Below are 72,089 nucleotides of genomic sequence, written 5' to 3'. Positions count from 1 at the left end.
CCTCAGACCCAACCAACCACGGATTGAAATTGGTTGAATCCAAGATGTCAAACTAATGGAATTGAGGGCAGATCTTATCCTACAATTTCTTTATTCATTTATCTACTGACGGACACTTAGGTTGTTTCCATATCTTGGCTATTGTACATAATGCTGCAATGTACATAGGGGTGCATATATCTTTTCAAGTTAATGTTTTCATTTCCTTCAGATAAATACCCAGAAGTGGAATTGCTGGATCATTTGGATCATATGGTAGTTCTATTTTTCATTTTTTGAGGAAACTCCATACGGTTTTCCATAGTGGCTACACAAATTTACGTTCCCACAAACAGTGAAGGAGGGTTCTTTTTCCTCCACATCCTCACCTACATTCTTATTTCTAGTCTTTTTGATAATAGCCATTGTAACAGGTGTGTGCTGATATCTCATAGTGGTTTCTATGTGCATTTCCCTGATGATTAGTGATGTTGAGCATCTTTTCATGCACCTGTGGCCATCTGCATGTATTCCTCAGAAAACTGTCATTCAGATCTTCTGTCCATTTTTTAACAATCAGGTTTATTTCTTGCTAAAAAAAAAAAAAAGAGAGAGAGAGAGAGAGACTCTCCTTTCCCCATTGTATATTCCTGACTGCTTTGTAATAAATTAATCGACTATATATGTGGGTTTATTTCTGGGTTATTTGTTCAGTTCCATTGATCTATGTGTCTGTTTTATGCCAATACCATACTGACTTAATTACTATAGCTTTGTAATATAATTTGAAATCAGGGCACATAATGCCTCCAGCTTTTTCTTCTTCCTCAAGATTGGTTTGGCTATTTGGGGTCTTTTATGATTCCGTACAAATATTAGAATTGCTTGTTCTATTTCTGTAAAAAATGCCATTGGTATTTTGACAGGGATTTCACTGAATCTGTAGATTGCTTGGATAGTATAGACATTTTTAAAATGTTAATTCTTCTTATCCATGAACACAAAAACGTCTTTCCATTTCTTTACGTTTTCTTCAGTTTCTTTCATTAATGTCTTGTAGTTTTCAATGTACATGTCTTTCATCTCCTTGGTTAAATTTATTCCTATTTTCTTCTTTTTGATGAAATTCTAAATGGGACTGTTTACTTAATTTCCCTTTGTGATAGTTCATTATTCATGTGTAATAATGCAAGAGATTTTTGCATATCGATTATGTATCCTGCAACTTTGCTGAATTCATACTAGTTCTAACAGTTTTTTAATGTATCTTTAAGGTTTTCATGTCATCTGCAGATAGTGACAGTTTTACTTCCTCCTTTCTAATTTGGATTCTTTTATTTCTTTTTTGTGCCTAATTGCTCTGGCTAAGACTTACAATACTATGGTGAATAAAAGTGGCAAGAGTGGACATCCTTCTCTTGTTCCTGATCTTAGTGGAAAAATCTTTCACTTTTTCACTGTTGAATATAAGGTTAGCTGTGGGTTTCTCAACTATGGTCTTTATTACATAGAAGTACATTCCTCTTATATACGCTTTGTTGAGAGATTTTATCATAAATGGATGTTGGCTTTTGTCAAATGTTTTTCTGCATCTACTGAGATGATCATATTATTTTTATCCTTCGTTTTGTTAATTGTTGTATCACACTGACTGATTTTCAGATGTTGAACCATCCTTGCATCCCTGGGATAAATCCCACTTGATTATGGTGTTTATCACAGTGTATAATACTGTTAAGGTATTGTTGAATTCCATTTATTAATATTTTGTTGAGGATTTTTGCATCTATGTTCATCAGGTATATTGGCCTGCAACTTTCTTTTCTTGTGTCTTCCTTGTCTATATTCGTATCAGGGTAATGCTGGCCTTGTAAAATGAGTTTGGAAGAGATCTCTCCTTTTCTATTTTTTGGAAAAATTTGAGAAGGACTGGTATTAATTCTTCTTGGAATGTTGATAGAATTCACCAGTAAAGCCATCTGGCCCTGGATTTTTGTTTGTTGGGAGGTGTTTGATAACTGATTCAATCTCCTTAGTAGTAACTGCTCTGTTCATATTTTCTATTTCATCATGATTCAGTCTTGGTAGGTTGTATGATTCTAGAAATTTATCCTAGAAACATAAGTAGATTGTCCAATTTGTTAATATAATTGTTCATATTAGTCTATTTTGATCCTTTGTGTTTCTGTGGTATCAGTTGTAATACCTCTTCTTTGATTTTTGATTGTATTAATTTCAGTTTTCTCTCTTATTTTCTCGGTGAGTCTAGATAAAGACTTGTCAATTTTATTTATCTTTCAAAGAACCAGCTTTAGTTTCATTGATCTTTTCTATTGTCTTTTTAGTCACATGTCATTTATTTCTGCTTTAATACTTGTTATTTCCTTCCTTCTCCTGACTTCGGGTTTTGTTTGTTCTTCTTTTCCTAGTTTTTTGAGGTGTAAAGTTAAGTTGTTTTTTAGAGAATCCTAAGAAGAGAAAAATACAAATGTACATGTATATTATTTTCAAGACTAATATAACTTTAATAAAAATACTGCCACAAAGAAAATGTTCCATAGCCAGACAGATCAGAAATTATGGAGGCTACGTTCTCCAACCACAATGCAATAAAACAATATATTTTTAAAAATATAAACAATCAAAAACTCAAACACTTTGCAAGTTTCAAATGCCTTCCTAAAATGCTATTTAGGAAAGAAAAACTAAAGGTAAATTTACAAACTGTTTAAAATAGTGAAAATATAACTATGCCTTATCAAACATTATAGAAAGTGTCCAAAGGCAAATATGTGGCCTGAAGTACTTTACGTTCTAACTAAAACAAAAAAAAATTAATAAACTTGAATGTAACTTCAATTCAAGAAATTAAAACAAAATGATGTAAGAGATTAAACAAATGTATAAATTAATGCATGAGCAAATAGAAAAACAGTATATCTGTCATATAAACTACAGTACTGAACTCCTAAAGAACAAGAACGAACAACAATCTGAAAGTGCTAACAAATCTAATCAAGAATAAAAGAATGTACAAATAAATAAAATCAGAAGGAAGAATATATAATATTTAAAGAACTTATAACAGATCCAAGGATAATTTTAAAACATGATTTTAAAAGTATTAGCATAAATGAATTAGCTTAGTAAAGCTGAAAATCCTAATGATGAGAATTCAAAGGTAATGAAGGAAAATGGTTGTGAGCTGGACCTAAAAATACCACTATCTATTAAACAATTGAAATTGAAAACGTGTTCAGCAACTACCTTCAAGGCAGCTGCAGAGTCAAGAGTTTTATCAATGGTTACTTTTCAACATTAGAAATAAATTACTCCTGCGATGTATACTCTTCTTGTCCATACTAAAAAAAAAAGTAGGAAAAATGTTCTAACTCATTTTACAAAGCCAGGATGACCTTTATAGCAAAACCTAAAATGCTTAGTATAGACGGAAAAGTTTGATAAAAGATTAGCATACTTAATTCAGATTATATTTAAAAACTCTGAATATTTGAGGATTGTCCTAGGAATTCATGAATATAATTCCGAATGAATAGATCACATCAATAGGTTGCAAAATAAACATCGCAATAGATCTGGAAAATAATTTGATAAAATTTAATGAACTCCTTTGGGTTTTGAAACTTGCTTAATAAGGTCAGAATAAAGTGATAATTCATGGACATAATAAAGAATAATTATCTTTAACATACAGCCAACACCATATTTTATAACAACACACAGGTGGAATCATAAACAAGTCAAGAATATCTATTATTACCACCAGCTTTCCAACTGTTCTAGAAATGATAGCCAAAACAAACAAAAAGCATTAACATAAGGCGTACTTGTCAACTTTAAAAAACTGGGGAACAGATACATTTATTTACAGGTAATATGATTACCTAAGTAATCTAAGGGAATCAGCTGAAAAAAGTATTGGATCTAATAACATACTTCAGTAAAGTGATTAAATGCAAAATAAATATACAAAATCAATCACATTTCTTGTGTTAATAATATACAATCAAAATATAAAGAAAAATATCTTGTTCACAATAATAACCAAATATCATAATACACAATTACAAAAAATAATCTTAAAAAAAGAATTGTATAGGGCCTGTATAGTGAAAATTACGAGAGGGTATAAAAAGAATAAAAAGACTTTCATAATAGAAGAGCACACCTTGTGACTGAATGGGGAGAAAATAGGTTTAATGTAATCCATCAAAATTCCAATAAACATTCTTGGAGTACCAGTTAGAAAGAGTATCTTTTCAAGATAGTTCCAGAGTTTATCAGAAGTAAGAGGGAGAAACTAAAAAAAAAGTTTAATGGAGAAAGTTTGTCCCACTAGATTGTAGTGGGATGTGAAAATAAGTATAACAATGGAATTAAATATCAATAGACAGACAACCAGCCAACTCTAGTAGATTAAAAAAATAAAATAATGACAAGAATAAAAAAATCCTGTGTGAGATAAGGGTGACATCATAAGTTCGTGAAGAGGATTCACTGAGTGCGACAATTATTTAACAAACTGAAATAAAGTTAGGTTCTCACTTTGAATCATAAAACAAAATAAACTGTAGACTGATTAAATATTTTAATGTTAAAAACTGAAGACACACACAAATCTAGAAGAAAATGTGGGCACTTACCAGATCTCAGGATGGGAAAGTGTTTTCTAACTAGTAAAAGCACTGAAAAAAATCATATAAAAAGTAGTATACATTTGATTATGGAGAATAAAATTAGAAATTTCCCTACAATAAGAAAGATCGTCAAAAACTGAAATGAAACCTCCATCATCATGAAAAAAATAAACATAATTTTAAAAGCACACAACTGGGAAAAATACTTGACACAAATGTGTATCCAGAAGTTTAATATAGTTAATATAGAAAGAGCTCATGTTAACCTTAAAAACTTAAAAAAATTGGCAAAGACTGTAAAGTATCTACTCCAGGAAGGAAAACAAAGAAGGAAGAGAGGGAGAGGGGAAGAAAAAGGGGGAAGGAAAAAAGGAAAAATTAAACATGAGTGAAAAGATTACTCAATTTCAGCTACTTTTATTTTAAAGGCTATTTTTTAGTTATCAAATAAGTGAAGGTTAATTGTAAAGTCCAGTATTGTTGAATGTGAGAATAGACATTGGAACAACTTTTCTGGAAAGTAATTTTGATGATCTAAATCAAGAAATAATGTCCTTAGATTTAATAGCTCTACTTTTAGCCATTTGTGTTACAAAAATAATTAGGGGGCTTCCCTGGTGGTGCAGTGGTTGAGAGTCCGCCTGCCGATGCAGGGGACGCGGGTTCGTGCCCTGGTCCGGGAAGATCCCACATGCCGCGGAGCGGCTGGACCCCATGAGCCATGGCCGCTGAGCCTGCGCGTCCGGAGCCTGTGCTCCGCAACGGGAGAGGCCACAGCAGTGAGAAGCCCGCGTACGGCAAAAAAGGAAAATAAATAACTAATTAATTAGGGAACTTTTGAGGACCTTCATTGCTGAATTAACTTGTCTTTAGTTGAATTTAGCGTTAATCACGTGAGATGTCATAAAGTGTCCAACATCAGTTGTGAAGTGTGTCACAATTTGTTACTACTAGTATTGGAAGTACCAAAATGTAAACAGTAACTGATGAATTAGAGTCCAGTCATTATCTCTGCAATGTTACTCTTGCTGGTATCACAATACACTCTATGAGTGGGAATTAAAGACAGAGCAATGCCAAATGCCTGGGAAATTGGTATAAACCAGAGCCTTTCTTAGTTATGGGCACATCAGAACTCACCTGTTTGTGTCACGGAGGAGAAAAAAGCAGAACCACTTACAGAATTGTGTTAGGTGTGGCCATTTAAAATACACAATGGAGGGCTTCCCCGGTGGCGCAGTGGTTAAGAATCCTCCTGCCAATGCAGGGGGCACAGGTTCGAGCCCTGTCCGGGAAGATCCCACATGCCGCAGAGAAACTAAGCCCGTGCGCCACAACTACTGAGCCTGCACTCTAGAGCCCGCATGCCGCAACTACAGAAGTCTGCGAGCCACAACTACTGAGCCCACGTACCACAGCTACTGAAGCCCACACGCCTAGAGCCCGTGCGCCACAACAAGAGAAGCCACCGCAACGAGAAGCCTACGCACCGCAACGAAGAGTAGCCCCCGCTTGCTGCAACTAGAGAAAGCCCGCATGCAGCAACAAAGGCCCAACGCAGCCAAAAGTTAATTAATTAATTAAATTTATTTTAAAAAAATAACTTAATTTAAAAAATAAAGTACACGGTAGAGACACCATAACCTTGTCTGGAAGAAGTTTGGTGAGGTGTGTAACTGGTCAGTCTATGTTGGAAGCAGAGGCAGCCTTGGGCACAGTGACCTCCGTTTCACAGAAGAACCAGAAGGAAGTTGTCCTGTGTTAGAAGTGGTGCCTTCTGGGATATCTTTTCTTTTTACACTTCCCTGAATCCTCCAAATTTGAAATAGCGAGCAGGTATTATTTTTATGAGCAGGAAGAAATTATTGTTAACAAACAATATTGTAAAATAAAGAAGTACGTTTACAAAGTAATCCTGTAATCCTCTTTCCCTCCGGATCCCTACACCAATTAAAATGTATAACACATATTTACAGAACAGGATTTATGCCTTTCTAATTAACCTCCTAGAATCAATTCTATCCCGTACTAGAAAGAGAGCCTCTGACAGCATGAAGTAACTTGATCTTCAACATGTCTTCATCTAACCTGCCAAAGGCAATTTTGTGGCTCTTGAAGCATAAACATTTAATTAAAAACTAAACCAAAATATAATCATGACATATCACTTCACCCTGTGTGAAAATATACCCTGTTCTTTGAGGACAGGTGTAAGTAGTAAAGAACAGATTGGGTATACTTTAGCTAACACTCTTCATTCTCATTTACAGGGAACCAAGTTAATGCCCTCTCTAGGGAGAAAAATAAGAAGCACACAGTGACCTTCACTGGACGTCATGCTCTAACCAGCTAAAAGCATATTTTTAAATGCCCTAAAAAAAAATGTTTCAGGGTTGTGGGGTTAACACAGTACAAAGTGTGGCCACATTTCCTGTTATTGTTGTTGTTTTCTTAACCCAAGAATCTTCCTAGGAAAACACAAATCTCGCGTTGGGATGGCGGGGAGGAAGGCTTCTGCCCTGCATCCACGGATCTGGTCCCAGAACTGCCTTCCTAATAACTCATGGTTCTGAAGGGCACATAAAACATCGTCAGAAGTGCATTTTGTGTTTTCATTTATTTCTTGGGAGAAGAGCAATCATTATTAACGTATGTTCTTGACATATCATTGGATTCCCATTCCCAACTGTTTTGAATTACTACCTAAAATATTCTTTTGAGGAATGTTTAAAAAAAAAGAAAAAAAAAAAGCCTTTCTCAGCTAACTTGCTGGAACACATTTGTTTTCCCTGAGCTAGATCATTTCAATTCTGCCTTCTCAAACCCTGTAACAAGCTACCTTAGGATCCTTAATTTTTAAATATTATATTATAACACAAAAATGTACTGGAAATATTTCTACTTTTGACTTTTGGGGAAGGAAAATATCACTTCTATTTTCCATTGCTTGAAAGAAAACATATAAACAAGGATTGTTTTCTTTTTTAACCTTTTCAAGTTGATGATGCCATTTTGTTCCTATGTAAATAAAAAGGTGTCCAAAGCAGGATTTCTCAGCCTGTGCACTGGTGACATTTTGGGCTGATCTTTTATGGGGGGCGAGGGGGGTGTCCCGTGGGTACACTGTAGCCAGTAGAGCAGCATCCCGGACCTTTAACCAGTAGATGGCAGCAACACCTCCCCGAGTTGTAACCACTATAAACGTCTGCAGACATTGCCAAAGTCCCTTGGGGGGCAAAGTCTTCCCTGGTTGAGAATTCTGCTCTAAATTATATCCCCCGCAGAGAGCTGTATTACCTGTCTTCTTTATATACCACAAAATCTTCAAAAAGTGAAAATTCCTGTCTTTCAAATGTTGGGACTACTTGCTACTCTGTATTTTGTTATCCTTAAATATTCTACCTGAAGTGAATAAGTAAGTAAGATTTTCCATATCCTTCAAAGCAAAGCAGCTGAGCAAAAAACTGAAATTTAGATTTTAGAGGTAACTGTCGCACTGAAAATTCATTTCACTTCTCTTTATATGATTTCCTTGTTTTGACTTGGTCACAAAAGTCATCTAAATAATGAATATTCAAACGCTTGTTTCAAAAGTCCAAATAAAGAGATTGTTCAATAAGAAGATGATAATTTAAGAGAATTCATATAATCCATACTTTTTTATTCATAAACTTTATAACTAATGTAGCAGTGAAGTGAGTTTCTGTATCAGTGACATACCTTTGAAAGAGATTTTTAGGATTTTAATTGAAACGTGTTTATTGGAAAGTTTTCAGAAAATACAGAAAAGTATGTATATCACTATAAGCCTACATAACAGGATCACGTAAGTGTTGATCATTCTAGATTGTATTTTATGCATATAAATATATCCTATACTGTATCCTTAACAGCTTGCCATTTATATCCCCCTCTGTTAATTAAACACGATGTTTACTTGATGATAAGGGCAAAATTTGCAATGATAAATATACTCGGCTTTCAAAGCACACAACGTTGGATTACCTACTTTCAGCAATAATCTCGACATGCTACAATTTTCCTTTCTGTTTCTCGACCCCATAGGCTTTAGCAGTAGTAAGTCAGAAGTGGGCCCTCAAATACAATTCGAGCTTGTCTCTTTCTTTTTCATTCTATTCTATGTGTCATCGAGATACAGATGTCCAAAGCCCTGCCAATTTTTCTGAAAATTCTGGGGGAAGGAAAAGAGGGTCTTACATTTTCATGGTCACCTCTTATTTTCCTTTGCTCTACCGGGATCCATTGAAACAAAACAAACAAGTTACAACAACAGTAACAAAGCTGTTTATGTGTTTAGAAGATGTCACAGAACATTTGCCCTTTAACCTTAGAAATCCTGTCCCTGGAGGACAGAAGGGACCTGGGTCCCCCACTCTTGAAATCTTCAGGAACTCTTTCATCTTTTGTGGTCCCCAGTTCACACCATCTCCCTGGTTCTCTGCACCCTTTCTTTTCTCCCAGGAGCAAGGAAAATTCCCCTGTTTTCTACACAGGGCTCTTTACCCACAGCCCTGGCTTCCTGTGACCCTCCAGGTCTTGTGAGTGTTTGTGATTAATTAGGAGGCCTGGGCACTAGGGCCATGGACCCAACCGTATCTGTCTCTCCTCTCCATTCTCCATAAAGTGGGAGATGCCAAGAAGAACATTACTCTGACTCTGATGGTATTGGACCCTTAAGGATTCGCTCTTTCATGGTCCCTCACATTAAAATTCTTTTGAATTAGAAATAAAAGAACATTGGTGACCCACATAATGGGCTGCATAGCATGTTCAAACAAATTGGCCTCTTCCACTCTCAAAACAATACAGGGAGAGAGATACAAAATCTATTATTATTATCATCCTCTGTATAGGTCCAGAGGAATTAGTGGCCTCGTTGAGACCCATGGAAATAGCAGAGCTCAAAAAAATGTCTTTGAACCCAAGTACTACACCAAGCTGTCTTCTCCTCATCTGGAGGGAAAGTTATGAGGATTTAATGACATTACATATGTGAAGCTTCTTTCCAAATGGAAAAAAAAAATGAAAATTCAACCTCTACTTTCAGGCAATTTTGTATTTCTTTTCAGACAACTTTGGAAAGATGCCACCGACAAGACAATGCTTTGGTTAGAGTTCAGGTAGTTTCCACAAATATTCTCTCCAAATGGCACAGCACATTATAAAATAAAAGTTTACATATTAGAATTAAAAAGCATTACACTCTGACAGTAATTTTTACTCCCATCTTGATTCTTCAATGTTTTCTGAACTTGCTTTTTAGATTTATCCGGCTCTTTACCAACTGGCAGATGATCCAAATATTTGGTGATCCAAACATTCAGCTTAGTCCCTCACACACACACACACACACACACACATATTTTCTTCCTCTATGGTTTCTGGTAATGGTTTTTTTTCTTGCCTTTGAATATGATTTACAATGCAGACTGCCAGTCCAGCAGATTGATTTCCTCTTATCCAAGATGAACTGATTCTAAGAGACCCCCCTGGAGCATCTCACAATGGCTCTGATATCCTCCTTCACTGGCACAGAAAATTAGCAATGAATTATATCTGAAAACTCTGGAACCCCCCCAAACTCAGAAACGTCAATTCCTCAATTATTCTATGTTCCAGATTTCGAATTCCTTCTGTAACTTTCCACGGAATCTTCTGCATAATTTTCATTCATTTCTCAAGCTACGGAGCTCACAATTGAACACATTTTCTATTGAGTCTTCCTGTGTGCTGAGTCAAATGGTTTCAAACGATGCAATTACTTCATCAAAAAACAAACAGGCATTTAACAAACTCCCTCCCGTACCCAGTCTGTGGGCTCTAGAGGCACAGTTGTTCTCAAATACAAAAAAAGATAATCTGCTACATTATGAATCGTTTGTGAAGAAAACGTAGTATGTTTTCATGATGTATCCATTATATTTGCTTTCTTAAAACTACCATATATTAATACATTCCTGATTAATGCTTGTATTTAAGCACCCTGGGGTCCTAAACCCGGTATTTATCCTACCCTAAGTACTTTACAACTGTGGTTTCCCAACATATATTGATTCCCTCCATTTATTTTTTAATAAATTTCATGCTAAGCTTTTTCTGCAACGTTGAAAATTTTTATCAAAAGAAATGGTACAAATGAACTTATTTAGGAAACAGAAATAGAGTCACAGATGTAGAAAACAAACTTATGGGTACCAAAAGGGAAAGGGAGGGATAAATTAGGAGTTTGGGATAAACATATACATACTACTATGTATAAAATAATCAACCAGGGCCTGCTGTTCAGCACAGGGAACTCTACTCAATACTCTGTAATGACCTATATAGGAAAAGAGTCTAAAAAAGAGGGGATATATGTGTATGTATAACTGATTCATTTTGTTGTACACCTGTAACTAACACAATAGTGTAAATCAACTCTACTCGAATAAAAATTATTTTTTTTAAAAAGAAACACTATTCACACTTTAAAAAAAAGATCAAATCAGACAATATTCCTCCTCACACCCAACGGCAACACCGCCCAAAAGAAAAAGTCTTTCAAGCATGTCTGCTTTTGGTAAATGGAACAATAACCTTATTTGAAAAAAATATGAAATTTAAAGAATGAAATAATATATGTATTATTTGTCTTTTATGTCTTTCTATGTGCTTGACCTTTGGTTGTGTAAAATGAGATTTTAGTTCCTTTACTCTAGTCCTTTCCTCAATACCTCCTGGATAATTCCATTCTTATTTTAAGTTTTGTTTCTTATAATTTAGAAATATCTACTGACACTGCTGTTTCTCGTCCAGTAAAGTTTAGTCAGTTTCTTGATACCCATCTGGGGAAAATAAGGCTGTTAAAGCATCTCCCCATCTCCCCATCTCCCCATCTCCCCACTTTTCTTCCCTTCTCTCATCTTCCACCTCCTGTCAGCGAGCTGTACGTTTATTTTGTCACGGTTGTAAAGTACACTTAATTATGTGAGTTAATAAAAGTGTTTTTATATTTAAGTCAGGTTGAGTTGAGTTTTCTTCACTGAGCGCCTCCTACGTGTCGACCTGCTGGCCAGGAAAGAGGGTGCTACCATCAACTTTGTGTAAATCAGTCGATTTCAAAAGGATGTGTGTCCTTTAACCTGCGAGTTAGAGTTAATTAAAATATAGCTCATGAAACAAAACAAAGTGATAAGATGAAGTTCTGCAATGGTTGAATATTATTGGAAAACAAGGGGATGTCTTGTTTATTTTCTAAAAGAAACTACAAAAATTGAAGGAAATAGGTGTATACTAATCCTAGTGGAAAAGTTTATTGCATTTGAAACGTATTCTAAGGGTTATTGTCTTAAGCATAAAGGCTACTTATGGGTAACACAGGAAGTGACCATGATTTGAGCATAATTTATAATATGCGTTTCAGTTTATATTTAAGTCAAATATTCTGTTTTTTAAGTAAACCCCTGATTTTGCAGAAAACATCCATAAATGTGTGCATCCTATAACTTTTAAAGCTAAGTGTAATAAATTTTTCCCGTCTTGTCCCGCTATATTTTTCTGCCTCTCTGAAAAAGGTTTTGAGATGTGATACCTGGTGAATCAGATTCTGCTTCCTCTGTGAAGGGACCACAGAACCTCTTTCTTGTCCTCATCACACATTCTGCTTAAGTGAGGTCAGCTCATGAGACCCAGGGTTTAGGTGTGGCTCAAAACATGTTATAATGCATTTATACTTCACCTCATTTCAGAAAGTAGTTTAGATAGCTTAAATAAAACACATACATATAAATATAAGCTATTAATGTATAGGGTGAAAAATAATAAACCAAGGCAAGGTAAACATTATGTTTATAAAAGAAAAACCACAATGAAGTAGGCCATAATACTTTCCTAAATTGAGCTGTAAATTTAGTTCAGAGCATCCTGATGGCTCAAATAAGGAGAAGTTAAAAAGATTTAATTCAGAGGAAAAAAAATCTCTCCTAATACTAAACTCTAAAAAAAATTTCCTTAGGGACTGCGGCCCAAGATAAAACGGGGAGGGAAGTCTAGTGTGCCCATCACCAGTGTTTTCTGGAATTTTCTCTCTGTTCCTCCATATGTTTATAAAAGATTCTTGCCGTAAATGTATCCCACAACAAGGAAACTCACCAGGGTCAGGTTCAAGAAATAAGAAAAATGGAAGTTTTGTAAAAAGGGAGTTAAAGGCATCTGATGCTGTGGTTCACAAAATGATGGTGGTCCCCCCATCCATGTCCAAAATAGAAAGAAAAATGAGCAAATTATTTTTCTGTTCTCTCTCTATAGATGTTATTTCACCATTCCTAATAACAACATTTTCAAACCAGTTAATGGGATTCAGTGCATTGAAGAGAAGTCACGTGGGAATCTGATTTGTCCAAGACACACAGAAATTCAGAGGCAAATCAATGATCAGGGTCCAGAAGATGGGAATCTGGTTATTTGTTATACTCATTGATGGAACGATATTAAGATGACAGTATCTTAAATGTGAAAATCCAGAGAAAATAATATTGTCATTGGTCATATTACCACTGATCATGCGATGCAACTTAAAGACCTAATGTCTGTGTATTAAAAAAATTATCTTTACAAATGTTACATGACCCCCCAAAGTCACAGCTTCTCTAGTAAACATTTAAATATGTTTTAAAACAGATAGCTGTCTAAATCAGTGACAGCTCTCCTGTTCTATATTGGACAACTGACTGAGGAAAATCTTCTAAACATTAGTGAATGAAATAATACCATGGTAGAGTCATGAATATTATGTAGAGAATTGATAAAATACTCATCCCCTGTAATAGATTGCTATTACCAAATACTGGTTTTGAGTTACACTTACTATGTCAAGCCTATTGGATTCATATTCATCAATTCTTCCATGATTTTCAATCAGAAAATTAAATCAGAAAATTAATCAGAAAATTAAATCTAATTAGTTGAAAATAACAACTGCTGGTTCAATTAAATTTAGCAAATTTCACATTGTAGTGTTACCATATGTACATTTGTTTGAAGTAATAATTAAACTTCTGTACTAGACTGCATATTTTGGAACAAAGTAAACAAATTACATTATGACACATGGAAATATCTCTAAAAATACGCATTTGATTTCCTCTTTGAAAATTTAGCAAAAATGCCTTAAGTGAATCCCTAATAAATGCCTGAAAAGTTATTTGATTATATGGGTATAAATTTGACCCAGCCATTAACAACTTCCATGTATTGAATAAAATTATGCACACTGGCAGTCATAGGATACATTAAAATTTTCTCCTAACACCTTCTCCATGAAAACAGAGAGAAGAAAGAAAGAAAGAAAGAAAGAAAGGAAGGAAGGAAGGAAGGAAGGAAGGAAGGAAGGAAGGAAAGGAGGGAGGAAAAACCCTGGAAGTACTACTTTGCTCTACAATCAAGAGGCAGGAATTTCATTCACATCCAGTTTGAAGGAAAACTGATGGGTTTAAAAGAATAGATATATGTATAACTAACAGAATCACTTTGTTGTACACCTGAAACTAGCACAACATTGTTAATCAACTACACCCTAATATAAAATAAAAAGTTAAAAAACAACCTGTTGGGATCAAAAAGTATTTCGGATTGAAAAAATGTGTCAGAAGAAATATTAATAGACTGTTATTGGGCAAGTACCTTGACACTTGCTTGTAGAAAAGTAGAGAAGGAGACTAGCACATTTAAGGCTGCCATGCACTTGGTACAACATCCTACAGAAAACACACTGTTGACAAAATGCTACCTTGGTTGGATCTTGCAGCCTCGCCATGAGGCAGGCAGAGTCCAGAATATTGACCTTTCATAACAGAGTTAGTCATTAAGAGATCTGCTCAGGGTCAATCCAGAAGCTGAATCATCTGACAAATCTTAGCCTTGGGTCCATGCTATCCCTCGAAGCTAATAAGGTGTGGTAAGATGCAATCATAAAAGCAACATGGTAACATAAGTCATTCTTTACCGGTTTGATCCCTGTCTCTCTCTCTCTCTCTCTCTCTCTCTCTCTCTCTCTCTCGTCAACTATCACTTTCTTCTTTTGGTTCATCACACAGATCATCATTAAAAAAAGAAATCTGGTCACCAAAATAATTTATGCAGAAGGAACAGGTCACATCTGTACCAAAATGTTTAGATGCAAAGTTTATTGCCAGAAGAAATAAACTGAACATGACAGCTATTTGAAGTACAAATAAATGCGATTAGATTTTAACATTTGCAAATATGTGTTACCAGCACTGTTTTCATCATGTGTAGTACACTTTCAGTAAAGAGCTCAATAAAGTTTACAAACATTATATGACCAACAACAAATGGGCAATCTTATTCATAGCAAATAAACAACAGTACAGTGCCTATTATTTGCAAGGTTTTATGATTACCGGCTCCAGTCTTTTGTAACCCGTGGTTCACTCAGGTCTCTCCTCTTTCTCTGTGTTAATATTATATATATACACACATATAATATTCTACTCAGCCATATCATTTAACCTCCATTGAAGATAGTGTGTGACTTTCGTACAGAAATAAAGCTCACAGTAAAGACGACTTGCATACAAAACTCCTATATTATTTTTCATTGCAATTTTCTTTTAGAAAGGAAAAAGAGCTGGCAGTGCCATGAGCGCCTGCGTTTTGGAGCAGGATGGAAACTGACGCCCCGCTGCAGATCCCTGGCGTCCTGGCGATTTTATATTTTCATTTTTTAATTTTTTTAACATCTTTTTGGGGTATAATTGCTTTACAATGGTGTGTTAGTTTCTGCTTTATAACAAAGTTGAATCAGTTATACATATACATATGTTCCCATATCTCTTCCCTCTTGCATCTCCCTCCCTCCCACCCTCCCTATCCCACCCCTCCAGGCGGTTAAGGACACAAACAAGAGCTCAGGACTGCGATGCAGCACCTCGAGCGCTGCCCGGAGGGCCCCTTAGAGCAAAGCCCTAAAGGGAAGGAAAGGCCTGAACTTGGACAGTCACCGGCTGCAGCGTGCTTGTGCAGCTTTCTCTCCTGCGTAAACTTTCGCCAGAAAATGAGTGTAAGTTCGGGGTGGGGAGTCAGATGACCTACAAGGAGGGGCGTCTAGCGTCCCCACTTTCGTCTACACCTTATATTACAGTACAGTCCTGTAGTCCCCCAACAGATCCGCGCTCGGCTGCTCCGCCTGGCCAGACCCACTCGCTCCGGACGCGGTCCGATCCCGCAGCTGCGCTCGGAGCGCTAGGCTCCCGGGGATCAGGGCGGGTGTGTTGCCGGAGTCGCCTTCTATTGGCTCCCCTCCAGGGACGGGCCGCGCTTCCCGGCACCCGATTGGACAAAACCGCCCACTGCAGGCCGCGCTCATTGGAGGGAGCGGGCTGGGGGCGGGGTAGGGGAGGGGTAGGGGCGGGGCGGGCCCGGGTCCTGACGGAGCGCGCCGGCGGCGGAGCCGAGCGGATCGGGCGCCCGACCCGGGCTGCTGCCGGCGCGGGCGGCGCGGGCGGCGCGGGCGGCGGAGGGCCGAGCGCCGCGGGGCCTGAGCGGGGCCGTGCCGGCGGGGGGGCGGCCGTTCCCGGGCAGTGCCGGCTCCCCCGGGGCGGCCGCTCCGGGACGGCGTCTGTCAGCGCTCCTCGTCCTCCTCGGCGCGGCAGCGCACCCGGCGCCGCGGCCCGTCAGCTGTCAGGGGGCGGCGGGCTGCGCGGGACACAAAGAGCGCGCGGGCGGCCGTTGCGGGACGACTGCGCCTCGCAGCCGCGCCCGCCCGCCAACCGGTCCCGACCCGACGGCCCCGCGGCCCCGCGCCCGCCCGGGAGCTCATCGTCCGCGGCCGCGGGGCCGGGAAAAGTTTGCGGCGCGTCCGCGGGGCCCCGACCAGCGGGGACTCTGGGGCGCGTCGTCGGCGGGAGCGCGGTGAGTTGGCTTCGGGCCGCCGGGGCCGGGAGGGGGCGAGGAGGGAGTGAGGGACGGGGGCCGCGCCCGGGGGATCGCGGGGCGGGGGTCCGGGGCCCGGGCGGAGTGGAAGGTGGCGCCCCCGCCCGGGAAGGACAGGCCCGACCCGGGACGAGCGACTTCGCACCCGCATCCCCTGCAGGGGCTGCAGCTGCGCGACCATCGCGCCCTCCCGATTACGAACCGGGCTCGGTTCGCGAGTCTGCCTGGGCCTCAGCGCGCGGGGCCAGATCACGAAGCGCCGGGCGGGGACCTTGAGGTGCGCCCGGAGCCACCCTTCAGCCCCCCGAGAAGGAACTTGTCAGCCGCATGTTTTCAGACGTCCATATGTGAAGGTCGCTCTCAGTGAAAAATCCATTACCCATCACTTCTATTTAAAGCGTCTTACGATTGGCCAGCTTGGCGGCACCACTAGAAGTTGTAGGGCCAGGCTGGGTACAGAGCCAGGCTCAAGATGAAGTGGCAGGTGCCCCAGCAGCCCCTTCATGCCCTCCGGACTCAGTTTAGGGGGAAACCAGGGCTTCGGTTATACATGGGAGAGAGTAAACAGGACAGCTGCTTTTTGTTGTTTTCGTGTATTGCTTCTTCTTTCTGCTGAAAACTTCCTTGTGGGGTCCCAGGGGGAGCGAATTCTAGTTTCTGACATAGAAGGAAAAGAAACTGTCACTTACAACCAAAGTAAATCTTAAACTAATGTAAATCTTCCTTACAGGAACAGTAACACACAATGCAAGTACATCTTGATCTAATTTTAATGAAGGATTGAAAATAGCTGCTGTGTTCAGTATCACTGACGCCAAAACGGCTCACTTACATAATCGTCTTTGTTGGGATGTGTTAGTGGCATGTATAATTTTGATAAATGATTAATGTTAAAGGTTTGGTCTGGCAATGGTATTGAAATAACGTCTTGACCGGTTGTGTTGCAATACAGTGCAGTGTGAACTTTCGGTTATCTTGATAACCTGCATTTTTTCCATACAAAGTGAAATCAAACATTTTCCCTAACCAGAATTCTTTCCACTATGAAATGTAAACTTATCAGTACTGAATACAGGAGAAATTATTTTGTTCTCTCAGTGATAAATCCCCCCAGTTTTCTTACCATTCAAGCGGTGCCTTCTAGAGGCCAGGTGCTCTGCTGGGCATTTTTCTGCTCATGGAGTTTATAATAACAAAAGTTGATTTTTTTAAAAATGTGAATGCATAAATGCCGATACTCAGCAAATATTTGCTGAATAAAATACCAGGCACTCAGATAAAAACAATTAAAAATTCTTCTTGCCCATCCTTAAAGAAAAGTACTACCGTGCTTTAGGGGAAAGAAAGAAGGTATCAGAGAAAGATCTGGCAGAAGGACTGAGCTTAATTCCAGTATGTAGCCCGAAAGTGTAGAGCTTAAAACAAGGATACAGATTTGGAAAGAGACAAAGAACATCGATAGGGTTTCTAGGAGAAAGATAGCAATATTGTTGTAACATAATACATTTTATGACGTAGCTGTCTTTGAAGAACACAAACCTGTGAAAAAGTATGTTTCTTAAATAATCAGTAGCTGTTTGCCTTGTGACTGAATGTCTAAATGCCCTAATCGTGTCCTTAATATTTCACTTGAGTGCTGTTTGCTTTTTAAACTCATTTTTTAAATAGCATGAAGTAAACCTTTCAGGGCAGTTCAGTTGCATGAAGAAAAGTGTACCTTTTGAAATCACCTAAATCTGCAGTGAGAAAGTCATCTCCAGTCTTACACCAAATAGAAAGTAAGCACTGGCAATAGCATCTTGCTGAGAGGGTCTTCACTCCAGACAGGTGCCGTGTGTGTGTGTGTGTTGAGGTCCTTTGGGGACTGAATTGTGTGTGAGATACTCTGTTTTTCCTAAAGGGCCTGTGTGATAGTTTATTTGGTGACATTAGGAAAATAAGTCCCCAACATTTGTGAGTGTGGAAACTTCTGGAAAGCCTAGTGGCCTTATTTAAAAGTGACCACTCCACCCAGAACCTCGCACTGCTATGTGAACAAGCTGTCTTTGTAGAACGTGTGTCCTCCTGAGAGCAGGTCTGTTGGTTGGGCAGCTCTGTAGGGGGTCAGGGCTGTATATCAGAGATTGAGATCCTTAGACCCCCGTATCAGGACCTTCTGTAGTTCTTGCAAAACTTCAGACTCCCAGGCACCTTTCAACCCTTGAAGAGCCAGAATGTCTGTGAGCAGAACCTGGAATCTGTATTCTCAACTGGAACCTCCCAGAGAGAGTTTATCACACTAAATTTGAGGATTAGTGTTAGTTTTCTTGTCAGTGTTTAGTGGCAACTGTTGCTTTTCCCCAGGAACATTGAACCAGCCTCCCGGCTTGCTCCCTGCTCATCACTTCCCCTCCGGCCCTAGGCATGTTGGCTTCATCTCTCAGTGGGGCCCCGGGGCCACAGAGCCCCCAGGAACTGCTCCTGCGAGCAAATGCACTGCAAGCGGACGTAAGGGTGCCTTGGGACACAAGGCCCTAGACACCCCTCCCGCTATGGGACCTCCCGCTCCTCCAGCCTGTGTGAGACCTGCGGGGGTCCCAGTCCCAGCTGCCTCTTCTTCAACTGTCCAGATAAGGTTTCAAGCAGATAATTGGGAAAGGACCCCAAGGGACAGGAGGCCTGGGAGAGATCAGAGCAAGAATGCCGAGTGGAAAGCGGTCCCCTGGACACAATGCCGCACTCACTGGGGAGACTTTAGTCCGGAGGCTGACACCCGGCAGGCACGGGTGTGCCTGAGCCCGGGCCCTTTGCCCTCTGTTGTCAAAACTTTTGTCTACAAGCCTGTATCATGGCTCCTGTAACTTCTGTATCCCTAAAATCCCTGGCACGGAAGCCAGGATTTTCACGTTTGTTGAAGGAAAAGGGGAAGAGTTTAGGAGGAAGGTTCAAAGCGTAGGCGGAGTCCGGTACTCCCGATTCAAATCCTGGCTTTGCCGTTTGCGACCTAGGTGACCCCGTGAGCTTCGGTTTCCTTACTTGAAAAATGAGGATAATGGTACTTGCCTCCTGGGAGTTGTTTGGGGAATTAGGTAAGATTATAAATTATGTAAGGCGCAAATTAGTGACAGTAATAACTGTCACTCAGTATCTACGCCACATGCGCACCTTTTAATTTATTATGGTAACTTTTCAGAACTCCTTTTTTTAGCCCTGGGGCGTCGCTGTAGACGAGAGAGGAAGTTGGCACAGAGAAGTGGACACGGAAGGTCACCTGCTGAGTAGTCAGAGTGGGACCCAGGGTGGGACCAGGGAGGGTGATGTGCAGGCCCTGACGCCCGCTCACAGCCTGGCTGCTCCGGTGCTGTCTCTTCTCCTGCCCCCTTTTTGTACCACTTTACTGGGCACTTTATATGCTGCTTTGACTCAGTGAGGGAAAACATGGATCACGCGGCGGTCTGCCTCAAAATTGTAACCCTGGCCTCGGATTTTAGTATCAGGGATCCTCAGCCTACAGGGACGTCAGGGTGGAGGCTGTCCCCCAACCTTGGGATCCAGCTTTTGGAATTATTGAAGGAAAAGATTTCTATCTCTGATCCCATAGGAGAAGATCCAGAACACAGCTCCAAGTTTGCCTTTGCAGAGAAGCGTATGCTGTCAAGCCACGGGGCCGTGATTAGAGAGGCTCTTGTCCCCTGACTTTTCAAAACATCTTTACTTTCTAGAGCTTTTCGACTTTTCAAAGTGCTTTTTCTCACATCAGCTCACTAGTTCCTAACAACAGCCCTGTAAAATATTATGAATATTACTAGACCCCTAAGAGGCACTTCAGATCTTTCTCTCTCCCCACCTCCATTCCCTCTTGCAAACCTGTTGCTAGGTTAGCCTTTGCTATCTTCGTGTCAGTTTTCTAACGTCGAAATCCTTTCATCACTTTGTCTGTCCCTCCTCCGCCTGTTCCCAAAACAAGGGTCTCCATCCTACTGTACATAGTGGCCTCGCTCACCAGGGTGCCTTAGCTCACCCTGCTTCCCTCCTTAGTGATGCCTCCTCTCCAACCCTCTGCATCCTACCCATCTTCAGTTCCCAGCTCCCCTGGGAGCCTTCCCAGATCATTAACATCTTAAACATTCCATCTTCCTCTGAATTCCGATGGTAGCCACAGCTATTTGGTCAGTTATAACCTGGTCTCAAAGTCCTAATGGAGAACAAGTCTATGATAGATCTGATACAGACAAGAAACACTGGACTAAAAGTAAGACTGGACTTGCAGTCTGGTAGGGTACCTGGGAGCTTTATGGCTGCACGTTTCCTGAGCTGCGAATGTGGAGAGGTTTGGGCCAGATGATGTTGACGATCCCTGCTCATTCTGAGGTTCTGTGACAACTTGGCCTTCCTTACGGGCGTGGGATGGGGACTCTTACTGAGTTCCTGGATGAAAGTGTCAGGAATGGGCGCTGGATGCCTTCAGGCCTTGTTGTGTCCCACAGATGCTGAAGTGGGCAATTTTTGAATGACAGGTAGCTTTTGGGGTAAGCTTTTTAACCACAAGCACTCAGGGAAGGTTAGTGGGCGAAGAATTCGCAGGATGGTATATTAGGGACGATAAAGGGTGAGCTCGTGAATGACTTCCTCTGATGGAATAGATAGGATAAGCTGTTGGATATGCCTTAGTCTTAACATTTATGATTTACTTTGCGTTTCATCTTCATCGGATAGTGCTGTATAACAAACAGAGTTCGGTTTTCTTTTTAATCGTTTCGTAACTTGAAAAACATTAACATAGTCAAACTCTAGGATAAATGCTGGATGACTTTCTGTAGTAATCTGGCTGGTGACGTGTAAGTCTGCATTTATGTGCATATACTCACATGCACATTACCCTTAAATTAAGAAGGGTACCCCTAAGTTGTGAGGTACTGTTATATACTGACCAGACTTAATCTTAGAGTATCTTTTTAAAGTGTGTTGACATTTAATTGACCTTTGAAAGTTCATTCTGTTAATCATACTCAAAGTGCTAAAGCTATGGTTGACTGCTCTGGTGTTTTTACATTCAGTCGTGCTTAGCATATAAATTCTTCAGCATAATTGCCACTTATTTAGCAAGAGTTTCCTTTCTTCCCTGAAAATGTGAGTTGTGTTTTATTTTTGTATTTTTTTTAAATTTTGCTTCAGGCTTGAGAGTGTCAGAGGTTTGAATTGAAATGTTTTCCTGTCATTGGTTGTATGGGGTGTGACTTCTTAAGATAGGAGTAATGGAAATTTCTTGCTTAGTCGAGGCATACTTTTCCTTCTGGCAGAAGTTAGAGCTCTTCGAGGTATAATGCTAAAATTTAGAGATGCTTAACACTGCTACACTACATATTTTTAACATAATAAACTTTGAAAATCTTTCAAGTCCATTTCTGTAGATTAAAACTATCAGTGCTAATACTTTTTATTAAACAAGGATTCAAAGGATTTATTTTTATAGCAAACTCTAATTATATTCCTTGAATTGCTCTGAGTAGTATTTTGTTTTATTATAGATGATGTATTTGTTTAAAAAAAGTCAAATATATTTCTTTGCTAAAGCTTAATGTTTTATTACTATCACCAAGAGAACGTCAGCTGAAATGTTTAAACATTTCTGAGTATTAAATTTATGAAATCAATCTATGGATATTTTTAATATTGTTAGCTGTCTTACAGGTTTCTAAATTAATATTTCTAATGATCATGGAAAGGTAGCTACACTTTTTGCTAAGTGTTGATAGAAAAATTAAATCATGGAATTGCCAATTTGGGGTAACTTACCTTTGAGACTGCAGACATTTTTTTCAAATATTTCTCTCTTAAAAGCAATTTTTAAATAGGGAAGATCAAATTAAAACCAGAGCTTTTATGTTCATGAGGTAATTATATACTTTTCAAATATGGAGCTCCATATTTGGAATGCATTTTGTTCCCTGTTTATAATAAGCTTTGGAGTCATTATAACATTTATTCAGTCACACATTACGAGCATGGGAGATACTCCTGTTCCATGAAGCTGACCTTATTTCTCATCAGTGTCTCCCCTTCCTTCCATGTTGCCCTATCTTTTTTTTTTCTGCCCTTTTCTGTCCTTAGTTTTACAACCTGCAGCTGTCCTTTTCATATCATTATAGCCCCACCTCCAAAAGAAAAAAGTCCTTTTCCCGGAAGCATTTAACTTCAAACTCTGTCATTTTCAAGAATATACAATGAAGCCTCTTAAACAATATTATCTAAATAATACATAAAGAGTGCAAATGACTGCAGTGCTGAGTGGTCAGATACGGGATATCCCAGGCTAAGTGTGAACTCTCACACTTCCATTTTGGAATGTGTGGTTTCAACAGATTCAATTCCTTCCTCGCTATCGGAGTGTCTCAGGACCAGGCTGGCAGTGGTTTTACACAGAACATGAAGATAAAGCCTGGTTCCTTGGGCCATCCCTCCTGGTAATCCTCCTGGCCTGGTGACCCATGGAGACAAAATCAATATATTTGCTCTTCTTTTCTGTTTGAAGTCCGTTTTGTCATCGTGAAGAGCTTTCTGTCCTTTGAATCCAGATATATGTGTTCACAGATAATTTATTTTATTTTCATTTTATTTAACCAATTCTTATGTCATACTTTGATGTGCCAAACACTCTTCTAAACACTTTACAAGTATGAGTTTGTGTGGAGGCCTCTTAACCCTGTGCTTATTATGTGCAGTTACAGTCATTATCCTTTTACCCTTGAGAAAGCCAAGGCACAGAGTTTTGTTGTAGGGCCAGGCCTTGAGTTGAGGGTGACTCGTAAGTGTAGGCAGAGTGGATAACTTGACAGCAGTGCTAAGAATCAGCAGAAAGCTGTGGCAGAGTTGGGGGAAGATGAGTGTCCGTGGAAAGATCGGGCACTCAGCTGGGCCCGGCCTCACCGAGGAGCACGGCTTCCTTCCTCGACGTCCGTGTCTGCCTTGGGCTGTGGACACAAAGGCCACGCAGAGAGAGAAGCCACCCCAGGCCTGGGAAGGGGGAGTCCTGTCCAAACCGTGCTCGCCGCGGGCCTCAGCCCTCCCTCAGCCTGGGGGAGGCCGGGCTAGCTCCTGGGGATGCTCTCACGCTGTAGCACCTCTCTGCCCCACTCCTCCTAGCATTTCTGGGCCTCCAGCTTCTTTTCCCCCAGAGGCCTCAGCCACTTTCTCAGCTGGAAGTTTGGGTGTTACAGATACTGGTGGAGACGTTTTTTCCCCAGTCTTAACCCCAGCGCACTTCGTTCTCGCTCTTTGCCCTACTGTGTGTAGTACTTTGAAAACGTTATTCCGTGATGTGTGCGGGGGGTGGTCATATGACGTCCAGGGACTGGTGATGAGCAAGGAAACTGCAGGACAAAGCTGTCTTTTCTGTAGGAACTGGGGATGGAAGAAGAGGAGAGAACAGCTAAAAGTGGGGAATGCAGAGGCAGGAGAGAGACAGGGAAAAGAACAGATGCATTGAGGGGAAAAAAGAGGGCGAAGAAACGAAGAAAAAGAATCACTGCTTTGCTTCATACCCACATCCCCTCCCCACCTTCACCAAAACAGAGGCAATTTCACTCCCTTTTGCCTGACCTGAGTTTTGCCAGGGAGTTAATCACAGTGGGAGTGGAAAATTTCTCCTTTTGCATTTTGAGACTTGGGTGTGCTGCTTTGAGATGCCACTGGGATCTAAGTAATATTTGTTTATACTGGATATTTTTTTCTGTAGCCTCTGTGGATGGGGCTTAGAATACAAACAATACTGTTAGCAGAACTGCAGGTACTCAATTGCTGTGTTTATTTTATTAGTTAAAAAACTGCTGGAGCCCTAAGAGTTCCGAGCATATTTTTAAAATACCAGAGGCAATTTTAAGAAGTGCTTTAGAAAGAAAAAGTGAGAGAAGTTAGGACTTTCAGGCTCTGGAATGCCAACCAATGTGGTAGTTTTTTTAAAAAAATTCATGTTTTCAAAGACTAAATCAGATTCATCAGTTATTTTTTTTTAAGTGGCTGTAAAGTACTCTTCTTGTATATAAATCCTCTTAATAGTTTAGGTAAAATCAAAGGTGGCTCTTTTGTTCCATAGTATGTAAAACCGAGGTTAATTCTTTTGGGAATCTAGGATTTTTTGGATGCTGTTTAAATCATCTCTAATGACGTTACTTGGTCAGATCATAGGTCTGAAGGTATTTCCTATGGATTTCTGATTGTATTGGGACAGAATCATTGTAATTGTGACGCTTCCAGAAAATCCAAAGTATATGGTTAATTTTACCCTTAAACTTTCTGATGCTTTGTTTCTGATACGTCCCCTGAAGTCTCTCTTTATCCTGCTCCTTGTAGAAAGGTACACTATTCAGTAGCATTTATGAAAAACACCTGGTTTAAATAAAAAATGTTGAGCTAATCTAAATGATAAAAGTATTGACTTGAAGAAATTATTTTTAAATAGTTATTCATTTCCCGGATAGAGGGTCCTGGTCTTAACAGGTTTAATTAGATCCCTCTCAGTAAAACAAACTAATTTTTGTTTTTGATCATTGCATGGCAGTAGCATAAATTCTTGAAATAACAAACATTGCAAGAATCACTAATGAATTACCCTTAGGAAGTAGAAGGGGGAGAAGGGAGCTTTTCTCTCTCATCTTTTCTTTTTTCATTTATCCATTTTTCCCCCACTTGTCCATCTTTCCTATAATCATGGAAATTTTTATCTTTCTCCACAGTTCATCAAATGTTCTCCATTTGTATGTCCTAGATTACGGCCACACCAGGTTTTCTTAGAATTAGGAACCTGAGTCTCCGGAAGGTAATGGAAACCGTCGCACGCTTTCTCAGACTCTCTCTCCTCCCTAGAAGCAAGAGGGGCAAAGCAGTAGTTGGTGGTTAGTCACTGTTGCTTCTGTGGCTGTTTGGTTGACCTAAGCATTTGCACCTCCATACTTAATACTTACACCCACAAATGGAATTAGGGCCAGTCGCACTGTGTTTCCATCATCTGCTATCCCTTGTGGTTCAAATTTAGCACAAACCTGCTGTGAGTACATATTAATTAGGTGAATGTAATAGGATGAAATTATAACATGAGCTTTTTAATAACTCTTCTTCTTTGAATTCAAGTGTGGTTTTTATCTTAGGAGTTTACAGCTATTTTGTTGAAAATCTAGAAAATCCTTCCATGAGCAGCTAAGCCGCTGTTAGCCCAGAACAGTGTAAGTCAAACATTAACTTGCAGTAAAACCCTGATGAAAGTGTCTTTGATTTTGGGATGCAGTGAGCTATGTCAGGTGAAGCTGCCCGTTCTCCATATGGAATGGTGAGGAGGCTGGACCCTGAAGAGACATGTTTTGTCACTGTGTGCCACAGGTATAAGGTATATGAACCTCTTTTCTTTTGTGGCTTACAGCCCAGTTCCCAGGCCAGATAGTATTGGAGACAATTAAGACCTTCCGCAGAAAGCTTCCTAAGTCAGCTGCTAACTGCTGTGTCTGTCAGTGTACTCTCGTCCATTTTGTAGTCTGTTATTTTAGCATGTGGGGGTGTGGGAAGTGATGGTGGGTGAAGTCAGGGTTATTGGTGCTCATTTGTACTAAGAAAACTCACACTAGTTAAGGGAAGTCGGCTTCCATGATTTGTGTATGTTCAGTTTTTAAAACATCCTTCCGAGCCTCTCCAACTCCAGTCCCCACCCCTACCTCATAAATTCAAGCAATGAAGGAATTAGAGGCATAGGGTGTTAGAGCTAGAAGAGTTTTAGGGTCTGACTTACCCTCTCATTACAGTTGAGAAAATGAATATCCAGTGAGGTAAAACACCATCGCGCAACTAGTTTAAAGGCCCAGGTGACATTAGAGGTTTACCTCCGTTAATAACCACTGTTCTGATGAATCTGCCCTAACATGTTCACAATCAGAAGGCAGTAAGAAGGAAACCAACTAACATGTGGCTGGTACTCTCTCATACAGCTCTCAGTCACTTCTCAGAAGAGCTCTGCAAGGTGGAGAGCTAAGCTACCATTAGTCTCCATCCACAGAGAAAATAGGCTGTGTGATGGGCAGAGGCCTGTCCAGGGCAGTCATCCACCAAAAGGGCCCAGGGATCCCCGTCTTCCCACCTCGGCAAAAGCATCAGCTGGTCTCAAGACAGGTCCCCTAGACCACAGGACGGGGGATCCCATCTTCATTTTATTGCTCGGGCGCTAAACTTGGATCAGTCATTAACTTTTGTCTATTTCATCACTTTTAAAGGTGGAAAAGACACATTTTAAAGAGCTGGGAGCTCATAAACTTTTCAAAAGAAAGATCCTGGATAATTATGAATAAGGTGTGTTTTGAGAATCTCCTAATCAACATTTCAAACATTTAGCCAGAATATATTGATCACCTACCGTGTGTAAGGCACCCACGGGCCACTCCAGTAGCCTTAGCAGTGACTGACAGAGAATCACAGCCTTCAGGGCAGAGATGTACGCAATCTTCTCTCCCTTCAAAGATTTATCTAGACAGAAAACCGTTTTTGAAAAGCGTCTGGTACTGTCTACATTACTCTTGAGATGCAGGAGATACTAATTCCTATGTCTGAAATGGATCAATATTTTCTAAATATTTGTATTAAAAGTATTCACATTAAAGAAAACTTGTAAAATACAGAAAAGCAGAAGGAACAAATCGTATGTGTGTATTCTGAATTTTTAACATGATAACGTTTATATCATACATATAGTTCTTTCTTGGCTTTTCCTTACCTTGCCGGGATAGCTAATGTTCTATATCATTGCATAGCTTTATAAATAAGTTTTAATGATTACGTAATCTAATAGGTTTGATTTTTTAAAAAAAAAAACAAGGACTGGTTGGAATTCTGAATTCTGCCATGTGGTTATTACAGTGAAATTCATCTTAAATTCACCTAATGACCCTTTAGAAATAGATCTTCTGTTTCAGCAGGAATGGGACGGTGTTCCCAGGTGAGAGTTGCTCTTTGTGGGGTGTCTAAGGAGCTGGGGCCCCTGAAGGGGGGGCAGCTGGGCCAGCAGGCAGCCTGTGGGCTGCGGCCTGGGAACTGCTGACAGTGACCAGGGATGGGAGGAGTGGGACGGAAAGTCCCTGATGAGCCTGGAGGCTGGGATTCCCTGGGTCTCTGGAATCCCCCTCCCTAGTGAGGACGCAGCCCAAGTAGGAGAGGAGGGGCTCAGGCAGATGGGGGGCAGCAGGGTGCAGGGGAAGAACAACCCAAAACTCTCTGATAAGCCTGGAGAGCCCCTGTCTGGGGAACCCTGGCCTGGACTGTAAATCACTATCATTTTTAAAGGAGAGTTTGGCAACACAACATTTTAAGTCAACTATACTCCAATAAAAATTAAAAAGAAAGAAGAAGTGCCTTTTGAAAAAAAAAACAACATTGTAAATCAACTATACTTCAATAAAAAATTAAAGAAAAATTTTTTTAATTTTTAAAAGAAAAAATATCTGGAAAATAGATGCGCTCATTATTACTGGGGCCATAGATTTTAGGCCCTCTTAACTGACAGAAAAAATATATACATATGTGTATATATCGACCCATGAGTGTACGCATTATCTATCTATTGACCTAATAATATGTGTGTGTATCTCCACCTGTATTGATATTAAACTAAACATGGATTCATAAAAAAATGAATAAATAAAAGCGATTCTGGCAAATGCATAAATATATGATGAACAAATTAGTGACTAAACGAATTGTTTTCTCCTAAAGGATCTAGATATTTGTTTCTACTCTTAGACGTTTTCTTCATTTATTAATTTTTTGCACCCAATTTACAATGAAAACAATTTTTATTGAATAATAATTAACTAGCTCATATTTATTCCAGCCCACACCCTCCCCGACTCCACAAATGATTCAGAAAAGCTTACAATAAGCAAAACATCAGAATGGGAGAGTGAGTGATAGATGTGATTCCAGCTCTCCAAGCCTGATGTCCCTGCATGTGTAATGATGATGACAGTAAATGCTTCATCATACCAGGGCAGGGTTAAAACGAGGTTGTGCGTAGACATTGCTCGCAATACAACAAAAAGGTTGTGTTAAAGTTAAGGGTGTGGGAATTCCCTGGTGGTCCAGTGGTTAGGACTCCATGCTTTCACTGCTGAGGGTCCAGATTCGATCCCTGGTCAGGGAACTAAGGTCCTGCAAGCCATGCAGCCAAAAAAAAAATTAAGGCTATAAACTTGAGAACGTGTGGTTTATCTAGCTTAATTCTTAGAGAATGCTAACTGAACAAAAAATATTTATATTAATTTCTGGAGTAGAAGAGACTTTACTCTTTTTAACTCTGTAAGCTCTCTACTATTCCAGGCAATGCTTTTCTTCCTAGAATTTGAGTTTCTTAATTTTCCACGTGGGTACAATCCATGGGAAATTGTTCCCAGTCGATTCCTACAGCCTTCAGCCATTTTCAAGAGGCAAGAACCTGGCAGGTCTGTGTTCCTATTAATTACAAAAAGAAAATAGCAAGGGAAAATTCATCATTGCAGTTATTAGCAAGAAATATAATGAGCATTAGAAGCCTTTGAATTAGCCTAGAAACAGTGTGGACTACTAAATATAAAGTATAAATAGAAGATGAAGATGAATTTTAAAGGGCAGAATTTTGTTGGTACATTTATTTTACTTCCATTTCAGATTAGTTCTATGTATGCTTTCTACAAAATGAAGCGGAGACCACTTGTGTTTCTTGTCTTTAGATGGGTTTTCTGAAGGAAGGGCTGGGGCCAATGCCAGTACTGTTGATGCTGTTGTCTGGGCCCCTGGCCCCCAGAGAGATGATGGGTGAAAGGATGCAGTGCAGAGCCTGGACGCTGGGTCCTGTGCTGACATGGAATGCTCCCTTTTCCGCAAGTACCACTGCAAACGCTCAGGGACCAGAGTGGTGGAGGTGGACGGACCTGGGGAGAAAGGGGAAGCCAGGGGAGAAGCATCATTCTACAATGGAGTAGGCCACCCACATTGCACCTCTGCATTTCCATGGCCAAAGGAGAGTCCTAGTATCAATCAGTCAGTCAACAAATAAAGCAATGATAACATCTGCCACCTGCTGATAAGTGCCTGAAATCTCACCATGGAGGTTGGGCCGTTTAATTTAAATACTCTTCGGGATATATGTATATGTAGAGCTGACTCACTTTGTTATAAAGCAGAAACGAACACACCATTGTAAAACAATTATACTCCAATAAAGATGTAAAAAAATAAATAAATACTCTGATTCAAAATCCAGAGAATTAGGGTTAGGAGGTGAGGGAGCTTGAGTGTCTGTGCCATTTTAAGCTGTTCTTATTTATGCATAGCTTAAGAAAATCATGATTGTAGAGTCAAGAAGAGGATTTAAGACTGAATGGTATAGGGTAGCTAAGAAAAAACTGTAAATTTTATCTGGGGCCAGTGCTGTACTGTCCACCATCAGAAGAAATTAATGCTTCAAGTAGTTAAAACGAATGTGAAGAGATTATAAAATGTGACCAAGGTATAGACATCCAGAGCTGCACGTTTGGGTGGGGAAACTTTTAGGAGCTTTGTCTTCCTGATTCCAATGGTTTTGAATTAAGTAGTTTTCTGTGAGTATTTCCAGGTTATAGAAGACAAATGAGGGTCTGTCGTACTGGACGCAATTGAATCTTACTCCACCATATTTGTTATTAATTCATGACTTTTGGGTGGATTTATCGGTCACAGTTCTCAGGTAGTGGCAAGATATTTTAGTCTTGAGTAAATTTACTTAGTTCCATCCTTCTAGATTAGTGGTTCTCTGCCAGGAAGGTACAGCAGAATCACTTTATAGCTTTTGCCAAATGCACTCAGTGACCTCCCCACCTGAATAAGAACTGCAGAGTGTTTGGGGCAAGAAGCAGGCCCGGTACATGGGGTTCGAAGAATCTGTCCTGATAAGCCTGTTACCACCCTCTCATTTTAAGAACTGCTGTTCCAAGTGGAACCGATGTTGCTTAATACCAGAAAACAAGGAAATAGTTTAAACTAAATAACTTTGAGTCTCACTTAAACTGGCAAAATTGTTCAGCATTTTGTTGGGATAAATCTGCTTTACCTTTCACATAGATTTCCTTGCGCTGGTACCTTGCTAAAAAGGAAGCCTGTATATGCAGGCAATGAAGTGCTCTATCAATGCCTGTTAAATGCCCTTCCATTTACAACTCCTTGTAACTAAGATCTTGTGATCTTTCGTGCTTTATTTGGAGGATTTTTTTTAATGTTTATTCATAGAGCTCTGAGCAAAGGCTGGATTTTCACAGCCCTGTGAAGGTTTACTATCTCTTTCATCATTCACTGAATTGTTACGTGAGGTGGTTTGCCTAGTTTGTGCTGGTCATTTTTAATTTACAGCCATTATTGAAAAGTGGTAAGATTCCAAGGCAAGTAGGGGCTCTGTCACTTGGAGAAAAATTTATGGGAGTAAAACTATTCTTTTTGTAAACAGTTACTGCTCTACAATGTCTTCACAGGGTGTAAGGCTTGGTATTCATCTGTTTTAATTAAAGAGTATCCTGCCTGTCTATTTGTGACCAGCTCATAAGAAGGGGGTGTCTTGGTGAGAAGTTCACAAGGTTGGAAGCTGTAGCTGCGTTTGCTGAACCGACTCAAGCCCTAGTCAGCAGTGGTATATGAATGCCAAGTACTAAGAATTTCTGGAATGTAGAATCGCACAGCACTGATAAAGTTTGCTTTGTTCCCCTATGTGACTTGACCCATTGAGAAAATGTGGTTCCCTAGGAAGTTTTAATAGTTCAAAGTCCTTAGTTAATAAAGCAAAAGGCCACAACATAATTCAGCTTGTTTTCACCTGCTGCCTCAAAGATTAACTTTCTTAACCTTAATGGGATAGAGTTACCCTTTGCTTTGAAGTAGTCGTTTATGGAGCTCTTCACGTTTGTTCGTTTCAGTAAACATGACACTGTTTGTGTGGATTTTGTTTTTGTTTGGGGTTTGGTATCACAAACTAAGACTTCTGCAACTTAAGAACCTTCTGGTAACATCATCTAAAAACAAATCTCGGGGAAAGGCACACCCACTTCTTTGTATCAACTTAATGTTTCACTAGGCGCGGAAGGGTTTTGAATTACTTCAGGAAAGCAGTGACTGATAGAGCTTACCCTTCAGTTTTCCTCATTTATTTTCATAAGAGAATGGGAGTGGAATTCAAAACATTCAGATCTGGAGTTAATGTACGTCACCCTGTCGGCAAGTGATAGGTTCTGTGTTTTTCCAGTGGGAAACTTTGACCCACAAACTGATATATGCCTGTTACAGACCTTGCTATTCCTTCTATTTCTCTCCTGATGCTTACTCTTTCAAAAACCAGCTGACTGTACAAGTTGTCTCTGGGAGCAGATTTCAGAGCAAAAGTGATATACGAAAGCAGCGTGTAAGTCTTTTTTTTTTTTTTTGGTCAGAAGTTATAGTGTTTGAAACAAACCTTTTATATTTTCATTGAGAGTCTAAGGTCACTTAAATGTAGTATTTAATGTTAAAGGTGCACTTTATCTTGTTAGCATAATTTAACTTGTATGTTTGGTCACTTCACTCAAAGAAGGATTTTAATTACATCACGCATGTCAAGTAACCCTGCTATCGCCTGTGTGTTCCTTGTCTCTAACAGTGACGGATGAACGCCATTGACATATGTTGTCCTAGATTATCACAGGATTTTATAGGAATCTGGTAGCTGAATAACAGACATGCATGAAGCTTTTTTGGGCTTTGAACTGGAGATATTCCCTAGAATGTTTCTGGTTTGTGGTGATAACTTTAGTGATGTGCAGAATTGTGTGCCGTCCGTCTTAGGAACCCTCCAGGTAACCGGACAGCCAGAAGGAGTGTCCCTGTGACAGTGAGCGGCTGTAAACATCCTCGACTGGAAGCTGTGAGTCTGCAGACGGGCTTTCAGTCGGATGTTTGCAGCCGCTGACTGCCCTCTTGCGTCTGGGGCCGCCTGGCCGCCTTAGGGGCGGAGGCCGCCTTGACTCCTCTGGACACCTTGCTCTCCCTGGGATGCATGGTCCAAAGCTTGCGTGAGAAGGGAGTTCACATTCCCTAGCACCTCCCCTGTTAGTTCACATTCCACCCTCCCCCCCTTGCCTCAGTAACTTTTAAACCATCTCTGCATTTTCAGCAGGGCAGGAGGAGAGGTGCTCTGTGTGGGTAGAGATTTTGCAATATCAAAAGAAAAAAAATAGAAAGAAAAAGCCAAAGTATTCCTGAAGTGAGGGAATGTATTATAGTATTTTTGTTCTTAGAAAAAAAAGTGTACTAGGGCAGTATTTCCACAAATCATTCTCAAAAGGGATTTGCTTTGTCCTGCTGTTTATATGTACCTGTAATTTCAAAATAAGTGTTTTTTACAGACATTTGCATATATTTCTATCAATAAATCTAAGTTACTTGAAAAGAAAAAAAGTAAAGGCCAGAGTGAAGCGTTAATTCACTTTCACATTATTTGGATTAAACCTCTTTTATATTTTATAGGTTCAGCCTTTAAGCAGTAAAGTAGTTTTCATTTTAACCAAGTGCCTAAAATAAACTAACATTAAGTGAACTAACTCTTATTTGAGAAATCTATTTGTTCTTGTTTTAACTGATGAGAATAGTATTTTAGGCATTTGTTGATGCTGTCTCCATTCAATTGAACTGTTAACTTTGCTTTATGTAATAGCATACATCTCTTAAAAATAATACATGAATCAAATTCTATCCTAAATATAGGAAGGCAGCCTAAGATGTTTACAAGATTCCTGTTGTGGATCTCTGTGAAAGACCTAATTTCTAACTTGTCCTTTTTGTAAACCTGTATTTGTCTTATGGCAGATTTGTTTAATATGAGACATTTAAATTGTAGAAAGGAGACACTTTAAGCGGAGATGAAGGTGGCATACTTTGCCATCTAAAATGTAGTATCTTCCACACACACAGTATTGTCGTCCATGTAGAAGTTATAGTTTCTGTTCCCTGTTCAGCGCCTGCTGATGTTGTCGATAAGAGTTGTTATTGAAACAGTGGGACTGTACCACTACTTAAAATGTGGCCAAACTACAGTTGAACATTCTGATTAACTGGGATGGAGAGAGATCTATATAGAAATGCCTTAAATTTTCCACATACGTAAAGCCTTTAAGAGAAAAAACCCCATCAGTCACACTGGCCACGAGAGGTCAGAAGATTAGATGCCGCTGAGCTGGGGCAGGAGGGTGGGGCTTCTGTCTGCTGGGCCCTGGGGTGTGGAATTGAGAATGTGGCCTGTTCTTTAATAGGTAAACTTGAAACACTTCGGGCAAATACCTCAGCCCTGTCTCAGGGAACTATTCCCCAGGGAGCTGACCGCAGGTCTGGAGGAGGGGTGAACCCTCCCTGGCTCTTTGACCTTCACTCCCTTTAGGCTCTCCTCCCATGTTAGTTCACATTCCACCCTCCCCCCCCTTGCCTCACTGCCCTCTAAATTTTCCATTTCCCACTTCTATTTGGTTATTTTCTTCATTTAAGTAATTCCTTGTTGGAATATTTTACTATGTAAAAATTACAACCTTCTTACATACTCTTAAACCAACTACAGGCCTCCAGAAAACCTTCTGGGTAACTCTGAAATTAGTGCCTATTATTCATTATGTCATGTGCCCCCGATTTCCATAGTAACAATCTAAAATACTATGTTAAGATAGTGTAAAAAGTGTGCTATTTATATTTGGAGTAAGATCTAGATACAATTTGTTTTAATTTCACAAAAATATCCAACTTTAAAAATTTACAGTATTACACACTACTATGTGTAAAATAGATAACTAATGAGAACCTACTGTATAGCACAGGGAACTCCAACTCAGTGCTCTGTGGTGACCTAAATGGGAAGGAAATCCAAAAAAGAGGGGATATATGTATACGTATAGCTGATTCACTTTGCTGTACAGCAGAAACTAACACAACATTGTAAAGCTACTATACTCCAATAAAAATTAATAAAACAAACGTACACAGTTAAAAATAATTTACAGGATTACACTTCTACAACTACAAAGTTATTGTGCATGTAAGATAATTTTTTTTAATTCCGTGTTCATAACAGCATAATAAAATATCATATATGATCTAGAAAATAAAATTCTGGAACTGGACCACAGTAGGTCAGTTACAGAGATGAAAACACTCTCGAAATATGTGCTAGATAAATGTAACCTGTGTTGCTGTGAAGTTTGTAATGCTGAAAAACAAAACAAAACAAAACAAAAAAACACCACACTGAGCAATCACCACAACTATTTTATGTTTAGTTTTTATTTATGATGATTTGCCAGAATAAAAGTTGGAACATCCCTGAAAGGGAGATTTCTAATGAAAGTGTATGAGGTTCTAAAAGTGGCAGTGGTGACTCATTTAAATGATACTTATTTTTCCTGACCTTAAAACTCTGATTTGAACCCGCGCTCCATTTTGTAGTGATGCTATCTGTAAATGCTACACATGCGGAACCATTCCTCTGCTAAAGAATAAAACCAGGGGCAAGGACTCTGGTGACAAGGGAGCCTGCTCAGAAGGCCGTCCCATGTGGGGAATCGGCACTCGGCCTCTGAAACCCAGTTCTGCCCAAACACATTGCCATCAGAATTGCCTTCTTTTCTCTCACTAAAGTTGTAGCTAAATTACCACTGGAGGAAAAAAAAAATCTTTCTTGAGTGGTGTCAGTTTGAGGTGGCTTAAAAATAATGATGCAGACATACCAGTTGTTTTTCTATATCAGAAGAGTAACCAAAAATGAATAATTTTTGAAGTGACTTATTGAAATCTTAAAGATGGTTCTTAGTGAACTGTCTTAGAGTCTCACTTCAGTGATGCAGAAGACTTTCTTCATCTGGTCCTTTATCAGAATGAGGACTCTAAATAGATCAGGAAGGTAAGTTTGATAGTGTGTACTGCGGTTGTCTGTGTGCACAAACTAAGCTGTGAAATCAGTCAAGAGACTGGGGTTGTTCTGGTTATTGGTTTTCCCTTTCTCTCTTACTCCTCTTAATGGCAAGAAGCCAGTAAATAAAATGAAAAAAAATCTCATCCTCTGGATGTGCTTATTATTAAAAATAATAGTCAATGAATTAAAAATTCTTTAATAGACTTCTTCAGTTTTACGCAAACAAATACCTCTCACCTCTCAATCTTCAGCGTGAATGTGATGAAGTTAATGTTGCCGAGGGGTACTCAGTCTGCCTTTCCTAACTGGTGTATCTAATTATTATATAAAGTTGATGATGCAGTACTTTGAGAGTAGAGACTTTTTAGAGTTTTTTTTTTTTTTTTTTTTTTTTTTTTTGCGGTACGCGGGCCCCTCACTGTTGTGGCCTCTCCCGTTGCGGAGCACAGGTTCCGGACGCGCAGGCTCAGCGGCCATGGCTCACGGGCCCAGCCACTCCGCGGCATGTGGGATCTTCCCGGACTGGGGCACCAACCCGTGTCCCCTGCATCAGCCGGCGGACTCTCAACCACTGCGCCACCAGCGAAGACCCGAGAGTAGAGACTTTTTAATGTAAATTAAAACCAAGTAGATTGGGGATTCATCAGCACAAACACTAAATGTGAACTTACTGTCCCCAATTCAGGGCCCTACGTGGTTGGAGAAATTAATGAACTCCTTCAAGTACCCTAACAACTCTGAGTAAAATCAGAATCTCTCCCCAGCTCCCATTTCAAAAACGACAGCATGAGCTCTCAGGATATGCGATACCTTACTGGAAAGTGTGTTGGAAAACGTTAAAGGTTATACCGTGTGATAATGTGTCATAAGCTCGTTAGTGGCAGTGTGCTTCCTTGCAGGGACTGAACTACCATTTCTGCATTTTGGATTCAGTGTTTTTAGCTAAAGAGTTAAACTCTTGAAAAGAGCAAATGCTTATACCAGTGAAGGAAAACGTGTGTAAAAGCTAAAGAGATGCCTGCAGTTAAGTATGTAAATAAATGTCTCAACGCCATGAAAGAGTGGCACTTGCAGTCAAGATTCCCGCGGTAGAAATACATTGATTTGCAGCATGTGTGATGTTGATGAGTAGAAACATTATGGCCCTGTTGACATGAAGATTTGCACTGAGTGTAAGCATGCTGCCAGATGAGCCAGAGAATTGCTAGAAGTTGCAAGTTCAGAAATTCAGCTTCGAGTATTCATGTTTTGCACAAAACAGATCTTTCTAAGTGCATATTAAGGAAGTGATTTTGCTAAATTCCTTACTGATTAATGATCTTGTTAGATTAAAATGATCTTTGGAACTACAGTCTTTCAACTATGGAATGCCCATCTGGAAAATTTAATTTTGAAAGTTACTCTTTTTCATGTACTCTCAGGGGTCTTCTTGGCCATGTCAGATATATAGTTGTCTTTTTCCAGTCCTCATTCTACTCTCTTACCACAGTAAGTAAGTAAATATTTCACTTAAAATAAGTTGTGACAGTCAGATATTGAATAAGAAATTAGGAACTCTGCGTACTGTTTGTTCAGAATAAAGTTCAGCAGTATCTTGACCTAATCCTCTAATCTTTCTACTCTTTTTTTTTTAACATCTTTATTGGAGTGTAATTGCTTTACAATAATGTTTTAGTTTCTGCTTTATAACAAAGTGAATCAGCTATGCGTATACATATATCCCCATATCCCCTCTCTCTTGCGTCTCCCTCCCTCCCACCCTCCCTATCCCACCCCTCTAGGTGGTCACAAAGCACCGAGCTGATCTCCCTGTGCTATGTGGCTGCTTCCCACTAGCTATCTGTTTTCTGCGCTGATGTGATTGATTCCTTGTAACTTGCTCCTAAATCTCTGAGTAATTAAAAATAAATCGTCATGAGTTATTACAAATTCTAAAAATCTAAGGTTGTTTTAATAGTATAAATTGGATTTGTCAAAATGTAATTTACTGAAATATAACTGATCTCTTTTTTGGTATAGAAAAGAATCTATTGATATTGTTGGTACAAGTTTGCTTCTCATTGAATGTGTGTGATGTGCTAATAGCTAATTAAAGCCGACTTTGAAAGCTCACTCAGTTTCCCAGCTGGGATAGCACCAGGAGGAGTGCTGGCAGAAGTTAGGCTTAGGGTCATGCTTAGGGTTGGAGAACCAGCTCCAGGGGCTGGTGAGTAGTCCTGTCCCCTGAATCTGGACATGGTAGCTCACTCTTCCTGAAGGAAACATAAAAGCCCTTGAGGTGACTTACACCCAGCACTGCTGATTACTTTTAGGTTAGGGAGGCCTAGGAGAATACCAGTGAGTGCAGAAGGATTGTTTTCTCATGAAGAATGATCTATATCTGAGATTAAGATATTACTAAAGGGCTACAGTGCATAAGTGCTGTACCACCCCCTTTTGGAGCCTCTTCTAAAGGAGGCTTCATGGTTTGGTTCATGCCCCCTCTTCTGCTGTCCCCCAGCTTTCTAACCTCCAGCCACACTGACTTTTAATTCTTCAAACAACTTTGCTCTATTCCTTTGCACCCCGAAGCCTTTAAAGGCCTTAGCCCTTCCCTCTGCATAGACTGAGTACTCTCACTTTACCCACATCTACCCCCAAAAACATACGGCCGTGCACACACACATATACACTCACACTCTACTTTAGGTCTCATGCTTAATGTCATTTCTTCAGAGGAAGGCTTATTCTTCCCTTTTCTTCATGCTGTGGGCTCCTTCTTTGTCCTGAGATGGAAATCTTGAGAGGCAGCCCATCATGTGAAATTCTGGGTGGAAAAGAATTCCAGGCAGAGGGAACAGCAAGGGCAAATGAGCAGAAGTTGGATCAGGCAAAAATTAGGAAGTGTTCTGGTTCAGAGCAAGCAGAACAGAGTCAGAGAAGTAAAAAAGGGGTGGGCAATATAGGCCCATTAGATCATAGTGACAAGTTTGAATTTTACTGATGAACATTGGATTAGTACTTGTTATCATGAAAAGTTCTCTGAATTTTAAATTTAGTTTAATTAGATGATAAGATCTCAGTCATAGTGACTCTAGCAGAATGTGGGTAACCTCTTTTTTAAGATGAATAACAGCTCATTTCAATAATATTGAAGGCCTCCTACTGTAAAGAATAGTGAAGTTAGGGGCTGAAGGATACAAACTTGAAAAAGACTTGCTCCCTGTGATTTCTAGTAAGGGTGGGATATGAGATGTCATGTGGACCAGAGATGCAGGATTACCCAAATCCCACCTGAGACCAGCCACCCCTCCCTGCAAAGTCTCGTAGGAAACACAGGTGGCCCTTGAACAACACGCGTTTGAACTGCATATGTCCACTTATACACAGATTTTTTCCAAATACATTAGAGAGTTTTTTTGGAGATTTGCAAAAATTTGAAAAAACAGATGAACAACATAGCCTAGAAATATCAATAAAAATTAAGAAAAAGTTAGATATGTCATGAATTTGTAAAATATATGTAGATACTTGTCTATTTTAACCTTTACTACCATAAAATATACATGAATTTATTATAAAAAGTTAAAATTTACCAAAACTTAGGCACACAGGCACTTGCAGACCGTACATAGCACCATTGCGCACGTGTAAATGTAAACAGTGTAAACAAATGTACAGAGGCTGTATTAAATCATAATGGCATAAAATTAATTTCGTGGCCACCTCCTATTGCTATTGCCTGAGCTCAGGTGTGGGAAGTTCCTGCTTAAAGTGCCATGTGACACTAATCATCTCTGCATGAGCAGCCTGTCTCTTCAGTAAACTGTGTATGGAAATAAAAAGTGATCTCTCGTGGTTCTCGCGTATCTTCCATCATGTTAGTGCAACACCATAAACCTTGAATAACACCATGGGACCCACTAATGATGCTGGAAGTACCCCCAATACCCAGAGAAAATTCATGACGTTATGAGAAACAGTTGAACTGCTTGCTATGTACCATAGATTGAGGTCTGCAGCTGTGGTTGCCACCATTTCAAGATAAATGAATCCAGCAAAGGGACCAGTGTAAGAAAAAAAAAAGGAAATTCATGAAGCTGTCAATGCAGCTATACCAGCAGGTGCGAAAACCTTGCATTTTGGGGGGAAAACCTTTTCTATCATGTATTGAAAATGCAGCTCTTATGTGGGTAGAGGATTGCTATAAGAAAGGCATATCTGTAGACTCTAATAAGATTCAAAAAATGCAAAGTCATTATATGACAACTTAAAGCAAAAGGAAGGTGAAGGAGCTAAAGCCAGAGAATTCAATGCCAGCAAAGGATGGTTTGATAGCTTTAGAAAGAAGTTTGGCTTTGACAGTGTCAGGAGAACAGGAGAAGCAGCTTCTGCCGACCAAGAGGAAGCAGACAAGCTCGCAGACACATAAGAAAGTAATTGAGGAGAAAGGACATCTGCCTGACAGTTTTTTAATGCAGACAGAAGTGCCCTATTCTGGAAGAAAAGTGTCATAAGGGCATTTATTAGTAAGGAAGAGAAGCAAGCACCAGGATTTAAGGCAGGACGGGATAGCCTAACTCTACTGTCCTGTGCAAATGCAGTCAGGTTTATGGTCAGGACTGCCCTCATCTATAAAGCTGCTAACTCCTGAGCCTTAAAAGGAAAAGATAAACACCAGCTGCTAGCCTTTTGGTTGGACATCAAGAGGGCCTAGACGAGAACACTTTTTCTGGATTGGTTCCATCGATGCTTTGTCCGTGAAGTCAGGAAGTACCTTGCCAGTAAGGGACTGCCTTTTAAAGTTCTTTTGGTCTTGGGCAATGCCCCTGGCCACCCAGAACCCCATGAGTTCAACACTGAAGGTGTCAAAGTGGTCTACTTGCCCCCAAAACACATCTCTGATTCAGCCTCTAGATCAAGGGATCATAAGGACCTTTAAGGCTCATTGCACATGGTACTCTATGGAAAGGATTGTCAACACTATGCAAGAGAATCCCGATGCAACATCATGAAAGTCTGGAAGGATCACACCACTGAAGATGCCATCCTTATTATAGAAAAAGCCATGAAAGCCATCAAGCCCGAAACAATACATTCGTGCGGGAGAAAACCGTCCAGATGTTGAGCATGACTTCACAGGATTTACGACAGAGCCAATGAAGGAAATCATAAAAGAGATTGTGGATATGGTGAAAAGGTGGAAGTTGAAGGGTTTCAAGGTATGGACCTCGGAGGAATTCAAGAGCTCTTAGACACCACGCCCAAGGAATTAACAGAACCTGACCCTATGGAGATGAGTGCTTCCAACCACTGCCAGAGCATGAGGAAGAAGCGGTGCCAGAAAACAAGCTGACATCATATGATCTGGCAGAAGGGTTCTGATCATTCAAGACTGCCTTTGGCTTCTTTTGCAAAGTGGGCCTCCTATGATACGGGCACTGAAAGAAAAGCAGACAGTGGAGGAAGGATTGGTACTGTTTAGAAACATTTTTAGAGAAATATAAAGCAAAAGAGTCAGAAATGATGATGTGTTTATGTGAAGTTACTCCAAGTGCGCCTGCCTCCCGTGCCTTCCCTTCCCTTCCTCCCACTCTGCCACCCCTGAGACAGCAGGACCAGCCCCTCCTCTCCCAACCCCTCCTCAGCCCACTCAACACGAAGACAACACGGATGAAGACCTCTATGATGACCCACCTCCCCTTAACGAGCAGTAAATCATCATTATGCCACACAGTTGATAAACTTACCTGTGGTATGTGTGTGCGTGCCGTCGTGTGAAAGTCTAAGAAGTGTATGGCAAGAACTGTAGAGACATTTTTGTGTCATCATCACCATTATCGATCGTGTAGCACATCGCGTGCAAGACTTGTACGGAAGTGGATAGCCTATCCTTACATAGGCGAGTGATAAGGTGAGTGATATTTAATATAAAATTAATAATGTGTTAGTTTTCTCACTGCTTTATAATTCTGCTCTCAAAGAATTACTATACAGTGTGCCTCTCTCAGAATTAGAAGAATTATGTATCATTTTCAAAAAAAATGTTTCCAATTCTGTATTATGAATATGACTATAATACTGTATGCCATAAAATTTTTAATAACCATTTGTTAGGGTATAAGCTAAGCTACCGTGAAGCAATCATATCGATTACAGGAGGCTACCATAAAGCAATCTTATTGCTGCTTCTTTGTTATCAATGCATGAATCTTTATACCTGTAAGTAAATATGAATTTTTTTTTCATATTATCTTTTCATTTTTGCTGTCTGGTGTTAGTAATACATGTAACATCTGCAGTGTTTTGTATCATATAAGACAATATTGGTATTGACAGATGATTCATCTTATAAACAGATAATGTAAATTTACAGTATTGATAAATACAGTACAGCACTGTAAATATATTTTCTTTTATGATTTTCTTAATAGCATTTTCTTTTCTCTAAGCTTACTTTATTGTAAGAATACAGTATATAATACATGTAACCTACAAAATGGGTGTTAATTGTTTATGTTATAGGTAAGGCTATTAGCAGTTAACTTTGGGGGGAAGTCAAACTTGCATGTGGATTTTTGACTGCATGGAGCCCCTAACCCCCGCATTGTTCAACTGTGCATGCTAATTAAAGGGAAAACAAACAGAATAATGTCACTAAGTAGAGCGTTCCCTCCAACCCCAATAGAGAATGTTAATGAGCCAGGCTGCACTAAGGAGTCATTTATTTCACACTCCTTCAGCCTACAGCCCCAGGTGGGATATATGAGGGATCCTGAAGAAGACAGTATCTGACAACATGGAAGAGAAATAAATATAGGGACCTCTCCCAGAGTACCCCTTACCCCTTACTCTTGGGAGGAAGGACATCCAGAAGAAAGTTTGTCCGATGGGGCAGACTATGGCCCTTTCTTTGTGCACCTTCAGCTGAGCCCGGTGCCCGCCATCCCGCCTCTGCCCGTGTGTCTGGGCGGGGCCACAGCAGCATCCCACTCTGCCCGTGTGTCTGGGCGGGGCCACAGCAGCATCCCACTCTGCCCGTGTGTCTGGGCGGGGCCACAGCAGCATCCCATTCTGCCTGCATGTCTGGGCGGGGCCACAGCAGCATGCCACCTCTGCCTGCATGTCTGGGCAGGGCAGGGCTGCAGAAGAGGGAGGAGGGAGAGAAAGGGTTCAAGCAGGCACCCAACTGCCCCTAGATGCCAATACGTGCCCTCCAACAATGTCTATTCAGGTGGAGTTGACAACATACATGTAAAATACATTAACAGTGGTGCGTGATGCCCTAAGTAGCTGCAGGAACAATGAACTACGGGCTGGCATTTGTTTATTGTGTGCTTTGTGCCAGGCGTGTTCTATGTGCTCTGTACTGACTCAGTTTAACCCTGGCAGGAGCCCCATGAGGTCGGCGCTGTCGTAAGTTTACAGGTGAGGAAACTGAGGCACAGCAGGGCTCAGGGACCTGCTCAAGGTCACTCAGGAAGCGGCGGGAACCGAAAGTAAGAATAAAAAGTGCTGACCGTCACCGAAGAATGAACAGCCGGTTGAAGCTGGAAGGATTGCGGAAGGCGCCTGAGCTGTGCTCCGCTCACACCGAGGACGAGGAGTAAGGCGCTGCGTGTCTGGGGACAGGCCCCGAGTCAGGAGGGTACAGGGCCGCAGGCCGCCGCCTCCCCGGCCTCCACGTGTCCCAGGGGCTCGGGGACCCGCCGTCAGAAGCCGCGCTGGGACGTGGTGGAGGTCCTGAAATGGGGACCAAGGATATCTCTGTAAGCGTATGGCAAGCTCCGCTTGTAAATAGTGCTGAATTATAGGATGAAGTTATTATGCAGAAATGTTTTGTTTCCCTTGAAAGCGAGAAAACAAGGGCCGGCTCCCGCTGCATCTCTAAATAGGCTGCTGTTTCTCTTTCTTTTTGTCGTTGGGAAGAATCATTCCTGCCGGCGTGGCTAACGAGCTTCCGCAGCTGTTGAATGCAATTATACATTCTGTTCCACGAGGCCGTCGTGCGGCCATTGTCTCGGGGGGGGGGGGGGGGGTGCTCGGTGTGTGCTCCGGCCCCGGGATGCTTGGACGGCACAGCGGCCCGAGCTGGTCTTGGTCCAGGAGGCTCTGAGGTCTGGGGTCAGGCGGGCCTGCAGGAGGAGAGGCTGCTTGGGCACAGGGGGCCGGAGAAGGGCGCTGTTTTTCTACATCACAGCTGCCCTCTTCAGCAAGGACTGAGGAATGCTAGAGGAGAACCGGCCACCGTTTTCTAAAAAGGGTCTTCTATTAAAGAAAAATTATTATCCGACCGATTCTACCTAGACACTAACTTTCAGTCCTCCAGGTGCGGCCGTTGAGCAAGTCCGCAGCCGGCCAAGGCTGAGGGAGCCGCGTCCACCCAGTTCCTCGCCTCCTCCACGCCTGTCGGCGCCGGAGCTCCCTGGTCCGGTCTGTTCAGTAGAACTTGGAAGATTTTTGAATCTCTCAGTCTCCTGTTGCTCTAAATTCAGACCTTCACTGCCAGTGTCCCTCAGCTGTTTCCCCGCGGTGATCCCTTGCCTCCTGTGCACTCCCCAAAAATACCAGCTCCCCTGGTGCCGCCAGGAAGGCACTCCTCGTCCTGGGGCCGTCAGGCTCCCTCTGGCTCTGAGGTGCAGACTGCTGCCGCTCCTGGGCTCTGCTCAGCGGGGACCTGCCCCGGCGGGGGTGGGACTGCTTACAGCCTGGCACTTCGGTGCAGAGGAAGTAACTCAGCTTGGGACTGAGGGCCAGAGTCTCTCATGACCAGGGAGTTATGAAAACCTGTGCTTCTTCATGAACGGCCCTCTTCCCAAAGGCCTAATCCTCTCTGCTCCTCCACCGAAAGAATACGTGGATTTCTTTCCAAACATTTCCATCATGTATTTGCCGTAGGAAAAAAAAAAAATCTGGGCAGTATCTGACTACCTGCCACATGAAAAACCAGGTCCGTGGTTTCTGGGTTACCACAGACAATGAATGCACAGTTCATCCTGGTGAAGTGTTCACCAATCAAATGACGTTTAAGAGTCAAACATAAGAGAGCTCACAAATAAGCACGGGAAAGAAACAGAGATATTTGTGCCGGTAGATGAACGCAGACACGTGGGTAGCTGCGTGTTCTTAGACTCTCCATTTCTTTCCATCCCCTCCTCCCTTATGGACCTTCCACTGGTGGCCAGTTGTTATTCATAAATTTGAGCTGTTTGCATAATAGGAGTTGCAGTAATCTAATTATACTATTCTGATCACCAGTTACATTCATCTGCTCCTAGTACTATAGCAGTATATACACACTCTGTAACCTCTTCGCTTTTGCATCTCTTCACCTTTGAAAAAGAAAGTCAATCTCGATGAACAGTGCTGAGGAAAATATTCTCGAAGAGTAAAAACAGTGTTTAATAAAAAGAGGGCTTTCCAAGCCCTGGTCTCTGTTTATATTACTAAGGAGATGTTAAAAATATAGTCTGGAGAGACTGTCTTATAGTCTATAACTGTAGCATAGCTATCTGCTGACACACAGGCCACTTCTGAAATACTGCTTCACACCCACTTTCAAATAATCTGATGCCGTCTCAGCCAAATTAATCTCTGACTAACAGGAGTCCTTTCTGGATTTACATATAGTCTCAGAGATACATAATAAATGGTATATATCGAAGACAGCTGCCGTGAGAGTGTTTATGCAGCTTGGCTAGAAACAGTCGCTCTCTTAACATGCTGGGTGTTTTACATGAAGACCGTCCCTGGCATTGTGCAGCCCAGCAAGAACGCTGGCCCGCTGACTAAACAAATATGATTGCCAAAGTGAATTATTAAATTCCAACCGGCCTCACTTGCTAGAGAATTTCTCTCCTCTTTCTCCCACACAGCTTCCTACTTTTTATTAGATGAACCCTTTTCAGCTCTTGCAAATAATTGCTATCTCTTGCTAGTCATTGCTACAGCAGTTTCCCACTGTTTATATTTTAAAACCAGCACTTGGATGAGTCCCGCTGAAGTAGAACAAATAAATATGTGTGTGCATCTGTGCAAATATTTATCTAAAATTGCATTATGAAAAGTCCTAGTGAACTCTGGGTCCCACCGTTGCGCCCTGGATCCCTTCTGAGATGATCCCGCCATCGGGCTACTGTTACTTGACTACACATGGGTGACTTCAGCCCAGCATTTCCTTTGGAGGCCTATCTGGGACACTCCCTTCCAATAGAGGAAGTGGGCTGATGAGGGCCAGTGTTCTCATTCCAGATCCTTCACATCTCTGAAAAGCTGCATCCTTTGTAGAAAATAGATCTGTACGTGTGCCAGAGTGGAACCCTGATGTTCATGGGGGGGGGGGGGGGGGTCACAGATTCCTTGTCTGTTTCAGCAGTAATCCTCCCATTTGGCAGGAGTCCGAGAGGAAGTATTTAACAATGGGATTTTATAAAATTCAATGTAGTAAAGAACGGTTTTAGATTTGAATGGATCTAAGGATGTGTTCTTTCTTTCCCCCTGATAAGTGGAGGGTATTTAAGGGTAACGGTATCTCTGGATTTGCTGGGAGGATTTGGCTCTTTTATTGGACTTTGTAGAATGATAATTTTTCCATGTTATCATTTCCATGAAAGGTAATCCTCAGAAGAAAAAGCTGTAGTCTCTTACTACCTCCATACTGATCTTAAACATTTTGCTTAAGGGGAATTAGTGAGGAAATAACAGTTTCTCAGAAGGTTTAAAACTGTGATTTCGTTCAACATCCAGTGCTCTTTGAATGTCTCCAACGATATGCCAGAAACTGTGAAGTGATTTTCTTTCACACACTCGCCACAAGACCTGGTGTTTTTTAAAGCCTTAGACACAAAGAGCTTTATGCTAAAAATAAAAATTGCACAAAGCAGAGGAAAAGATGTTCTTGTCATCGTTCCCTGTTTGCTTCTAACCACGTGAAGTCTCCAGGGGAGCTTGCTGGATTCAGATGAGCTCCAGTGGTGGGTTAGCAGCCACAGTAGAAAGTTAGAGGCCGTCCGCTGAGGAAGAAAGACCTGCCATGTGTACAGGTCTAGGATACAAGGATGGCTTAGGTCTTCATCAGCCAGTGACCCTTGCCACCCTAACACAGAACAATAGCTACCCAGGAGTGTTTATGTCTACTGAGAAAAGGAAGGGCAAAACAATACCACCGATGTACTTTTTAATTTATTGTATGGTCTATTTAGACTCTGTTAATTTCTAGTCTTTTAAAAGAAAGCAAGTTGAAGAAGATTTGCTTGGTACAGAAGCATCATAACATCACAGACTCTTCCTCTTGGCAGGGGCATTAAGTCCGTTGGCCCACATCCCTACCAGTGGCAGCCTGAGTCAAGGACCTCATTACTGGCATCCTCCTTTGCACACATAAAGTTTATCCATCCCCTCGATAGATGTATATTGAGCCCTTCCCACACAGAGATATGGCAGGGAACGATGCAGCCTCTTATTTCAAGGAGTTGGCTATTTAAAAGAAGATAAAAACATGGAAAGCAGTGATTGCATGAGAGAACCTATGGTAAAAGGCCTGTTGAGAGTTTTAGGAGACGGCGTGTACAGAGAAGTTCTATTTAGCTTAGGGTGAGAATCAGGAAACAGTTCAAAGAAAATTGAACATATTGAAGGACAAATGGACCCTGGGCAAGTGGACCCGTGGAGCAGACACACCAGAAAGGTAAAGAGCTTGTGCAGAGCATGGAGGTGTAGAGAGCAGAGCCTGCTCAGGAAGAGCAGCTGGTGGGTCGGGCTGCCCGAGGAGGTGAGAGAGCAGGACCACGGACAGAATCGACGGACGGGACACTTAAAGGTGGGCAGAGGAAGATGCTGGAAAGGGGCGGGAGAGGAGGAGGGAACCTCGGCTGGCGGTGTGAGGGGCAGAGGGTTCCAGGAGGGGGAGTCCACAGCATCAGCGCTGCAAAGGGATGAAGGAGCCAGCCTGGAACAGGGGAGCCGTCTCTCTGTGGAGAAGGAAGGACGGGTGGCCATTCGAACAGATTTGAGCTGGGGAGCAGTCACGTGGGGGCAGAATGTACGGCATGAAATAGGAAGTGAGGTGGGTAAGTCACGCCTGCGAGGGATGAAAATAGGGAAGAGGGGGTGGTCTGGAAAAGCTGCCGTGAGCACAGAAAAAGCTGATGCTCTGTGTGCCACTGAGGGGCCAGCTGAGAGCAGAGGCCATACGCTCCCTGGAGAGGCAGGAACCCGCTTGGGGGTGTGACGTTTTCCAGCCTTAAGTGAAAAGTCTACACGTAGGCACCAAGGAGGGAGAATATTGTGCGCTGCGACGCCACTGGGTGTGTGGTGCGCTGTCGCTGTGAAGAGTATGTGCAATAGGGGGTATTTTGGTGAATTACATGCTTGACTTATCGAAAAGCCGCGGTTTCTCCCTCTCCTCCTATGAGCACTCCAGAGTCTTTGGTTAGGCCTTGACCTCAAAGTCCTCAGAGCCCACGGATCTGGCCTGGCTCGTAGAGAGTTTGGGGTGGGAGTCATTGTTTCCCTGATTTCTCGTGCATATTCCCCTCTCTTCTCCAGCATCGTGGATTGACCTGTGTACTTCAGCGCTTAACTATATACAGTAGTATCTGATTTATTTAACCCCATTCAGGAGCGAGCTGATCCTCCTAACTGAAGTTTCCAGATAAGTGAATTACATCCCATTTAAAACTAAACAAAAAAGGCAATTTCTATGGTGTATTCCTATGACTTGGTCTCTACAGAGAGTAATGGACCTTATTTGCAGCAGGTTCAGGATGACTTTGGGCCATGGTTCTAAATAGCAATGGACTATGCCTTTCAAGTGACCTCAAGCCTCCAATTTTTTGTTTTGTTTTGTTTTCTCTGTCTGCCCATCCAGTAATCTTATCAAAAAGGGAGGAAATAAAAATCAACACCCGTTTCATGTAAATACCTGCCTGCCTTCTCTCCCTCCCAGATCCTTCTCAGAGAGGATGAAAGATAACTTTGTCTAAGACAGAGGATTTCAGATGTCAGTTTATTCATTTAATAAATATTTATTAAGCAGCTACTCTGAACCGAACCCTGTGCTAAGAGATTAGGATACAGCTGTGAACAAGCCAGACATCGTCCCGTCTCCCCAGAAATGTCCATTACTGCCCGGCTGCCCTCAGAGAGGCTGAAGGGTGGAGCTGGAGTGCAGAACATCTGTGGTAAGTGGTCGACAGACCAGAGCCAGGCACCAACGTGTGCAGAAGCAGAAGCTTTTCAAGTAACTGATATTGTAACATAAAATATCTAGATGGACTGGGAAACTAGTTGAACCGTGCAACACATAAACCCTAAGGAGCTGAAATGTGGAGCAACTTGTTTTCTAAAGCATCTGGGGTTAACAGATTTTTCATGCAGGTAATTCAAGTGCATACGAGCGATGGCACTCACACACACTGGTCAACATGCAATACAAATGGCACTGTCATCTGAAGCCAGTGTCTTTGAACTTAAAACTGCCATATAAGAATTTTGATTCTTTTACCATGGGGCAGGGTGGGGCAGGGGGGCGGTGAAGCCCTAGCAGAACAATGAATCAATTTTTTACTACATTGCCTAAGTCTAATGTTCTTCGGAGAGTTTTCAGAGAATTACTTATGCAATACCCATCTCTCCCGCCGTTGGTCCCGAGGGCTCAGTGTCATCGTTTTCTGAAAGTCGTCCTTTGTTTAGGTGTGCACTACACCTGGGCTGACTCTTACACAGACTTCTAAGTTAACCATACCCCATGCACCCACCTCAAAAGGACTGTAGGTGGAGAAACAAGAGATAGTCAGCCCAAGACCCCTATTTAACCCTAACTCGGTTCCTTTTCCCCTTTTCCAGGGCAGCTTATCCCTGGGTCTAAAGTTCAGTAGCCTCACTATAAAAGGCTGAGAAAAAACAATATCCATTCCTCCTTTGCAGTCCACTTCTCACAGGAGCCCACCCAGATGCCCGGCTATCCTTCCACCTGGGATCCTCTAGGCCAGGGTGTTTGTGATCCACACCAGAAGCTGCATGCGAGACCTTTCCAGTTGGCCAAAGAGCAAAAGATTTCCTTTTCTCACTATCGCTGTTTTCTTCCCTCTTTCTTTAAATATTTTCCTGCGAGCCTCTTCACTTCCCAGGCTTCTTTCACACCCCTGTGTCTCTGTACAGCAGCTTCCTGTACAAATGTGTATCACACGCAGATGTGGAAACTTGCCTAAATGAAATTAGGCAGACAGGTGGCGCCAGAGATACACGTGACTCACTCCCCTGCTTCATTTAGTTTCCTGTTCAAATGTCACTTTAGTAAGAAGGGCCTTACCTGACCCCTACCTCCGCCAAAAATAGTTATCCCGCGCAACTGGTCACTTAAGCTGCTATGCATTCCCTTGAAGCATCTATCACGCCTGTCAAATTACAGGTTAATTTCTTAATTGGTTTTATTTGTCTCTTCGTGCACACTGTGAGATCAGGGACTCACTGATGATTCATCCCTATGGTTTAGAAAAGTGCCTGGTACATAGTAAAACCCTTCCAGTTTTGAGAATGAAGTGCCTATTTTGACAATTCAGAACCTTGAGGTTTATCTTAATGAGGGAGCTTCTGTGATCATCATCTTTGTTTTAAAGCTTAGGCTATTGAAGCTCAGAGCTTGCCCAAGGTCGCATAAGTGGTAAGTGGAACCAAGATCCACACCCGCATCTGCTGACTCTGTTTATTCAGGTGACTCTATAAAATGCCTCCAAATAGAGGTAAATTAATTTTATAAATATTTATTGGTACGTCTCTATAGAGAAGGCATAATGAACACGAAGGGCCGTGCATTAAACTTTATGACAAGCAACGGCTTATCAGAATGAATGAGGCCAGTATATCAGTGACAGTTCATCTGAAGGTTGCATATCAATCAAGGGCCCCAGTTTTTCTCCATGATGTTTTAACATGGAATGTTGAGGAAAAAGACATGGCCCATTCGATTTTCCTTTGCATTTCTTTTGCCCAATTCTAAAGTGACCGCCCATTCCTCAAGATTAACCTGGTGTTGCTTTATTTTCCTCCCTTTTGGAGAGAGGAGAGATGGTGGGGAAACACATCTTCCAAGTTTATAAATTAGCCTCCTTTCATCCCCACAGATGGCTCTTGCTTCCCCCAGAGACACTCGGGCATTGGTGGTTAAGCAAATAGATTTGGGGCCAAGTCAGACTTCTGTTGAGGCATTTGAACGCATTCTTGCTTCCCTTGCAAACTCCTCAGCCTTCAGCTGAGTTGGAAAGGAAACGTACAGTTCTCAGATGAATTTTCGGGTAACGGGATTTCATCTTTGTTCAAAGATTTTCTTGATGGGGAGGAAATAGGGTGCACGAGGTTGGTAGTTTTGATTTTGCAAAGGTAACAAGATAACATATTCTTTTATCATAAGACTTTTTATCCTAAGTTTATTTTTTTTATCTGAAACGTACTTTCAATTTTAATATAATGGGGAAAAAAGCTATGATAGATTTAATCTTTGTGTATAAACACAATTAGAAGTACATAAAGATTAAGTACTCACTGTGACAAAGCCCCCAAATATCTTAATACTAATTAGCCTTAAAAATTTCAGCACATTTTCCTTTGCGCTCAATTCTACTGGGTTCTGTTTTCTATCAAAAGAAAACATTCTGTCATGTTAATATACAATAGCAGCAAAAAGCTGCACAAGGGTACCACCCTCAGTGCTGCTGAAAAGAAATAATTTTCAAAAGTTTTCTTAAAATATAAGGAGTCCCTTTTTCAGATTTTACTGAATGTAATCAGCCACCCGAAAAGTTCTTATATTTTGCCCACTATTTTAAAAGTACAGTCAATTATTGTGTGGTGAACAAACATCTTTTATTTGAAGTACCTAAAAAGAGCATTACATTATTTAACCAAGTTTCACCATTGGGAGGCAAAGGTGCTCACGTGTCCTTCTCTGTCTCCTTAAAAATTGTTGAAGCATTGAGAAAACAGTAACCAAAAAGTCCTCGAAGAAAAAGGATTCATAATCCTACTATTCACACCCAAATATTTTAGGTTTTGCCTTTAGTTATTACCTTGTAGTGCCTGACCTTTTTTTTTTTCCTTTTTTTTCTCAATAAGCCATGAGGCATCGCTTTATTACAGAGTAGTGTAATAACAGCTGTTCCTAACTGTGTTCCGGAGTCTCTAAGCCAACCACCATAGCACCTTTCTGGTATCTCAATACTTAACAAACAGAACAATAAAGATATCTTTCTATGTCTTTTCCCTTCTTACATCACGAGCTGGCTTTTTACATCCATGGCCCTGGCACCTAGCACAGTGCCTAGTTCATGGTAGCCACTTGTAATTACTTGTACAGTAAATGGCTTAACAAAATGGCTAGCAATGTGGATAGACAGATAGATAGATAGATAGATAGATAGATAAAAACAAAGACAAGTATTGCTTGCCTGCCCATTTTTATGCAGATGAAAATCATGTGGCTTTTAAAACATATTATATTGTACTGAGATATTTAATCACTTACATGACTGTACTATGTTGATATCACATTGTACCAAATTACTGTTTGAATTGTTTTCATTTTGACAACTAATATTCTCATACACTTTTTGGTTCTATCACTGTATTTTCTCATGATAAATTCCCTTAAGCAACAGCACCAAGTAAAAGCCCTTTTTTTTTTAGCTACATGTGAGTGTAACAGATTTGCTGCAGCCATGCCTATACTGTGTATGTTTGAATGTTGCTAATTTAGTAGTTGCAAAATGCTAACTCAGAAAATTAATTTACTTGAATTTTTTAATCACAAAAAGTAGTGATCTCTCTATTTTATTATTTGTATTTATTCTTTGGGGAGTTATATGCTCATCAATAAGTTCATTATTGCATAATGGAACACCGATAGGCAAGGAATGATAAAGACATTGCATAATCCCCAGATAATTAACTCGAAATGTTATATAGCACCCCATGTAGTTGTAAGAGACTATAAAGCCTCCAGATATATCTGAGTCTCTGGTACTTTTCTAATATCAAAAGATATTCATATAAAACTTTTAGAACCAGAGTGTACTTCCGTTCTTTCACACTTTCTCTGTTTATGGTGTGCATGTTTACATAGATGCTGAAAGAAGTAAATCTGAGCATAAATCTGAACTCCTGTGTGATTTTGAGCAAGTTTAATCCTCAATTTCCTCATCCATCTGGGTTTATTTACAGCAGTAATGTAATTAACATGTAGCACAGGGCTTGGAACATGGAAAGCATTCAAACATATTAGCTATCATTATTAAAGTCTGATCAATCATGTTAACTCAGAACCGTTATAACATGTGGCTTATTCAGGTAATTTAACGGAATTAATTTTAATAAATGCATTTTCTTGTTTGACCTATTTGGGGAATTTATAGTAGACAGTGTTAACAGTAACTGACAGCGTTATAGCTGGAAACATGTTGTACCAGATCTGTCTCCTAAAGCAAATCCAAGTGAAAAAAAGCGTGTTGTGATTGTGCAGTGCATGTGAAACCTGGAGGAGTGTAGTGCAGTAAATATGAGAGCTGCCCATGAAGACTTTATAACCTAAAAGGCAACACAGTGACAAAGACAGAGACGGTCGCTGTATCCTTCATAAATTGACAATGGCTAAATTGTAGGAGACTCTACTTAATAAGAAACAATCCGTCATAATGGAAGGTAAACGAACAGATTAAAGCTTACTCAAGAGGAAATGTAGGATCCACCGTGGACCACAGGTTGACTAGCTATCAGGAGCTCAGGCATCCTACTGTCGAGTGGGAGCGTGAGCTGTGAAGTCACACAGACCCAGGTCTGAACTTCTCCATCCCTCACTAGCTCTGTGACTCTGCAAAACCTCACTGAATCTCAGAAGGAAAAAAAAAAAGAAAAAAAGGTGTTTCATTTAAGTTCACGATTTGTTACTCAGTAGGCACTTAGTACATACTTCTTTGCTTCTTATCTCCCTCTATTATTCACAAAAGTAAACGAAATACAAACCGACCATAAAACAGTTGAAAACTGGCAGTAACTCCTTCAACATCATCATCTAGCAGAATATAAGAGAACTGGAGTTATGAAATTTGGAAACTCGTTTAAGAGAAATGACTTCTTTTTTAATATGAGCATTTAAAGCTATAATTTCCCTCTAAGCATGTCTTCACTGCATCCCACAAATTGTGATGTTGCATTTTCATTTTCATTCAGTTCAAAATACTTTATATCCCTTATCACTACTTTTATGACTTGAGGGTTATTTACACATATGTTGTTTAATGTAATACAATTTTTGAGAATTTTGTAGATATCTTGGTTACTATTTTTAATTTATTTGTCGTCAGAGAACATGTCCTATATAAATTCAGTCCTTTTAACTATATTGAGACTTGTTCTGTGGTTCAACATATAGTCTGTTTTGATTGATGTTCTGTGTGTACTTGCAAAGAATGTGAGAGCTGCTGTTGTTTGGTGGAGTGCTCTATAAATACGTATTAAACCAATTTGGTTCAGACTGTTGTACAACTCTGTCATTATTGAGCTTCTGTCTACTCATTCAGTTACTGAAAGAAGAATATTCAAGTCATCAACTTAACTATATTTGTAATTTTCTCTCTCTCCTTTGAAGTCTGACAGTTTTTTGCTTCATGTATTTTGAGTTCTATTATTGGATACATATGTGTTTATAATTGTTACAAATCCCTGCTGTATTGACTCTTTTATCATTATGAAATGTCTTTGACTTTGGTAATACTTCTTGCCTTAAATTTTATTTTGTCTGACCCTAATATAGCCACTGAAGCTTGCTTATGCATATTGTATACCTTTTCTAGCCTTTTACTTTCAACCTATTTGTATTTTTATATTTAAAGTGTTACAGGTAGCATATGGTTGAGTCTAGCTTTTTTATAACAGCTTGGCCCCAAAACATCTGCCCTTTGGTTAGAGTATTTAGTCCATTTACATTTAATCTAATTAGTGATGTAGTCGAATTTAGGTCTGCCCTTTGCTGTTTGCTTTCTGTTTGTCTCATGTATTTCATGTTCCTTTTCTGCCTTCTTTGTGTTAAATATTTCATAGTATAGTATATTTTAATTCTGTTGGCTTTTTATAGCTATATTCCTTTACATCATTCTTCTAATGATTACTACAGGGATTACAATATGCTTCTTTAATTTATCACAATCAACTTAAAATTATTATTGATTAACTTTGGAGACATATATATGGAGATTAGATATAGAGATATAGGTATAGATATAGATATCTTGCAACTCTATAGCTCCATTTACCTTCCCTCCAACCTTGGTGCTATTACTGCAATATACGTATTACATCTATAAACAGGCACACCTCGAAGATATTGCAGCTTCGGTTCCAGACCACTGCAATAAAGCAAATGTTGCAATAAAGCAAGTCACATGATGAATATTTTGGTTTCGCAGTGCATATAAAAGTTACGTTTACACTATAGTCTGTTAAGTGTGCAACAGCATTATGTCTAAAAACAATGCACATAAGTTCATTTAAAAATATTTTATTGCTAAAAAGTGCTAACCATCATCTGAGCCCTCAGCGAGTTGTAATCTTTTTGCAATAGTAACATCAAAGATCACTGATCACAGATCACCATAACAAATATAATAATAATGAAAAAGTTTGAAATATTGAGAGAATTGCCAAAATGTGACAGGGAGACAAGAAGTGAGCCAATGCTGTTGGAAAATGGCACCAATAGACTTGCTCCACAAAGGAGTGCACAAACCTTCAATTAGTGTAAAAAAATAAATAAAAGCAGTATCTGCAAAGCACCATATAGTGAAGTACAATGAAACAAAATGCCTGTACTTTAAAACCCAAAATACAGTGTAATTAGTTTTGTGTTAAGCGGTCATATATCTTTAAGAAGAGATGAAAAATATAACAATGATGTTTAAATCCCTGGGTAGTCGTTAAAATAAATTATGTCTCTAAAATAAATGTTATAATTCATCATTTTAATTTTATTAGTTATGAGAATTTCCAATTGTTAGTTTTTACTACTTTTGAGATGTGTATCCAATATCGAGCTGAGAACAAAAAAAGTGCTGGGCAGTCAGCTGGACTCATTGCTCCCTGCATAAATCTGTCTCAGTCAAATGACAGATCACCACAGTCATGACTTCAAGATTGCCTCTCAAAAGGAAAAAGTGAAAATATTAAATCCTTGACCTCCAAAAGCCTACTTACTGCATTTTAAATCATTTAGCATTCATCATCGCTGTTTATAATTTTTTAAAACTTGAAGCTTGCGGTAATCCATTTATTTAGAGTTCAGTAACTGCAGTTTAGTAACTATGACAATATAAATTATGGACATGGAAAGCCTTGTAAGATGGTATCTGTTGGTTTGTAATGTATACATTTCTTTCCAAATGAAGAGAAACGACCAGCAGAACTTTAGGTTATAGTGACACCTGGTGGTACTGTTTTTTTTTCTTTAAGAACATTTTCTGATTTGATCTGTCTAGAGTTTTTATTAAGTAATCATTTTATCAGCTAGGATGTGCCTTAAGAGGCCCTTCCCTTCCTGACCCACATCCCTTTCCATGGCATGGTCCTTGGGCCAGAAGCCCTACTGGTAAGCGCAGCCAGCGGCCTTCACGTTTCTACCTTGGGCTTGAGAAAGAGATCTCATTACGGTGGAATGAATAGACACTGTTAATGCTAAAACTGGGAATCGTATGACTAACAACATGTTATGAAATGCTTCTGAGGATGTGTAGGTACTGAGAATGCACCTGGCATACCCATGCAGTACATACCATATTACTGTATCATTTTATAGAGGGGATTCTGCAGAATACCCAAGGTCACAAAGTTAACCAGCTTGATTAAGTCTCTGGAGAAGCCAGAGCTTCAGTTTTGACTGAATACTAGTTCTAATTTTGAGAAAGAATTTTAATTGTAATTTTAAAAGTATATATATTGCATGAGTACCTTCTGTTTTTAAGAAATTAAATTATTTCCGATAAGGTTGAAATCTTTGCTACCCAGCCCAAGTCCCCTCCTTCTTTCCCCAGAAATAACTACCACTCTCAGTTTGGTGTGTAGCTTTCCAGAACCATCACACACACACACACACACACACACACACTTTATATTTAATATAGAGATAGATGTTTACTTTCTTGTGTGTCTGGTACATAAAAGAGAGTATTTGGCTAAAGTGAAGGGACCAGGCTCATCAAAATATGAACTTGTGCCACTAAGTATTATTATAAGTTGAACCTCTGTAGCACTGATAGTTATTTCTGAAGTTATCTCAGATGTCTCTAGTAAATAGTCAAGATTTAACTAGAATATTGGCTGGAGCACCATCGAGTCTCCTAACGAATGTCGCAGTGTGGCGACACTGCCTGAATGCGGTTGTCAGTGTGACACTCCCGCCACCATGGCTGGACCCAAAATGAACAAACTTTTATTTCTGTGTTATTTAATTGAACCCATGATTGTTTATTGAGGCCAAGATCGTCAGAATGATCTGTCGTTTGTACCCTTGCTCGCGGAATATATATAGAGAGGACTCCCATAATTGTCTTTAATTTTTGTTGTTTGAATCCAGCTTTTTTACCACTCTCATTGAAAATCTACATGTATACTTTTTTAAAGGTTTTTTTTTATTTTGACAATGTTTTCTAATTTAAAAAAACCTTGAAATTTGAATAATTAAAAAGAAACTAATTAGAATGATAGGCAGTAAAAGTATTAATCCATCCACATTCTCTTTTTTCCCCTTCCAGGCACAATAACTTAAATGAAATAGTAAGTGTAAATGAAAAAAAAAAAAAATTAGAGGAGTCAAGAGCCCAAAGAATTTGTCAGGAAAGCCTGACTGAGTAGGTTACATCCCCCTGACCGAGCTCCTAACTCTCTGAGTTTAGTCAGTATTCTACGCAAAGGTGACGTGAACTTCTGGCTATCCCCTCACACTGTGGAATTTACTAGATTTTAGGTTTAAACAGGTGATTTAAGCTACAATGAGAACTTGAGACAGAATCACCCAGATTCGAAGTACAGCACTTTGGGGTCAAGGAGGAGAGCTATTTCCACAGGATAAACATAAGAACGTTAATTAAACAGCGAGTGGACTTCTCAGAACAAATGATTTGAAAATGTGGAATGTTTGAGTTGGATAAATCTCCATGAATTTTGTGAACATATTCTGTACTTACATCTATTTCAAAGTCACATTGTTGTTGATTATCCATGTATTGTAACCCTGTAATGAGGCATTCTATGCTTACAGTTTTCCTTTAGGATCTGGGGTAAATACAAACTAAGGTAAGAACCTTTCAAGTTACTCCTATAAATGAAGGAGTGCGTACTGTCACATTTGCATTGTGATTTTTGCAGAGTCGTTCTCTGGAAATTTCCATATAGCTCATTATTTGTTGAGAGTATGTTTGTCAGATCGTGGGAGGTTCGGATTTTGTTTTCAACTGTGGGGGAAGGGTGTGACAGTGCCTGTTAAATGTTCATCTCACACAATGGGCAAAATGAAAGCGAATGAATGGCGGGTTACGTGGCAAATGTGTGGCCCAGGAGAGAGAAGGCAGTGGGTGGCAAGCAGCTTATGGAGACATGCCTGTAGAGTAAGATGCAAAGCTGGCACGCTCACCAGGGAATCTGTAGCAGCTTCACAATGCAGCCATGGCAGGAGATCTGGAGCCTGACTAAACAGCAGTAACACCCATGATGGGGCAAGAAAAGCCTGCCTACAACAGACACGTGAAGCTTCCAAAGTGGTACCGGTGGTTTTTCTCCAGTCAGTCAGTCGTGGCTACTATAAAGCTGCTATATTTTAACTTAAAAATGAGACTTGGAGAAAGCTACTGTGTATCCTAAAAGATGTATGTACTATTGCAGGATTTATTTTTTTAATCAGATAACAGATGAAAATATTTTTAATACAAAATGTGCCAAATACCATCAGATCTAATGTACACTTGAAATAACTATATTCTTACATATATTTTTAATAAATATTTACTTTTGGTCACTTTAAGCAAATTACTACATTATCAGAGATTGGTTTTATGTAACTAAAATGCATATTAAATCAGAAAGCCTACTTGAACAAAAAAAGTAGATTTCATGTTATAACAGGAACTTCTTGGACTTGTCTTTGAATGGTTAAAATCATTTTATGTAACTAAAAAATCATCATTTTATGTAACTAAAATTACTTTAATCACTGTATTTAGCCAGGGTGTGGTTCTTTCCAGTTAGAACATTTTAAACTCTTAAGTGATTATTCAATAGCTAGACTCAACTATTAGGGCCATTTCCTTTCTTACTCATCCATTTATAAACTGTTTACATGCACTTCTGCTCTGCACTTATTTTGTACCCTGATTTTCCTTCATTTGGAATCCAGCACAAAAAAACAAGTAAATCACGCATTCCTCCTGAAAAGTTAACTTTCTAAAAGATTTCACTGTCATTTAAGGAAAGACTGCTTGTGATGCAGTAACTTCTGTTCTTAGCCATGAGTTCCTTGGAAAAGTAAAACAGCCTAACCTTGAATTACAGTCGGCCCTCGGTATCTGCGGGTTCCCCATGCGCGGATTCCAAACCGCTGTTGGTTGAATCCGCAGATGTGGAACCCGCCGACACAGAGGGCAGACTACTTCACCATTTTTATAAGAGACTTGAGCACCCGTAGATTTTGGTACTTGAGGGGGTCCTGGAACCAATCCCGGGGGACCATTTGGGAGCTTCAAAACAAAATTTCAGAAACTGGTAAATGCTTATTTAAATACTTAAAACCTAAATAATTATCCCCAAAGTATTAACGAATTGCCAGATGGCACATGGCATTATACATTCACGCAGTGCTTCATTCACCAAACATTTCCTGGGAACCTCCCATCGTGCCAAACTCTGGCTACATGGTTTTGAAATTTTTTAATGAAGTGGCATGAAACATGGTGTTTAATCCAGAGATGGACAGGTAAGCAACTACAGTACTTGCGATAAAGTGTAAGCTCTGTGGTAGAGGCTTATGCAGGGTCCCCGGGTGGTCGGAGGGGAGCGGACCTTGCTCCCCAGGCTGGGGGTGCCGGGGCAGCCCTTCGGGGTGGCCGTGACCCGGAGGCTGCAGAGGGCGCGGACCCTCGCCAGCTAGAGGGTCTGTCGGCAAAGTGCAGAACCCACAGAATAAAGAACAGCCTGTCTGGGTTAGACCTTCAAAATGCCTCCATCCCTTCGGTCAGGATGGAATTAAACAGACCTTGGACGTGGCTTCCTAACCTCCCAGACCAGATCCACGAAGGCGCTGGCTGGAAGGCTTCCCAGCCCTTTCCTTCACGCCTCGCTTCACCTGCTTCGTGTTCCTCCTCTCCCCGAGGAGAAGCCTTGTCCCCCGGGGCCTTGTGGCCCACGACTCCCGCCTCCACTCAGCCAGCCCCTCCGGGAGCTCTGCTCTTTCCCTCTTTCTCAGCTCTCAGATCTGCTTGCTACGTGTCCTCACCGCTGCCCCCCTGAGTTAGGCTCCCAAGCGCTCCTGCACCTGGCTGCAGGCATCCTTTCCCTCGTCTTCTTTCCCCGCAGCCTCGCAGCTGAAGTCCCCTCCCAAGGGCAGGCGTGGCCGTGCCACTTGCCTCCCTAGTTTGGAGATGATGCCCAAACGTCTTCGCCGGGCGTTTGGGGACCCGTGGCATCCTCCTTCTGCCCCAGCCCCTGGCCTCACCTCCCTTCACCCTTATCCACATTTGGCCCCCACTCTGCTGAATTCTTGAAGGTGCCCGTTGTGTGGCTGTTCTTGAGGTACACTTGCAGCCCCCCATCTCCTTCCCTGCCCACCCCGTCCAAACCCCCATTGGCCCCATCTCCACTTGGCTAAATTTGTTCCATCTTTAAGACTCAGCCCAGGTGTCAGCCAACTGGGAAGTGTCTTTTGACCGACCGCGGCACCTGTCACACTTAACGACAATGGTTTACGTGTCCTGAAGACCAGGCTGTGTCTTTCTCAAGGGCAGGGATGACCCCGTTCATTTCTCACCACTCAGAATTTAAAACATTGCTGATTTATGGTAGGCACTCACACGTGTTTGTTGAATGAATGAATGAACAGTGTCCAGTAAGAGTTTGATATCCGATGCCACTTTGGTTTACGGTGTGGTGTTCTATCACCGAGGGTTGTTTTGTAATGTATAGTATTGATGACTTTCACACAAGCATTTTGTGCACCATAGATCAATCTAGCAAATGAAGTCCAAGAACCATTTGGATAAATCTTTCTTCGGAAAGAACTTTAGGTATCAAGTAACTCCACTCATGTATATGCCTCTAATTACAGATTTGCTTCCTTCCAAATATTAGATTTTTTAAGTTTCAGCATTATGTTAGCAATTTCCCATGCACCATCTTTATGCATATAACTTGCATCCAATCATATTTACTTTTTGCTCATTTGACTGAATTTGTGGATAGGTAAAGTAACTAACTTTCAGTAATTAAACTGACAGGTGGTCTTCTGTCTGCAAGTCCATTGTTCTGTTATATGCGGGAGTGAGTGGAAACAAAGTTGCAAGGCTCAGAGAGTGAGCCACTGGATTCTACACCCAGAAAGGAAACGTGCAGCCATTTAAGGGGTGAGTGAGTCTTTTGAGACCATTTTGGAAAATCCTAGAATATTGAAAATCCCATGTTTACAGAATCCACGAGTGTGCAAAGGCCAAAGCTGCACACCTCAGGAGAATCCACACCTCAGGAGAATTCCGTGCAGAGCAGGAAGAGGACGCCAGTCCTCAGAGAATGATAATTTAGTCCCAAGAATGTTTTCGGGTCCTTTCCCGTGACCCTTTATGGTATCTTGAAATGATGCTGGGTTTCCCAAGGCTTGCACTGCTGCCCACCAGCCCCGCCCCAGAGAGCACTGAGGGACAGATACTGTAAACACCCTACACTCTCAGCTGTGGACAGTGAGAAAGCTGGGAGAAGGCTGTTTACTCTCTCTGCCTTGGAAATCAACTAGAGAGAAGCGGGCTGGGAGTATTTTTATATGTGTCTTGTAATTGATCCTACCCACTATTTATTTATGAGGTCATCCCTAAAAAGAAAGAAGTAAGTTGATTGAATCATGCTAACAAATATAAAATAATTTGTAAGATTTATCTTTGACATCATCTGGGGGAAAGAAAAACCAAGATTACCATAAACGCGAGAAGTGAAGTTTCTGCTAAAGTTACTTAGGTGGCTGAGGCTACATTATGTCAGTTGCTGTAGACTGGTCTGAAAAAGCAACAAAACATTAACTGCCTGCACATTGAACCAGAACAGCATTTCTACACTGAGCTTAGCTTTTTTTTTTTTTTTTTTTTTTTTGGCGGTACGCGGGCCTCTCACTGTTGTGGCCTCTCCCGTCGCGGAGCACAGGCTCCAGACACGCAGGCTCAGCGGCCATGGCTCACAGGCCCAGCTGCTCCGCGGCACATGGGATCTTCCCAGACCGGGGCACAAACCCGCGTCCCCTGCATCGGCAGGCGGACTTCCAACCACTGCGCCACCAGGGAAGCCCTACACTGAGTTTAGCTTTTATTGAAGCAGAAGTTCTGGAGTCCTGGGACTTGCTATTTTGTCAAGGATCAGATGCAGTTCGGAGCCCCAGTTTGGCTTAAAGAGTGATAATGATGAACAGTATGAATAGGGCCTGCTATTTAAGGCCAGAATATAGTTACACATTCTGAGCAAAGACTGGATTGTGGGAGAGGCAGGTGGGATGCAGAAAGAGAATTGTAAGAGAAATCTACAGAACTGACTCCTAGGTTCAGCCTTCACCAGAAAACCCATATCTCTTATATTCCTTGTTGTCTGTAAATAGTTTAAATCAAAGATTTATTGAACAGCTAGTCTAGAATTTGACTTAACCCAACTTTGTGTCCCTCTTTTATCAATATTAGATGAGTTTTCTTTGTAAGGAGCACATTTAAATGAGAAGGTATATTCTAATAGAGCAAGCCCCTAAAAGGGTAAAATAATTAACTTAATGCCTGCTTTGCTATTACACAAATCTAGACACAGTTACTTGTATATATTGTCTTGGTGTGTCAACAGTGCCGGTTGTTTAAGCTAAAAGATACTCTACGGCTTTAAAGGTATTAGAGAAATTTTTAATTCCACCTTCTTGCTGAGTGTGGACTCTAAGACAATAGGAAGAGTTGTTTCAAGTAAGTGTAACCAAAAATATGTATGAATACGATTGCTTTAGCATGTGATTTCAAGGGAGTGTCTGCACGAGCTGGCCTTGCAGCAGTGGACGGCACAGCTGAAGTGCTGGCAGCGCAGCTCCAGCCTGGGCGAGTCATCAACCTCTTCAGGCCTTGCCTCCAGGCCCCGGGAAGCCCTCTGAGACAATGTTCTCCAGCCTTCTCAAAGAAATAGTTATTGTGAAGGTTTGAAATTGTGCTTTCTGCCAGGAGGTGCAGATCACATGAGTAAATGCAAAAACAGCTCAAAGTAGGAAGAGAATGACCTATGTGCTTTTCCATAGCTTTTTAGTTATTCTGCGTAAATATTCAGGATGTCGCTGGATTTTTGACTTTCAGTCATGAATGTAGCTGTTCCAAAGCTTATTGACATACGTGCTGATACTCATTCCATCATCCACGAAGTGTTTATTGAGCACCTACTCTGTGCCAGCTCCAGACACTGAGGATAAATCAGTGAACAGAAACAAAATCTTATCACATGAACCCACAAATAAATATGTATAATGTATCAGGCTATAAATATCTTGTTTATTCTGTATGTCTATAATATCTAATCTTATTCAATGGTATCATTCATTGCCTTTTTCGGTCTTTCAAAACTAAATGAATTTAAATATCCTGGAACATTTATTTCACTGTCTATGAAAAACATCTAGATACAAATCTACATAATATTGTTCGCTTTTGCATTATTCTTCCAAGTATATTCTCATTGTTCCTGGTCTGTTTTGTGACATGAATAAGTAGTATTAATTAACATGCTTGAGAGGTCATGTTATATATGTATATATATTTACTGAGAAGATATTGCCAAGCAGTTATATAACTAAAAGGCTAAAGGTATCTGTGTTTATATGCATGTTTGTATGTGTATTTATTAAGTATCTTATATACATTCAAACTATCATTGTATATAGTACAAGTAAAGTTTATTAATTTGAACTTTACTCTTTGCAAGTTTACAGTTCTCCAGGTACTGATAAGGATGATTTATCTTTATATTACATTTGTATGTTTATTGTTTGATAAGCAAATGTTATAAATACCTTTTTAAAAACTATTTTTAAATGTAAACATCCATTTATATTTGAAAAAAATATAAGCTTTAACTGATCATTCTTTGAAAGCTTGTGTCATAAAAACTCAACAGAAATAAAAGTCTAATATGTGTATTATTTGTTTATGGATCCATGGTCTCCTTGTCCCTATTTGTTTAAATTAGTAAGTCTTTATAATATAAATGTTTATGCCCTACTGGTGATCTGTTTCTATAAAACTCAGGCTTAGATTTCTCTGGATTTAAATAGAGTTCTCCTCACCTCTTCATTTTAAAAGTGCAGAGAGTGAGTTATCAGTCCACGACAGTGGCTTTTGGGTGTTATTTTCGTTAGCTCTGTCATTGAAAAGCTATGTGAATAATATCCAAACATCAGTGATATTTCTGTATATCAGCAACAAACTAAAATGAAATTTAAAATAGCAACAAAAACTATCAAATACTCCTAAGATATATCTGATAGAAGTTTTATAAGCCCTCTACACTGCAAATTAAATATTGTTGAGGGAAATTAAAGACTTGAATAAGATGGAGAGATATACCATGGCCATGGAGAACAGGATTCAGGATTGTTAAGTGGCTAATTCTCCCCAGGTGGGTGAAGTAGATGCAATGTAGTCCCCAACAGAATCCGAGCAGGAGAGAGAGAGAGAGAGAGAGAGAGAGAGTGTGTGTGTGTGGAAACTGATAAGCTAATTTAAAAATATATAATTTCAATGACAAAGGCAATCTTGAATAAGAGATGGATAAATTACCCTACCAAATCAAGACCTATTATAAAGTCATAGTATGGTAAGGTATTTGTGTAGCAACAAACAGATAGACAATAGACATACAAGTGGAATAAAGACAACTTCGTGATAAAGGTGACACCGAGTGCATTGGAGAAGGGATGCTCTTTTCAATAAGCAGTCCTGGGTTAATTTAATACTCTTATTGAAAACAATGACTTTTTGGTCTCCAACTGACACCATGCATAAAAGCCAATTCCAGATGGACTGTAGATCTAAATATGAAAGATAAAACAATAAAGCTTCTCAGAAAAAACATAGAACATCTTTATGACCTTGGAGTGGGCAAAATTTCCTTTAAAAGGTTCCAAGACAACACTAACCAGAAGGGGAAAACATGACAATTTGGAAAATAATAATATCAAGAAGCTCTGTCCATCCAAAGACATCATTAATAAAATGAAAAGACAATGTATAGAGTAGAAGATATTTGCAGCAAATACAACAAACAACTTGTACCCAGAGTACATTAAAAATTTCCTACAAATTAATGACTGACAACCCAGTAGAGAAATGAGCTGACTTGAACAAAAAGAGGATATGCAAATGATCCATTAACATAAAGAGTTGCTTAGCTCCATCAGTTATCAAGTAAACGCAAATTGAAATCTCAGCTCGATGTCAAGGCACACCTACTAGATTGAGTAAAATTAAAAAGAAAAAAAAATCTAACATTGGCAAGGATGTGGAAAAACTGCAAATAGCTGCATTAGTTTGGACAACCACTTTAGAAAGCTGTTTGGGGCATCCACTTGAACTTCATGCGTCCACGCTCTGTGTCCCAGCTCTTGTCTGTCCCACAGAAACGTGTAAAAACATCCCTCAAAAGATATGAGTAAGAATGTTCATTACAGCACAATTCGTAACAGCCCCAACTTGGGAACTACCCAAAATGCCCATTAACAGTAGGATTTATAAATTGTGGTGCATACTTACAACAGAATACCACTCGGCAGTGAGAATGAATGATCTACGACTTCACCTGAAATTATCAGTAAATCTCACAAGCATACAATTGAATGAAATAAGCAGGACGCAGAAGAGGGCATGCTCTATGTTTCTATTTATGCCAATTTCAAGCACAGGCACCTCTACATCTATGGTGATAACACTCAGGATGTGGTTACCTTGGGGCATGGGGACCAATGCCTGGAAATGGTCGTGGCCTGTCCATTCTTGTCTAAGGACTGGTGTCACAGGTGTGATAGCATGAAAAGTCTCCAAGCTGGGCTTCCCTGGTGGCGCAGTGGTTGAGAATCTGCCTGCCAATGCAGGGGACACGGGTTCGAGCCCTGGTCTGGGAAGATCCCACATGCCACGGAGCAACTAGGCCCATGAGCCACAACTACTGAGCCTGCGCGTCTGGAACCTGTGCTCCGCAGCAAGAGAGGCCACGATAGTGAGAGGCCCACGCACCGCGATGAAGAGTGGCCCCCGCTCGCCGCAACTAGAGAAAGCCCTCGCGCAGAAACGAAGACCCAAGACAGCAAAAATAAATAAATTAATTAATAAACTCCTACCCCCAACATCTTCTTAAAAAAAGAAAAAGTCTCCAAGCCAAAATTTATTTTTTAACTTTTCTGATTGTGTGTTATGCTTCAGTGAAAAGTTTTAAAGAGTTAAACATTTAAAAGTCAAAGCTGTATCACCTGATCTTCAATCAGGCAGGTAGAGCTCTTGGTCAAGCAGTCATAGGAGAAATTCTTTCTCTCAGAGCATTTTTCAAAACACAGCGACAGCACACATCTTGAGGAACGTTCTCTGAAACTGGCACAAACTTCCACCATCCAGAAGTTCACATGGCAAGTTGACTTTCAAGCAAACATCCTCTTTTCTTAGAGATTCTATTCTATTTTCACAGACCGCCACTCCTCTCAAAAGCTCACTGGACTAATTCAATCCCCACTTTCCAACGTCCTGAAAGATCAGGGTGAAACAGCTGATGATGAAAGGCGTCCATCTATGGCCACGTTGCCACATGGCTTCAGCTACTATGCGTGTTTCAGGGAAGCAGTCAAGCCATCAAAATATTAATGGGCTCACCCAGGGTCCCACAGGCACCAGTCGCCACATAAGAACGGAAGGAGGGGCTGCTAGCTGGACCCTGATGCCTCAAAGTAGTTCCCAGGACTGGGCTAGGGAAATGTAAACCCTCTACCACTCATGGTCAAGAATACAAACAGACTGTAAATATGGCGTTTTTATTTTCATCTTTATAACGGTTATTGTAATTGAATTGTTGTCTTTTCTTTGACTGAAGGAACGTTTTGTGGTTGTCTTTGAAATTTTATTTTTTAAGGAAAAAAAAAAAGTTTTCAAGTTCAAACACCAGCTTGAGGGAGCTTTTATATTCAGCCCAAACTAGAAAATCTCGACTCCTTCCTATATCAAGTCACGTGTGCTCACTAGCTCGGTGTAATGCTTCTCATCTGGGAACAGCACAGCCTCACCAGGGGGTTTGGAAACGTGTGCCCGCATTTCTTGTTGTCACAATAACTGGGAAATGCCACTCTTACGGGGCTTGGGAGAGTCTCTTTCTCTCTCTCTCTCTCTCTCCCTCTCTCTCTCTCTCTCTCTCTCTCTCTCTCACACACACACACACACACACACACACACACACACAATAATTTTGGTCAAAATAACAGTAGTTCGCCTGAAGATAAACTGACATAGTGTTAAAGAGGATGGACTTTCAGGAACATTTGAACTCTACACAGCTAGGGCCTTCAGTTTAACACACCTCTGCAGTGTTCTCCCTGGGAGCCTGCAGGGCTAAAACAGATAAATATGTGATCTGGATGATCCTAAAAATAATCACAATTAGAGAAGAAAATTTGCCTCCAGACCGACTAGAAAAACACCCTGTGATCTTGGAGTGACAGCCAAACATTCTGTAATGTTGAGTTCATCACCTGCTTCGGCACCAAAACGTCAATTATGACGTTGAAGTGCTACCTTTTTGGCCCAGAGGGAAAAATGCACCCTATTTTAACCTCCAAGCGTCATAGGCTAAAAGGCATTTCTGCAGTTTGGTGATGCCCATCATTCGAGGGTCAGACAAGATCCAGGACTTCGGGTGCGGTTCAGTCACTGGAAAGCTGTGAACTCCTAGATGTCCCGAAAAGCTTTCAACACCTAGGCTAAAACTTTCCTAAAGCAATGTCTTTACCACCAACTTTGCCTTTTTCTTACTGTTGCTGGCCTGGTTGTGGAGGGACCCAACTTTCCTCCTGGGAGCTCGGATCAGACGGTGCTGGTTACCCGCAGTCACGGCAGTGATGCTGGGCCCCCCCAGCGCTCCCGCCCCCTCCTGTTCCACGATGCCCCCCCGCCACCCCCCGTGTCTGCAGAACACGCCAGCGCAGCGATGCCACTGGGCAGCGGGGCAGACACAGAGGTGACCCCGCTTCAGGAGGCCGCTCGTCTGGGGGCACCGTTCCAGCTGCACTTACTGCTAAACGTGTGCTTCCGTGAACCTCTTCACATTCCACAGGATCCACTGCAGCTACCAGGTGGGATCTGGTTAGATGTGATTGACGTTTTCTTCACAAGTATTCATGACGTCAGTGCTGGACAACAGCAAGCATGGCCTCCATTCTGGTATCATCATCATCTTGAGCACCACCAGCGCTCCCTGAGGAGTCTCTGTTCCAGAAGCCACGTCTGGGGCCAAAAGCAAATACCCAGTGTCCTTGCTGTGTACCAGGGACTATTCAGGGTCCAGGCAGGGTGGTGTCAGAGATCACTCCTAACCATTCAGCCACGAGCACAAGACCCTCTGAGTCGAGTATTATTGCCCCAGTTTTTCCAGGGGAGGAAGCTGAAATGGAAAGAGTTAAGAAAATGCGGTGGTCACTGGGTTGTCTACAGATGGCCCAGATCTCCTTCCCTTCTGTGCACAGGAAGGTAGCACTTCTCTATGTCCTCAAGGTGGGGTGTGGCTCTGGGACCAGCTTCGGTCTGTGAAACGTGGACGGAAGTGCCAGGGAAGCATCGAGAGCCTTCAGACAATTCACCACATCCCTCTCCCCTGTGCTGGTGAAATGCTCGTCAAAGTGCAGCCTTTGTCATCCCAGATCCTTGAGCGACTATTGGAAAGCATCGCTCTGCTGACCAGTATGGACACTCAGACAAAGGGAATTTTTGTTCCGGTAAACTCCTGAGATTTGGGTTGAGGATGGAGAGAGTGTTTGCAACCATCTGGCCTAAATTTAATAATTTGCTTAAATAACTCACCCCAACTCCTATAGCGTGTTGATGCCAGATTCATGTCTTGAATGCAGGTCTCTCTGACCCAGCAGTGCACGATTTTTTCATTCATGAGCTCTCCTTTGGTATTGTAGGTCTGTAGGAACCTGAGCTTAGTTCTGTCGCTTGCCTTCTAATTTTATTATAGAAATGAAAGTGATTTTAAAGTGCAATCTGTTGTCTGTGGTTAGTCCAAGATTACGAGCATGTGGAAGAAAATTCTCTCATTCTCTGGCCCATGTGTTTGGTCTGGAGCTTTAATGCCATGATCTGCCAGCCTCTTGAGAAATGTTTCTGCCTTTCTTAATTCTGAGATTCAAGTTCTGGCAACAAACTGTCAGCAACAATGTTAGCTAAAGAATGCACACCTGTCCTGAGTGTTACTCACGTTTGTCACTTGAACTTGTAGTTTCTATGGCGCGAGCTGGTACATGACTTCAACCATCTTTACGTTAATTGTCGCTCGAGCAGTATGACTCTGTAAAGTAACACCATCACCCATGCATGTATTGCTTTCTCTCTATATGCAATCCCCCAATTTATCCAGGTTCCCATGTTTAAATTCAGAGTTTGGGGACTTCCAAATCCACCAGCGGAGTACGCTACACAGCTGAGTAGCGCCGGTCACCATGACAACCAACAAGCGAGAACAACCTGAGGTTCTGAACTTCCCTCTCGAGCTCCTTCCTCTGAAGCCCAAGTGAACAGAAGACCCCAGGGACCCAGGCATTACTTGAGTTCCTGAATGACTACAGGCAACAGGTGTTCATGTAGGGTGGAAAGGACAAAGAAGCAGCATCACCCCCTAAATTAGCAGGGTTGCCTTTTTAGAGGCTTGGGGTTTTCTCTTTCTCTTATTTGCAAAAATTGATTCTGTTTGGTTACTTTAACCCTGTAAAGTTAGTTAATCACAAAATGCCTAAACCTTCATTCGATAGCTCTTTTAAACTATTTTATTTGTTTATAATCCTGCCTCATTCCATAAATGGTTAGAGAAATTATTGTGTATATGTTTAACCTTGGCAAATATCTAACTTGCAGAATGATCTATACAATGAATAGAATGTATAGTTTGTTCATTTCTTATTTTGAAATAATTGTAGATATTTAAGAAGTTGCAAAAATAGTGTGGGGTGATCCTATAACCTTTCACTCAGTTTCCCCTAATAGTTACATCTTAAAAATTATAGTGCTCTATCAAAACTAGAAAACTGACATTGGTACAATGCACGTGTGTAGTGCTCTAACATTTTATTACACGTACATAAATTCATGTAACCACCAAGGCTGTTAATGCACAGACTATCCCATCACCACAAGCATCTCTCTCTTTGTGATCACACCCACCTCCCCTCCCTCTGCCATCCCTATGACTCCTGGCAACCACTAACCTGTTCATCCTTATAATGTTGTCATTTCAAAGACATTCTATGAAGTATTATTTTTTAACAGAAAACCTTTTTAAGTTATTTCTCCTGTTACTTAAACCACTAGAAATCTGACAGATCTCAAATACACCAAGATTATTATTCATATTCAACAATGATGATTAGTATGCAAATTTGTCTGGGAATACCATTTTTGATCATTTTTCTATAACCTACATACATATTAAATGTTTTGTATATTTTAGAGGTTGAAGACTTCCTTGATGACTCAAACAGCATCAGCATTTTCTGTTGGTAACAGCAACTAGCAAATAAAGTTTAGGTAAAACTTACATGCTGTATTGGCTCTTCTAATAGGCCTGGGTCTGATCTAAGACCTCCTTACTTATTGTGAGCCTTTGGGTTGCTTGGTTATGGGAGTGGGGATTTTTTAACTTTCATTAAAAAAAACTTGATCTTCCATTGAGAACAACATGGGCGTTCACTGTATTAAGCTTACATGGATGTGTATTATGTGGGGGAATTTTACAGAAGATAAATTCCTATAAAACATATTCATTGCTATCTAGGTTAGAAACAATCTTTTTATTCCCACCATATGTGATAATCCCCCAAGTTCAGTGAATAAACTGTGATTAGGTCACAGTCTCTTGTTAGGAACATATATGCAGCCAACTGGCCGAGGGACTATCATCCTGCCCGAGGAGGAGAAAGAAACACCACTGAGGTAACATCAAAATGTCCATACATGCTGAGAAACAGCTCATGAGAGTATGTGGCATTACCTATACCGGCGATACTCAAAATCAGTGAAACAATGGTATCTATTAAAAAGAACGGGGCTTCCCTGGTGGCGCAGTGGTTGAGAGTCCGCCTGCCGACGCAGGGGACACGGGTTCGTGCCCCGGTCCGGGAAGATCCCACGTGCCGCGGAGCAGCTGGGCCTGTGAGCCACGGCCACTGAGCCTGAGCGTCCGGAGCCTGTGTTCTGCAATGGGAGAGGCCACAACAGTGAGAAGCCCGCGTACCACAAAAAAATAAAAAAATATTTTAAAAAATAAAAAGAACGTGTATGAATTTTATTCTTTGAGAAATGGGCTAGGATAGGGGTAGAAAGACGGGGAAGAATGAAGACTTGGCCTATTGAAAGTGGAGATTATTTGACCCGTTTATCGGAAATCAAAACTAAAAATTTTGTTTTACAACATTTTCAAATATTTGGCTGCGTTTTCAGGTGGGTACACATTAAAGAATATTAAATGGCTAAAGAAGAGTGTTGTATTCTACCCATAATTTGTCGCACATCTTAAAAAAGTATTGCTTTAAGAATCACCAATTTAGAGGGAAAATTTGAGTGGCCACAGGACTGTTTTCAGTCCTGTCCGACTGCATTTTTACGTTCACTAAGATAAAGGCATTGTTGGCGTCGCGAATAATTTTTTTAAAGGAAGCAAGAGCGTTACAGTAGGTGGATCAAAGTCCAGGTGAAATCTGAGTAAGGCAAAAAGATGCACCAGGTTGGATACAATGGATTGAATGGATAGAAGTTCAGCCTCTGGAATCAGACACCTAACTGAGCAAGGACTACACAGGGCATATGACTTGTCACCAGCACATGCGGGAAAAATTAGGCTTTTCCTAACCATTGCCTCTGTGGCCCAAAAAGCAACATGACCGTCCCAAAAAAGAAACCCACAATGCAATTACATGCAATTTACATGGTATATGGTCTAATGTTCAGACTAGGACAGCACATTATTGTTGTACTCTTACGTTGGCCAGATTTTTCCAAGATGGTGTTCCTTTCTGTAGAGGTGTAAGTAAACTAGGACGTGTCTAT

General features: G+C 40.8%; 1 long non-coding RNA gene across 1 annotated transcript; it reads left to right on the top strand.

Moving 5' to 3' along the window:
* Positions 1-29,487: 29,487 nt before the first annotated feature.
* Positions 29,488-63,952, top strand: LOC141275977 (uncharacterized). Its single transcript, XR_012324692.1, has 3 exons — positions 29,488-41,416; positions 42,895-61,148; positions 62,765-63,952. It is a non-coding gene; the product is annotated as an uncharacterized lncRNA (long non-coding RNA).
* Positions 63,953-72,089: the final 8,137 nt, after the last annotated feature.

The sequence above is a fragment of the Tursiops truncatus genome, chromosome 12 (assembly GCF_011762595.2).
Source record: "Tursiops truncatus isolate mTurTru1 chromosome 12, mTurTru1.mat.Y, whole genome shotgun sequence".
Taxonomy (NCBI): Eukaryota; Metazoa; Chordata; class Mammalia; order Artiodactyla; family Delphinidae; genus Tursiops; species Tursiops truncatus.
This window is presented reverse-complemented; position numbering and strand designations above follow the sequence as displayed.